The sequence below is a fragment of the Acipenser ruthenus genome, chromosome 45, assembly GCF_902713425.1.
Source record: "Acipenser ruthenus chromosome 45, fAciRut3.2 maternal haplotype, whole genome shotgun sequence".
Lineage (NCBI taxonomy): Eukaryota > Metazoa > Chordata > Actinopteri > Acipenseriformes > Acipenseridae > Acipenser > Acipenser ruthenus.
This window is the reverse complement of record NC_081233.1, coordinates 4497809-4554129: the sequence shown is the minus strand read 5'-3', so window position 1 is coordinate 4554129 and position 56321 is coordinate 4497809. Positions and strand designations below refer to the sequence as shown.

The following is a 56321-nucleotide window of genomic DNA, read 5'->3' as shown; positions in this document are numbered from 1 at the left end:
TGGGATTAGAGTGTGTATATAAATAAAAATAGTACGTGCAAACCTGACAGCTCTCTTAGTGTTAACCCTAAAAACCGCCTTCAAAACATGGGGATCCTCATGCACTGATCGTGTCCCACTGTCACACTCTACAACGCCATATCGGCCTTGATTTTGCCCCAATCTACACTAAACTTTTAGCACAGCATCCTGTGCTTCTGTGGTGGAGTGCAAAGCAATGGCAAATCATGTGGTAATTTGCTTACAACCCTACTAAGCAAACACCAACAAGCACTTTGTGTCAATGAATTCCACACTGCAGAATGAGGCTGGCAAACTAACAGGAATACCAGTCATACCTCACCATTCCCAGGTGATATGAGCCGAGAAAATAAAAATCAACAAAACTTAATATTCCAGCAATGGCACGCAGAATTAAATATATTTGAAAACAAAAAAAGGAATTAGGTCTTTGACACTGCCATCATTTACATACACCTGCTAGCTTCCTCTGGTGTGCTACAGGCAAATGTCTCATGCAAATTTTGTATCTGTCATAGCGGCTGTGGTGCACACATGGCTTTGAGGGAAGATCCTGTATGTAAAGCGACAGGAAATAAAGCTTTGAGGTACTTTAGAGTTCATTTCCAAAGTTTACAAAGAAACTCATCACTTCACCTTTGCTGTGATATGGACAACTCAGGATACAGCAATTGATTTCAACATGTTCATTCATATTTTCCATGTTTTTATTTACATCAAAAGGTAAATCAACTAGGGACTTTTTTCACTTTTACTCCGAACATTCACCAGGAGAAAGATCATTTTTCTTCTAAATATCGCAGTGTATCCAGTTCACAATCCCTCCTGCAACAATGCTGCTCATTGAAATGAGTGGCCTATAACGGGACCAGAAAACCAGCCTTGTTGCAGGTGGGAGCGTGATCCTCAGATCTGCGATCCTCAGATCATAATTTTCTCTTGGCAAACGCACCTGAGTAAATGTTGAGAAATGTATTGCTGCCTGGTTGATTTATGCCCCAGACGTGCGATTAAAATTCAATATATGACACTGTGATACGGCCAACACGGGACACAGCAAGGGCAACAATACGTTTGTTGTAAACTTTGACTTACCTGTGTTGAACTACATGGGTCTCAAATGTGACATGTTGTAGAAACCCATGTCACAGCAAACCTGCTGTTATCTGTTGCTGCAGGTTGCTACATGATCTTACAGGTGGATCTGTTTCTATGCCTTATTCTCAGGAAAGCCGTTACATTTGCACTTCCTGGATCATTTCGCCTGTCTTCTGGCTGAAAGCAGGTCAGTCAGCAGGGGAAGCAGCTGGTTGGTTTGTGACAGAAAAGAAGCCCTCAAGGGGTGGGGGCAATTTCACCTACCAGGTGACACAGGAAGTGCAGCTATCCGAAAGCAAGGCCTGCAAACAGAGATTTCTGTAACCCAGTGTACCACCAGACAGCAGCTTTTAAAATGAAAATGCAGGTTTGCTAGAAGACACTGAGAAAGACTTCTAGTCGAAACGTTTGTCATCGAATTTATTAAAGTTTCTTTTAGTATTTCTAACATGAAAAAGACCACGCTGACTTTCTGCAGGATTAATTGCTTCAATGTAAAGTGTGATCAAATCAGATGACTTAAAGTAACCAAACACCACTTTCATAGTCTGGGAAATTCATTTGAGATCATTTGTGTTGAGATCTAGCAACAAAACCTTTTCATATTTCACGTCTCATTTTGTCATCTTGCATTCATTCACGAATCGCACTGTTCCAAATGACATTGCTAAGCACATGCAGAGCTTGATCTCAGAAAAGTGATTCTCTGAATTCAGCTTCAGGTTTCATTCTGCTTTCTTTGCCAAACAGAATACTCGTTCATAGATCGCTCTGGGTATTTTACAGCCGGAAACAAGCCTCTTGGGTTATTTGGCTTTGCTCGTTCATGAAATAACTACTGGACCCATTCCCGGTGTATCCTCTATCAATACCACTTGCAAAATGTGGACTGCGGCCAGACACAGGAATACAAATGTGTGGATGCGAGAAAAAAACAAAGAGATATACAAACACATAACAAACTCATTTATTTTTATTTTGTCGCACATATTACAAAGAGTTAAACAACATATTTTCACAAAAAAATCATATTCACAATTTGTTTGTACTTTTCTGGTTAGTGAGTGCAAACAGGCCCCTATATACACGTCTTGTCTAAGAATATACACCCTTTCCCCAAAAGCAGAGCCTCTGTGCTGCATGGATAGGCCGACACTGACAGCGCCGGCTAATACTGCTGTCCATTGAGTGCTCAGCAGAATTACATTTCCTGAATAAATTACCTACATGAAGCAACTGGGACACCTACTGCTAGAGCAGAGTCACTGTTTGCCACACAAGTAAAATGCAAAAGACGGAATAACACTTGCTGGTACACCGGTACTAATCTACAGCATGGAAAATATATTTGAAGGGGTTCCGACTATTAAAATAATTCAATCTTACCATGCACTTCCATTTGCTATGGAGATCTTGTGCAGTTCTGAAAGAAGCAAACATGTTTGTTTTATTTAAAAACTCCACTTTGCATGTCTTGGAAAGAATGACAGGGAGGACCCTGGGAAATGCAAGTGTACAGACTAGCTCTCAGTGAGGCATGCAAACTGATTTCTCTTACAATGAAACTGCATGTGCTTCTTTGAAAACGGCAGTAAGACGTATTATTTTAGCAGCTTCCAGTGTAACACTGTTATCAACTCAATACTTACAATACAAATGCATCTGGTGGAGAATTGCTTGTTGCAGTTCTGCTACAGGCCAGGTCTTTGGTTTAGCTTCTGTATACCTGTATGCGTCAGCGTGACACAGAGGTATTCAAACCAGCCAAAATACAGGGTCTATTCTAAAGAGCAGAACACTGCAGTGAGTAGGGAGTTTATGATGACAATGCACACTGCTCTGTGTGGTTTTAATGGAAGGGAATTACAAATGGTAAACTGTTGGGTCACAGCAATGCTCTTTGTCGTGTTTCTGGGTGAATAAATCCATTTTAAAATGTCCAGTTCTCTCAGTTTCTGGAATGTCCCCCTGCTAGTTTCAGGTCTCACATTCCCATCACAGAGGGGAACACAGCAGTATCTGAAAAATCAAAGTCAGGTACAACTTAGAGTTTTTCTTCTTGCAGTATTGCACCGCTCTTGTTTAGCACATTACAGCAGATAAACACATTCAGAACAAAAACAACAAATGACAACAACTCCAGAAAAGAGGAACTTAAGCAAGCATGTCTATTCTTAATGACACTTTGTAAATAAAAAGAAGTGGTTATTGCTGTATTATAGACTGCTCAGGACCTTCAGCCAATCACAGCACACGTTTCACCTTCTGCACGATACATCAGAGCAACCCTACTCATGACCTGCCACTTTAAAAAACCCGAGGCTCATCCACAACGCTGACATCACAATCAGCCGTGTACCGCAGACACCGTATTCTCTTCAAACCTTTACTTCTTTTAATGAAATTGACAGCGGACTGAATACAGGTTGGTAAGGATTAGAAATCAAATACAGCTGGATGTGTAACTTGTGTTAATAATAAAGCAGTATATAATAGAGTTCTGGATGGTGTGTGCCTGTGTGAGGGTTATATCAGCCTCGCTCTGTTCACTTTTAATTAAGTGTCTGAATGACATCACAACTCCTGTGCTGGCTTCTCTACACTGGCTTCCAGTACGATTTAGAGTTGATTATAACCTACTTTTGATTTACAGAACACTTCATGGCCTGGCACCTGATTATCTATGAGCTCTCGTCCCTACATGTACCGTGACGTGCTTTAAGGTCGGCTGATTCTGCTCTTCTGTCCCTCCCAAAGATTAAGACAAAAGGAAAGGAGACAGAGCTTTCAGTTACAATGCTCCCAGATTACAGAATAAACTACCATCTGACATTAGAGATGCAGAGTCACTTCATATTTTGAAATCAAGATTAAAAACTCACTTAAAGACAAGCATTTTATACAAAATGTGGTGTTCTCTTTTTCTCTCTCTACTAATATATACATTTTAAATTTTACAATCACATGTTCCATGTTCCATGTTTAATTGTTTTAATTAACTGTACTGTAATTTTGGTTTTTATTGGCTTGTAAAGCTCTTGAGATCCTGTTGTATGAAAGCGTACTTCCTTCTGCTCGTGCTGATATTCCACCACACAGGTGCTCGCTGTCCTGTAACCCTAAAGCACCTCCTTGCTGGTTGTTATTGACGGGAGGTTTGAAGGAAAGCTCTTACTCTTGGGGCTGTTCTGGTTCTCTGCCCCCTCGCAGTCCGGTACCTTCCAGTCGATCTTCCTTCCTTTCTCGTACAGCCCTTTCAGCACCTTGCGGAACTCCTCCGGCCTGCTGCCCTTGCTGCTCAGCATCAGGTATTTCCTGTAGAGCTGCAGAGCTGTGCGCGCATCCTCAGTGCTGTCGTGAGTCTCGCTCTGAATCTTCAGATCTGAGAGGAACATGTTCCACACAGAAACAGAGCAGTTATACAAGGCAAGGATCGGCCTCTAATCCGTCTCAATGGGCTGTGTGATGTCATTCTCTTTAAACCTATTTTTGTTTGTTTGTCTTTAAAAGCATGATATCTGGTACTATGCTGGTTAAACACATCTCTTTGCAAGGCACCTGGTGAAATCGGCCCCACCCCTTCAATGGCTTCCTTCCTGTAATTAACCAATCAGCTGCTTCCCCTATCGACTGCTTTCAGCCAGTAAAAACGACTCCAGGCAAAATGATACCAGAAGTGAAAGTGTACCAGACTTCCTGTCGGTACGTTATTTCCCCAAGAACTTTCTTTAACCTAAAGTAAACATCATGTTTTAAAATAGGTGTTTGCTATACCAAACGTTCAAAACTGCATGAGACCAACGTAGGCAAGTGCGAACAGGTAGGATGTATGGAATGCTACATTCCGTTTACGATGGATAAATAATTAGATAAGAGGACTGACCCAGGAAGTACCAGGCAAGGAAGCGCAGGGAGATCATTCTCTTCCGGGGCATGTGGAACAGGTACACCGTGTCAATCACCTGGTCCTTTAACACCTAAGCCAATCACAGACAAGAAGATTTAGTTTCCTGAAAATGAATTATTTTATGTATTACTGTATTCAGAAATGGCTGTTGTTTACTCCTGCTCAATAAGATCCAAGATTGTATTGCTGGTGAACTCTGCTTGTGCTTGATGAAGGATCCCAGTGAACTCACCAGCAGGTTGATGACTCGGAAATCCTTCTGCAGCCCGTGACCTACGAACTTGACGCCCACGTCGATGAGGAAGCGCAGTTTGAGGTAGGTGGATTTGAGGGTGGTGAGGTGTTTGGAGGAGATCTTGGCATCCAGGTCTCCCGGTTTGATCCCCGAGTACTGAGTTAGGTAATCCACAACCTGACCAGGGGAAATACATCAGGATGAAACCACTGCATACACAACACCTGCCCTTTGTATTTCAATTCAGTGTGACATGCTGATCTGCCGAGGAACTTATGAGGGCAGGAACAACCCCAAAACTCCCCCTCCCAACCATGTGATGCAACTGGGACCCCCTTTGAACTCAAAACTTTGTTGTTTACATTATTATTATTATTATTATTAGTTTATTTAGCAGACGCCTTTATCCAAGGCGACTTACAGAGACTAGGGTGTGTGAACTATGCATCAGCTGCAGAGTCACTTACAATTACGTCTCACCCGAAAGACGGAGCACAAGGAGGTTAAGCGACTTGCTCAGGGTCACACAATGAGTCAGTGGCTGAGGTGGGATTTGAACGAGGGTCCTCCTGTTTACAAACCCTTTTCTTTAACCACTGGACCACACAGCCTCCCATGTTCACGCACTCCCGGTCAGCACAGCCAGTAAGATGGACAGTTCTGACCTTGTATAGTGGTCATCAGCTTGTCGGGTACAGAACTCGAAACGAGGTTCTACCTGGATTTCATGTTTCATGCATAAAATATGATAGGAAATATGTTTTTGGACCGTGGGTAACAATAAATATTGAGCCCATTTTCTTTGCTGAAGCGGATTGCACACCTGCTCCTGTGTAGAGATGTAGTCGTCGATGAAGGGAACCCCCTCGTTGGGCCCCTGTCCTCGTACACAGGTAATCCTGGCCACAGACATCTGGCTTGGCTTGATGGTCGACTTGGTGCCGTCACTGCGTAGCTCCGCCTCCTCCTGCGGGAAGCATTAAATACACCAGAAAATAAACCAAAAGAGAACTGCAAGTACTGCTCCTCTATACATAAACCAGAGACCTGCAGCACTGCCCTCTATACATAAACCAGACCTGCAGCACTGCCCTCTATACATAAACCAGAGACCTGCAGCACTGCCCTCTATACATAAACCAGGGACCTGCAGCACGGCCCTCTATACATAAACCAGGGACCTGCAGCACGGCCCTCTATACATAAACCAGGGACCTGCAGCACTGCCCTCTATACATAAACCAGAGACCTGCAGCACTGCCCTCCATACATAAGAACATAAAGTTTACAAACGAGAGGAGCCATTCAGCCCATCTTGCTCGTTTGGTTGTTAGTAGCTTATTGATCCCAGAATCTCATCAAGCAGCTTCTTGAAGGATCCCAGGGTGTCAGCTTCAACAACATTCCTGGGGAGTTGGTTCCAGACCCTCACAATTTTCTGTTCTGAATGCCCCTTTATCTAATCTCCATTTGTGACTCCTGGTCCTTCTTTCTTTTTTAAGGTTGAAAAAGTCTCCTGGGTCGACATTGTCTATACCTTTTAGGATTATGAATGTTTGAATCAGATCGCCGCGTAGTCTTCTTTGTTCAAGACTGAATAGATTCAATTCTTTGAGCCTGTCTGCATACGACATGCCTTTTAAACCCAGGATAATTCTGGTTGCTCTTCTTTGCACTCTTTCTAGAGCAGCAATTGTAATGAGGTGACCAGAACTTCTAGGTGAGGTCTTACTAATGCATTGTAGTTTTAACATTGCTTCCCTTGATTTAAATTCAACACTTCTCACAATATATCCGAACATCTTGTTAGCCTTTTTTATAGCTTCCCCACATTGTCTAGATGAAGACATTTCTGAGTCAACATAAACTCCTAGGTCTTTTTCATAGTTCCCTTCTTCAATTTCACTATCTCCCATATGATATTTATAATGCACATTTTTATTGCCCGCATGCAATACTTTACACTTTTCTCTATTAAATTTCATTTGCCATGTGTCGGCCCAATTTTGAATGCTGTCTAGATCATTTTGAATGACCTTTGCTGCTTCAACAGTGTCTGCCACTCCTCCTATTTTTGTGTCGTCTGCAAATTTAACGAGTTTGCTTACTATATCAGAGTCTAAATCATTAATGTAGATTAGGAATAGCAGAGGACCTAATACTGATCCCTGTGGTACACCACTGGTTACCTCACTCCATTTCGAGGTTTCTCCTCTAATCAGTACTTTCTGTTTTCTACATGTTAACCACTCCCTAATCCATGTGCATGCATTTCCTTGAATCCCTACTGCGTTCAGTTTGAGAATTAATCTTTTATGCGGGACTTTGTCAAAAGCTTTCTGGAAATCTAAATAAACCATGTCGTATGCTTTGCAGTTATCCATTTTCAATGCTGCATCCTCAAAAAAGTCAAGTAGGTTAGTTAGACATGATCTCCCTTTCCTAAAACCATGCTGGCTGTCTCCCAGGATACTGTTACCATATAGGTAATTTTCCATTTTGGATCTTATTATATAGTTTCCATAAGTTTACATATAATAGAAGTCAGGCTTATTGGTCTGTAGTTACCTGGTTCGGTTTTGTCTCCCTTTTTGTGGATTGGTATTACGTTTGCTATTTTCCAGTCTGTTGGTACAACCCCTGTGTCAAGAGACTGTTGCATGATCTTGGTTAGCGGTTTGTAAATAACTTCTTTCATTTCTTTGAGTACTATTGGGAGGATCTCTTCTGGCCCAGGTGATTTGTTTATTTTAAGGGCTCCTAGTCCCTTTAACACTTCTGCCTCTGTTATGCTAAAGTTATTTCAAATTGGATAGGAACAGGTCGACATGTGGGGCATGTTGTCCGTGTCCTCCTTTGTAAAAACCTGTGAAAAGTAATAATTTAATATATTTGCTATTTTTTTTTCTTCATCTATGATTTTGCCATTTGTGTCTCTTAGACATTTAACCTCCTCTCTGAATGTTCTCTTGCTGTTATAATATTGGAAAAACATTTTGGAATTGGTTTTAGCCCCCTTAGCAATATTGATTTCTATCTCTCTCTTGGCCTTTCTAACTTCCTTTTTGACTTGTGTTTGCAGTTCCAAGTACTCTTTCTGTGTACTTTGTTTTTGGTCCCTTTTAAACGCTCTGTAAAGTGCCTTTTTTCGCTGAATTTTTTTTTAATTGATCTATTAAACCATTTTGGCTATTTTGTTTTAGATTTAGATTTGTCTACTTTTGGGATGTAATTGTTTTGTGCCTCTAGTACTACATTTTTAAAAAAGAGCCATCCTTTTTCTGTGGATGTTTTCTCTATTTTACTCCAGTCTACTTCTATTAGTCTCTGTTTCATTCCTTCTTAGTTTGCCTTCCTAAAATTGTAAACCTTAGCTTTAGTCATTACTTTTGGGGTTTTAAAAAATATTTCAAATGAGACCATGTTGTGGTCTGAGTTTGCCAATGGCTCTCTGACCTCTGTTTTAGTTATTCTGTCTTCATTATTTGAAAAGACTAAATCAAGGCATGCCTCCCCTCTAGTCGGTGCCTTGACAAATTGCGTTAGGAAGCAGTCATTTGTCATTTCCACCATTTCAATTTCGTCCGTCGTGCCCCCCATTGGGTTTTCCCATTTTATACAGGGGAAGTTGAAATCCCCCATTAGTATGGCTTCTCCTTTTCTACACGCATAAACCAGACCTGCAGCACTGCCCTCTATACATAAACCAGAGACCTGCAGCACTGCCCTCTATACATAAACCAGAGACCTGCAGCACTGCCCTCTATACATAAACCAGACCTGCAGCACGGCCCTCTACATAAACCAGAAACCTGCAGCACGGCCCTGTACATAAACCAGAGACCTGCAGCACGGCCCTCTATACATAAACCAGAGACCTGCAGCACGGCCCTCTATACATAAACCAGACCCGCAGCACTGCCCTCTATACATAAACCAGACCCGCAGCACTGCCCTCTATACATAAACCAGACCTGCAGCACTGCCCTCTATACATAAACCAGGGACCTGCAGCACTGCCCTCTATACATAAACCAGACCTGCAGCACTGCCCTCTATACATAAACCAGGGACCTGCAGCACTGCCCTCTATACATAAACCAGGGACCTGCAGCACTGCCCTCTATACATAAACCAGGGACCTGCAGCACTGCCCTCTATACATAAACCAGACCTGCAGCACTGCCCTCTATACATAAACCAGACCTGCAGCACTGCCCTCTATACATAAACCAGACCTGCAGCACTGCCCTCTATACATAAACCAGACCTGCAGCACTGCCCTCTATACATAAACCAGGGACCTGCAGCACTGCCCTCTATACATAAACCAGGGACCTGCAGCACTGCCCTCTATACATAAACCAGGGACCTGCAGCACTGCCCTCTATACATAAACCAGGGACCTGCAGCACTGCCCTCTATACATAAACCAGGGACCTGCAGCACTGCCCTCTATACATAAACCAGGGACCTGCAGCACTGCCCTCTATACATAAACCAGAGACCTGCAGCACTGCCCTCTATACATAAACCAGGGACCTGCAGCACTGCCCTCTATACATAAACCAGAGACCTGCAGCACTGCCCTCTATACATAAACCAGACACCTGCAGCACTGCCCTCTATACATAAACCAGAGACCTGCAGCACTGCCCTCTATACATAAACCAGACCTGCAGCACTGCCCTCTATACATAAACCAGACCTGCAGCACTGCCCTCCTTACATAAACCAAAAGGGACATTGGTTCCCGCTCCAATTATAATTTTTTTTAACTGTTTATTAAATGTTCTAAATTGTCATTAATATATTAATTGCAACTCAACTCCATCTGATACCACACGCGTCGCAATTAACTTTTTTTTTTTAATGCCTCTCTGTGCTGTACAATGCTTATCTATGCTTTTCCATGCTTTCACTGTGCTTTATTGCTGAGCTTTTACAATGGGAATGTTTGATCCTTGACTTATATCTCCTGTAAACCTCAACACGCTGTCATAGCATTGACACACTGTCCCCTCCCCACCTGATTCAGTGTCACAAACTCAGCATCCAGCCCCACAAGGTCCCCTGCCTGGGGCATCTCGCTCAGCATCAGAGGGATGAAGGTGGCGTGGCTCTTCCGCTGCTTCCTGGCTAGAGAGGCTTCAGCTAAGAGCACACTGGCTTCGATTGGGTTCTTTACTGGGAACAGGAAACAGCATGGTTACATCAACACTGCAAGCAGCATTTCTATCAGTCAACCTGATTATGCTGAAAAGATTATCAAATGAAATGTACAAGACAGGACACAAATTGATTAGAGCTGACAAAATATTTCCAGAAATGTTACCCATGCACTTCTATTAGCTACAGAGGTCTCGCATGTTATAGCAAACATGCGTTTTCATTTTAAAACAAACATCTGGTACTACACAAAGTTCTCGGTTTGCTTTCCTTGCCTTTCAGGAAGTCTCTGAAACACTGCATAAAATAAAATGCAGAACACATTTTAAAATGTGTCTCTTACAATTTGTTAAATATATACTTGCAAGTGATTGAGAAACCAAAATTGAACAATACACGTAATCATGAGTCTAGAGTTGAGAATTTCGAATGCAGATTTGAATGTTGTGATGCACAATCAGGCAGTAACAATCCTCTGTTGTCTCAGAGATTAACATAATCCATAAGACTCCCCTTCAAAAAAGACAGCGTTGGAGCCGATGGAAATTGAGGGAACTAAATGTATTGCGCCTATTACAGAAGGAGCCGATACAGTAAACCCTATCACTGCTTCAAGCAAAGCGCAACACACAGCTGGAGACACCAGAAGAGATACCGTTCTGGGATTAACTGACTACTAGGAACCAGACACTCATTGGCCTCGTTAGTAACTTTTCTAATATTTTTCCCACTGTCACAAACTCCCTCATGATTTCCAATATAAAAACACAGGTCTCTTACTTCGCAGGTCATATTTGGAGTGGCAGTTCCTCTTTGTGTAGTACAAAATAGCAGGGACCTTCCAGCTCAGGTCAAACTGTGCTGCTTCACACTGGAAGAGAAACAAAATGACAGTGCTGTTAGAACGCTTCCCTTTGGCATGCAGTGTCTTAGTGCTCCTGAACCCCTTGCAGTGTTTACCTGCTGAATCCAGTGTTGCCCGTATCACAGCGGTAGATTTTTAAACATATTGCCGACTTCTAAGATTTTTAAGCACACATCATGCTTCGTAACAACTGGACAATACGTTTCTCAACATTTACTCTAAAGGGTGGGTTTACACCAGGCAATATTGCTCCCGAGTCAGACCCTCTCTGAATTGCCTAGTGTAATATAGTGAGCAAGATCGCTTGCTTGCAATCGTGCCGAGAGTGTCGGAGAGGCTCTGACTCGGGAGCAGCATTGCTAGTGTAATATAGTGAGAGGGTCAGAGAGGGAGCAGTATTGCTAGTGTAATATAGTGAGAGAGTCAGAGAGGGAGCAGTATTGCTAGTGTAATATAGTGAGAGAGTCAGAGAGGGAGCAGTATTGCTAGTGTAATATAGTGAGAGAGTCAGAGAGGGAGCAGTATTGCTAGTGTAATATAGTGAGAGAGTCAGAGAGGGAGCAGTATTGCTAGTGTAATATAGTGAGAGAGTCAGAGAGGGAGCAGTATTGCTAGTGTAATATAGTGAGAGAGTCAGAGAGGGAGCAGTATTGCTAGTGTAATATAGTGAGAGAGTCAGAGAGGGAGCAGTATTGCTAGTGTAATATAGTGAGAGAGTCAGAGAGGGAGCAGTATTGCTAGTGTAATATAGTGAGAGAGTCAGAGAGGGAGCAGTATTGCTAGTGTAATATAGTGAGAGAGTCAGAGAGGGAGCAGTATTGCTAGTGTAATATAGTGAGAGTCAGAGAGGGAGCAGTATTGCTAGTGTAATATAGTGAGAGAGTCAGAGAGGGAGCAGTATTGCTAGTGTAATATAGTGAGAGAGTCAGAGAGGGAGCAGTATTGCTAGTGTAATATAGTGAGAGAGTCAGAGAGGGAGCAGTATTGCTAGTGTAATATAGTGAGAGAGTATATTGCCGGCAAATTTTCAGCCTGCGACATCATTTTCCTCATCATTCAAAGATGGCAGGGCCCAAGTATAAGCGGAGCATCGAAAGAGAGGCATCGATTGTTTGAAGTCTTTGGGACGGCAAACATTCAGAGTATATATATATCTATATATATATATATATAAACCTTAAGGATATGCTATATTCTCTACTTACCTTAAAATCCAAAACAGTCAGGATAAGCAACATATTTATTGTCTATTAGTGCTGGGATGAACACAGGATTTTCATGTTTGGATATTCGCTCATAATTTATATAATTGTTTGGATATTCGTTTGTTTTCAAAAAGTAATAAAAGCCATGACATTGCAGGCAGAGACAGCGCAGCAGCAATGGCAGGGGGGCGTGGCCCCGGTGTGTGTGTGTGTGTGTGTGTGTGTGTGTGCGTGTGTGCGTGTGTGTGTTTCACAGCAAGACGTTGCACTCAGGGTTGACAGCCCTGCTTAAAACTAGCGGAATTGGGCTTGCCCATGCAGGCAGTCATCATTTCTTTTGTCGCTTTTAGCACATATTTGGGGCTTTTTTTGTTCCTGGTCGCCTATGTCAAAAGTAGAAAACATAACCACGTTTGTGGTCAATGCATGCATAAAAACTGCAGGTTCCCGGACCCCTCCCCTGGTCTGCTTCTCACACCGCTGTCGTGCTAAATTCTGTCCATTGTTGAATTTTGCTCTACTTTGAGATATGTGCATGTGTCATTGTTTTGTTGAAGTTTGTCTGTGCGATTACTTAAGCTATTAAATGTATTCATCACCGTGGTTTACTGTGAACTTTCGGTATTACAAATTAAATGTTTATTTTGGACATCGTTATATATCTATGTTCGAATTACATGTACCTGTTGTCTCATGTGTGCAGTATTCTGCCTTTGCTTTATCCCAAATTGAAGCTGAACATTTATTTAAAATCAATGTGACATGAATTGTTTCAAAGTGCACCAAATCTTAATCCAACATGCAAAATCCCTAACTGAAGTTTTACTCAAAATCAACCAGTTTGATATGAAAGGTTGGTTGTTGTTTTTTCTTTAAATCAATGTTGCTTTGCCACATGGTTGCTGAACAAGCCAAAAAAAAAAAAGTGTCTGACACCCTATATTCTTATTTTCAAACAGTTTTTAGTTTCCAGCTGGTGAACCATGGATTACCCTGTCGACCTAATCCCTCCCTACCCGGGCGGCGCGTGGCCAATTGTGCAGGAACCCCCGGTCACGGTCGGCTGTGACATAGCCTGGATTCGAACCTGCGATCTCCAGGCCATAGGGCACATCCTGCACACGGAGCGCCTTTACTGGATGCGCCACTCGGGAGCCCTTTAAAAGGGGGTTTTTAATCTTGTTTTAAAAGCAGTGACACTTGGTGCTTCCCTTACAGAGCTAGGAAGATCATTTCAGAGTTTTGGGGCCCTATAACTGAATGCTCTACCACCTGTGGATTTTTTTTTCTTTTGTAATTTGTAGGACAATAAGCAACCTGGCATTCTGTGATCTGAGTGTGCGTCTATGAATACATGCTATTAAAAGATCATTTAAATACGATGCTGCCTTTAAATGTCTAAGCAGCGAGAACAGAGTACCTTGGCTGGCCCGACAGTTCTTTCTCAGGGTCCAAGGGAAGTCTAGAAAGGGGGCGGGACTCCGGTGCATTAACTCATCGACCCGGAAGGGAAACTATGTGGCAGTCGCAGATTGGAGGAGCGGCTGCACTCGTTTACCAAGGGGTCATGTGTGACGGAATGAAAGGGGACGGAGAGATGCAATCTGTTCCTTCACTTTGGTTAAGAAATAGAACCCGGAAGGACCTGTGGAAACTGTGATAAGGTTTGTTATAGCGAGGGTGTGCTGTACTATGCTGCTTCTGAGATCCCAGAATCATCACTTCTATTTTATCTGAATTTAGCATTAACAAAGTTTTCAAGCATGCATTTAAGTCAACAAGGTGCTCAAAATACCGTAAACAAATGCTTAAAATATCCGAGGCATCACCCTGTTTCAGGGATACATACAGCTGTGTATCTGTATCTAATGAGTTCTTGTAAACACTGCAGGGGGTTCTGGAGCACTAATATCATAAGAGAGATGCAGCATCTATAGCAAACTTCTGGATGTCCTTAAACTTAACAGCTGTACTTCTGCAGGAGAGAAGGCATTTCTTACATTTCAGAATATTTTTAGAAGGGCTTTCGACAGCTTTTTGAAGTCAAGAACGACTACATCTCTACACGGGAGCAGGTGTGTGGGCAGGGCCCTTTAGAATCTGCTGCAGCAAAGAAAATGTGTAGAATATTTATTGTTACCTGCTGCTCAAAATCGCATTGTTATTTCCAGTCATACTATGCATACAACCTGAAACACATTTAGAATATCATGAAATGAAGGGCTAATACGGCACTTAGTCCAGGCCTGTAATTCCGCCATGGTTTAGTGTTTCTGAGCTTCATCCTACCTTGTCGATGGGTTCGATGAGAAAGTCGTTGAATAGATACCATTGCTGGTGAGTCACTCCCTGAAACAGAGACACTTCCAGGTTAGAAGCTGCTGTACACAAACATATTCAGCTTGTTTGGGGATGTTGGGGTCCTTTAAAAGTACATTAGGTTTTCCTGATAGCTTGTTTTGATGTCAGCCATCAGCATAAGAAACCTTACAAGACGAGGTCATTCGGCCCATCAGAGCTCGTTCAGTTCCTGTCGCTGATTGACCTCAGAAGTTTGTCAATCCGGGTCTTAATGGATCCCAGTGATTCCATCTCAACAACATGGCTAGGTAACCCATTCCATACTCTCACCACTCTGTATGAAGTGTCTCTCTCCTTCTACGTCATTGCCAACTGTGTCGTGGTTTCTGTGCTGCACTAAAGTACTGGCTACCTTTCTCAACTCCTTTTAAGATTTTAAAGACTTAAATCAAGTGCCCCCTAATTGTTCTTTGTTCTAAACAGATTGGTCCTGCTCTTCACAGCTCGTTGCTTTAAGCCCTGGGATTGGTCTTCTTGCTCTTCTCACCTCTTTCCTCTGGTGGTAGGTCTCTCCCACTTTGATGTGTGCCACGAGGTTTCCACCAGTTCTAGGGTCTAGGACGTGAGGCACCGTGACCACGAGATCATACACCACAGCGCCCTGTGCTTCTTCAGAGGAGCTCAGCTGTGGAACACACACACACACACACACACACACACACGTACGTTACGTTTCCTACCCATGTATTAATGCATGGATGTTTTTTCAAAGTTTTGGCAGGGCAACTTCTTGAACCCAATAGAGTTCACACCGATTTAATTTTTCAAAAATGTGATTATATTTTTAAAAAACAGGACCAAAGAAATATTGAATGTTGTGCTACTTAAAAGCATGTAAATCAAGACGTCAGTTTGGGACCCCCCCAAAAGAAAACCAAACAAATCTAGCAGCCCATCATACCTTATACCTCGTCTGATGGGTTCAGTACAGTTATTTATGATGTCTTTTCTATTGCAGGGACCCAAACTGAAATAAATCTACACTTTCAAACTCAACAGTGACCCGCCCATCTCTCTCACCTCCTCCCCTTCGTTCCAGCTTGTCACCTCCAGCTCTTTATTCTTGTTCATGGTCATTTTCAGCGACAGTGGGATCCAAACATGCCTCAGCTCTTCTACAGAAGTGTAGAGGCTCAGCCCCTCCGCAGTGCACAGCTCCTCCCTGCAGGGGGCAGCGCACACACAGACAACAGCAGCCTCAGCAACAACAGTGTAAGCTTATACAATTTGTGTGAAATTTTAGAAGATAAACTATATCAGAAAAAATATTTTAGGGGCCGTCAAAAATAATTCTGGCACTGAACAGAGAAGTTTTTTTTTCAATTCAGAAATACTAAAAGAATTCAATGACAAAGGTTTTGACTAGAATTATTTTTTAAACATTTGTCACTGAATTCAATTTCTTTTTATTGTATTTCTAGATCCTTTACCATGCTTTTACATCGTCTAACTCAGCGGGTTTTTACCTAATTATTTTTTTTTTTTGTAAAACTGTACCACTGTCTGAGGTTTCAGCTCAAGTACCCCTTTACAATTTTCACCCTACTGAATGGTACCACAGTTAGGAAAAAAGGCACAATAATCTGATTAACAGATACATTATTTAAACATTGTAGCAGCACGTGGGGACGTGTAACCCCACTACTTACTCCAAGATGAAACTCTAACAACTAACAATGATAAACTTAAAGCCAACATAAAAACGATCCAAACGGACACGATGTAACTTTCTGTAGACTCTTGTGCTTTCTTCCTTTGTTCTTTTGCAAGTAAGAAATGTATACATTTATTTATCCGGATGTTATCACAAAATCATGCATGCGTACAGGTGGATGATCATTTCGAAACTATAGTCAGTCTATAACCTTTGAGCTGCTAATCAAAAATGAAATATTTATGCACTGTGGTTTAGAGAGAATATATAATACCGTTAAATAAATTCAAGATCATGATTTTCTTTTACTTTCATTTTTGCATTTCTGAGTGGTCCTGCGTACCCCCTATACCTTTAGAAGCGCCCCAGTACAAAACCCCTGGTCTAACTCGGCACTGCCAAAGCTGCAGAGGGGACAGGACTGCAGCTATCTTCACAAATATAAAAGGGAAAATCTCAAAGCAAAATGACAACTTAAGAGAAGTAGTTTTACTTGCCTAAAGTAAAGCGTTCACTGCAAGCATTTTCCTGTAATGTAATGTAACTCCTGCCCTACACAGGGATGCACAGTACGTAGCACTCAGCTGTAATGTAATGTAACTCCTGCCCTACACAGGGATGCACAGTACGTAGCACTCAGCTGTAATGTATGTAACTCCTGCCCTACACAGGGATGCACAGTACGTAGCACTCAGCTGTAATGTAACTCCTGTCCTACACAGGGATGCACAGTACGTAGCACTCAGCTGTAATGTAATGTAACTCCTGTCCTACACAGGGATGCACAGTACGTAGCACTCAGCTGTAATGTAATGTAACTCCTGTCCTACACAGGGATGCACAGTACGTACCACTCAGCTGTAATGTAATGTAACTCCTGTCCTACACAGGGATGCACAGTACGTACCACTCAGGGGGGTTGGGTTCTCTCGGTTTAGGCGGTTCCATCTCTTCCTTCTTTATGGCCTTTTTGAAGGCATACTGAAAAAAAGGAATATATGAGCTTGTTTTATTGTGTACTTCATAAACCCGTCATTATCTGCACTTACGTTTACTAAGCATATCAGTAGAATCTGCAGCTGTTCCCTATCCAACTTTTTCTTGTGGTTAAATATTAAAATGTAAAATGAAGTGTCTAATTTGAATATAATTACATATGACAGTGCATTATTATCTACTGGGTATTAAAACATGGACTTCATTGTAGAATAATGAAAGCACAGCTAATCCTGTGAAAGAAAAAGGTATCTAGTTTTCCTTTAACAAGGCTTTCTCTGGACACACTGAAGTTTTGGATTATGTGGCGGGCAGAGCCCTGCCTGTAAACAGTGTGGTGTTCATGTGTGTTTTGGTGGTGGTTGGCAGGGACGGGGTTAATCCCTAGCCCTGCCAAATACATGTGAGAATGTGGCTGTTCCCAAATAAGATCATTTGGGTGTTAACTGGGAACAACCACAGAGAATAAAAGGAGAGCCTGAAGCTCCATTAAGGAGAGGACTGCCAGGGAGCTGGTACTGTGTGTTCAGCCAAGGCGTGCTGTGTATCAAGAAAATAAGGTATTGTGTGTTTAGACCTGAAGTAAATGTGTGTGACCGGTAAACAGCTTAGCTGTCCGATGTTGTTCAAAGTAAGAGTTTTTAATAAATAAAACTAGAAATGAGAAGATTCCCAGGGGAATGTGATCTTTGATCGAATGTGTTTAACAACGACTGGTACTGTATGTGCAGAGGTTGAAACAATGTGACAGAATACAGTGAACTATAAATAAATACAGTGAGTATCAACTATAAAGCGTGTGGTTTGTATCGCTGACATGGTTGCAAGCTCCCTTCAAAGGGATGCTTCATGAAAATGAATTTTAAACCAGGTCAGGTTTTACCTGGGCTTGGGCCTCCCAGAACTCCGCCTCCTTTGTGCTGTTCACCTCACAGTTAATGACCAGAACGTCAGGCAGGCAGCGGATGTTGCGGGTTTGGACCTGAGCACAGACAGCACAATGATTACACACACACGCGACTCAAACAGAAAACTAGAGATTCATGATTACAACACTGTCCTGAATACCACAAAGAGGTCCCGGACTGGTAGGGCTAGAATTAAATCAGGTAACAAAACTAAACACTGAGGGGTAGGCTTGAGAACCATCACTTAGCACCACTGAGGTTGCCCGGTTGCTCTGCTTTGGTCTAGAAATGTTGATTTAGGGACGTACAAGACACAGTCACCACCGCTTACGATGGACGGTATAAACTCCCACACAATAACCTGACATTAAAAATGTCCCCCAATCACCAGTACAGCAATCAAAACAAACAGGAGTGTATGCAGTTAAAAATCTTTAAGACACGCATTACACCAATAAAAAAAGATGTATTAAAACCTATGAGTGTAATAAGTAAGAGCAAAAAAGTACCGCAAGTGCAGAAATGAACAGTACAGGTAGGGCTACATGACTGCAAATTGTTTCCAGTGAAGAACTCTGGGATAAGCATCTGGACGATCATTTTTTTGAAAGTATAGACGGCAAACTTTCAGCGTTTTCTAACAAAATCCCCAAATTGTCTCTCTATCCAGATGCTGCTCCATATTAGCAGTGTTACAAGCGCAGCACGCATGCTTGTGTCATCGATGTCTGTTTCAGGCAGAGCATCCTGGTCGCACAGGTGACACAGCTGAGAATTCCCCTTTGGTGTTGTCCGAGTTTCAGTTTCGGTTGTATTTTCGTCAGCACTCTTCTCCTCAACTACAGAAAACCCAGATTTTTTTAAGCAATGTTGCATTGTTTGCTGAGTTCCAAGCATGCTTTAGCAAGCACACAGTATAAAAAAGGCCAACAAGATGCTCGGATATATTGTGAGAAGTGATGAATTTAAATCAAGGGAAGTAATGTTAATACTTTAGAATGCATTAGTAAAACCTCACCTAGAATACTGTGTTCAGTTCTGGTCACCTCGTTACAAAAAGGATATTGCTGCTCTAGAAAGAGTGCAAAGAAGAGCAACCAGAATTATCCTGGGTTTAAAAGGCATGTCGTATGCAGACAGGTTAAAAAATTGAATCTATTCAGTCCTGAACAAAGAAGACTACGCGGCGATCTGATTCAAGCATTCAAAATCCTAAAAGGTATAGACAATGTCGACCCAGGGGACTTCTTTGACCTGAAAAAAGAAACAAGGACCAGGGGTCACAAATGGAGATTAGATAAAGAGGCATTCAGAACAGAAAATAGGAGGCACTTTTTTACACAGATAATTGTGAGGGTCTGGAACCAACTCCCCAGTAATGTTGTTGAAGCTGACACCCTGGGATCCTTTAAGAAGCTGCTTGATGAGATTCTGGGATCAATAAGCTACTAACAACACACGAGCAAGATGGGCTGAATGGCCTCCTCTCGTTTGTAAACTTTCTTACATTGTTTATAGGTAACTGTAGCAGCATTACAGCAGAAAACCAATGAATGCTTGATATTTCGACCTCATTCTAACTACTGTATGCTGGGAAACGTCACAACAGGCCTGAAGAGCAAAGGCAACACAGGGTGAAACGTAAGTACGCTAATAACTATACTGCACGTAATTTCTGTAGTACGCTCGCCCCCTATTTTATTTTCCATGACATTCCTTGACCACAACTAGAATTCATCAAAATTCATACTTTCAAGGTCTGGAAAACATATTTTATTTTCCCCTGACTTTCCAGAAATTCCATCACCCGTACGAATCCTGCTTACCACCCCCAAGGAAACGGGCAGGTTGAAAGGTTCAATAGAACCCTGTTGGCAATGATGAGAACCTTAACAGAAGAACAGAAAACAGACAGAGTTCTCTGGCCAAAGTAGTGCATGCGTACAATTTTACTAAGCATGAAGACACAGGATTCTCCCCATTCTACTTGCTGTTTGGATGTTCCCCAAGTCTCCAAGTGGATCGCTTGTTTAACTGAAACCAAATAATGAAGAGGAAACTCATGAAGACTATGTACAGAAGTGAACAGATTGCAGCGATGAAGGAAGCAGCCAGTTACAAAAGCATTATAAAATCAGAAAGTGTATGGAGCAGATCTACAACCAGGAGGTTGCATGCTCCGAAGAAATCTGAACTAAAGGGGAAGGCCAGGAAAACTCTGCTCTTATTGGGAAGACAAGGTGTATGTCGTTGATGGAAGGAAGAGCGACGGTAGCCAGGTCTTCGAGGTGAGGCCTGAGGATGGAAAAGGTAGAAAAAGAATGATCCATCGCAACCTGCTCCCACCACACAATCCACTGCCCTTGAACCGCAACATCTCAAAAAGCTTGGCAAATGTCCGCGATTTTCTATGAGCACTAGATGCGGAAGCAGCTATCTTGTTTGTTTGTGTCCGTGTTATGTCTATGGTGAAGGGACTATGCATATTGCTCAGTTCCGCCTCCATTTATTTTTCCCGGCTTCTCTCGGCCATTGAAAGCTTTTCTCTGCTTCCCCCCCCCCCGAGAAAAAATCAAGAGGGACCTGTGATTGACATCATTTTGAAAAAAAGGGTTAAGTGACTCTGTGAAATATTTCATTTAAAGCAATAGAAACAAAACATGAGGGCTTTACCAGAAAACTGATCTTCGCTTCAGGGACCATGTAAAAGAATAAAAGTACCTGTAACTTTTTCATTTTTATTTAGGAATTGAGTGCACATTCGTGTATTTGTGTACATTTACGCAATAGTGCCCATCGATGATGGCTCTACCGTGTGATAGTTGACCGCGACGGGAGTTATGCGTCCAGAGCCAAAGGCTATAAGAAAATTATTTTTTACCATTGTTTTCTTTAAAAAAAACACCTTAACCTAGAGCTAGAGTTACCTTGAACTCATACTAATTCGTCGGGTACCTTTCTGCTGAGTAAAGACGTTATAAGAAAATAGTCCCAAACATATTTTACATATTTTATTTTTATTTAATGTGTTAGGGTTTTAAAGCCCTATTTATAATCTGGACATTGCCTGAGAAATGAACACAGCAAGCAGTCTGAGTGTACTTGTGAGCTGACAGGGAATGGATTGGCTGGTACGGGAGTGACAGGAACAGGATTCACTGCTTGATTGGTTGGTTTTGAGTCTTGTTTGTGCTTACCTATTTTTCAGGTTAAAGGAAATCGGCGATCTACTTTGCAAACGTATCCTTCCCCGCCCCCCGCCTGATATTTTCAGTTCATTTGATCTGCTGTATTGCAGTGTCAGTGACGTGGCTGTACTCACCGTGGGCTGGTATTTTCAGTTCATTTGATCTGCTGTATTGCAGTGTCAGTGACGTGGCTGTACTCACCGTGGGCTGGTATTTTCAGTTCATTTGATCTGCTGTATTGCAGTGTCAGTGACGTGTCTGTACTCACCGTGGGCTGGTATTTTCAGTTCATTTGATCTGCTGTATTGCAGTGTCAGTGACGTGGCTGTACTCACCGTGGGCTGGTATTTTCAGTTCATTTGATCTGCTGTATTGCAGTGTCAGTGACGTGGCTGTACTCACCGTGGGCTGGTATTTTCAGTTCATTTGATCTGCTGTATTGCAGTGTTAGTGACGTGTCTGTACTCACCGTGGGCTGGTATTTTTCACAGTTTTCACACCACGCCTGTGTGTTCTGCTCCAGGCAAATACTTCTCTTTAGGATTTCAGAAAAATCATACTCCTTTATAATTTTGTCTAAAAATAAAATAGAGAGATAAAAAGTCAGGTTGCAAATCCCAGCAGCCCAGCACCCTTGTGAACTGCGTGTGCAATGTGTACGTTTTGGGCATGTCTGAACTGCACTGTGCAATGTGTATGTATTGGGCATGTCTGAACTGCGTGTGCAATGTGTACGTATTGGGCATGTCTAAACTGCACTGTGCAATGTGTACGTATTGGGCATGTCTGAACTGCACTGAGCAATGTGTATGTATTGGGCATGTCTGAACTGCACTGTGCAATGTGTACGTATTGGGCATGTCTGAACTGCGTGTGCAATGTGTACGTATTGGGCATGTCTGAACTGCGCGTGCAATGTGTACGTATTGGGCATGTCTGAACTGCACTGAGCAATGTGTATGTATTGGGCATGTCTGAACTGCGCGTGCAATGTGTACGTATTGGGCATGTCTGAACTGCGTGTGCAATGTGTACGTATTGGGCATGTCTGAACTGCGTGTGCAATGTGTACGTATTGGGCATGTCTGAACTGCACTGTGCAATGTGTACGTGTTGGGCATGTCTGAACTGCACTGTGCAATGTGTACGTATTGGGCATGTCTGAACTGCGTGTGCAATGTGTACGTATTGGGCATGTCTGAACTGCACTGTGCAATGTGTACATATTGGGCATGTCTGAACTGCGTGTGCAATGTGTATGTATTGGGCATGTCTGAACTGCGTGTGCAATGTGTACGTATTGGGCATGTTTAGTATGCAAGGCAATACCAAAGGACTTTAAGGCAGGGGTTCTCTGGGGTCCGGAAACTATTATTTCAGGAATAAACAAAACAATGTTTAACTTGAACTGCTATTTGGCATCCTTTGTTTTGTAGTGAATTCACTGGGGTAAAGCAAGTCCTACACAACTTATTCTTTACTCCTGGGATATTTTTCTATTTTAATGTTTTAATGTTTTTATTATTTTCTTCACAATTTGGAATGGCCAATTATTTTTAGGTTCAGCTCACTGCTACCACCCCTGCGCTGACTCGGGAGGGTAAAAGATGAACACACACTGTCCTCTGAAGCGTGTGCCGTCAGCCGACCGCTTCTTTACACACTGCAGACTCACCATGCAGCCGCCTCAGAGCTACAGCATTGGACAACAACGCAGCTCTGGGCAAGCTTATAGGCAAGCCAGCAGGATGCGCCACTCGGGAGCCCCCCGCACTAGCATATTGTGTATCGAGATGCATGTGATGGGCTACTTGTAAGATGCACAATAAGATCAAATGGTCTTTTAACCCTTTGGTCTTTTAAAATACTTTTAAACAGCGTGTCTAAAATAAACTGCGCGTGTGAAAATAAATTGGACCTGACGCGCCTGACACCCTGAATAAATGGACCGCTAAGGGTTAATGGACTATTTTGTTAAAGGCAAAAATGAAATGACAGGGAGCGTATGTTTTCATACCAACTATAAAACACACTTCATTCAAGAACTCCTTGGTGAACTACAATGAGCCATGCTGTGGTCCTGTATCACAATACAAACGATGCACAGCTCTTACAGTACGATATGTAATGTTGTTGAAGCGGACACCCTGGGATCCTTAAAGAAGCTGCTTGATGAGATTCTGGGATCACTAAGCTACTAACAACCAAATGAGCAAGGTGGGCTGAATGGCCTCCTCTCGTTTGTAAACTTTCTTCTTGTTCTTCTTACATATCACGTAAAGAAAGCATTGCACTGAATCATTACACCTGTAAAAGGCATGGTACAGCATATTAGAAAACGTGAAAACCCACGGCAATCTGAGGCAAATGAAACATTATAACTATGGGAAAACTGCAAAAATCACTGTGCAAATTTACTGTGGCCTTCTGATACGTTCAGACAACATTATACCTTAAAAGATGAGTTTCCCTGCAGTACAATGCATTGAGATTTCAGATACAGGCTGATCTAAAGTTTCTACTGCTGTGAGTTGGGGATATCATATTCCAATACAAAAATACAGGACAGGCAGACTGAAATACTACAAATCTATCCCAGTGATCCACCATCAACTTGACCAGGTAACCCCTTCCATCCCCTTAACACTCTGTGTCTCCTACACTATTTCCAGCTGTGTCTGCTGGTCCTGGTTTCTGTGCTATGCTTAAAGTAATGACCAGTGTTAACTTAAATCAAGTCCCCCCTAATCCTTCTTTGTTCTAGGCTGAATAGATTCAAATGTGCTTGTATTGCAGGGTACAGAACTGAACTCAGTATTCTCAGTGTGGTCTCACCAGTACATTATACAATCACAGCCTCCTTTCATTTGTACACTTGACTATCTACCCAGACATCAGGCCTGCCTATTTAATGACAAAGCTACTCATTTTAATAACCAAACAAACAAGCATTCCTAACTGTGAAATACAATGGAAATCTTATCTTTGAAAACTTTTGAAAAATCCTGCTACAAAAACAATGGTGCAGTTCCACGGTTTACAGAAGCACTTTGTCACATTTGTGTGTTTTCAGAATCAAGTTGGACCCAAGTTTATTGTCTGAACGATCCGACAGACACTCCTATACTCTCAGTAAGGTAAGCTACATAAATGTTAATCTCAAGTTTAAAGACAACCGGTTCTGCAGTGATATGGAAAGCGTATATGCAGAACTTCCGCCTCCACAGTATCCCCGTCTAAAGATCACAGTTGGATTCAAGTTCATCCAATTCATTAGAAGCACCATTTCCAAATAAAATCAAAGTTGGTTGCAATGTATCTGATGAGCAATGCAGTTGCTATATTAAATTGTCACCAGCTATGACATCAAACTAAACGTGCCACTGCAAGTGAATTAAAGCAAAATTGAACATCTCGGTTTTTTCAAAGAAATCGGATGAGTTTGAGCACGTTCACAGTTCTTCAAAGAAATCACATGGTCTGTTTTCTTTGTCTGTTGCTTTGAATAAACTGGATGAAAGTTGTATCGAGTGTAATAAAAGAATGCGGATTACCAGCAGTGCTGAGGTCTGGGTAGTGCATTGTGAAGAGCAGAGTCAAGGAGGAACGCACCGTCTCCTTCCCACAGCGACAGGTGCTGCTGTTCTCAACCTCGCAGCCAAACAGACGACCGATCACAGACTCCCCAGAAGAGCCAAAAGCACTGCAACCGAAGCACAGAACAGCCAGATTAAACACAGACATGAGCCCTGCACACACACTCCAAACACAGAGCAACTCAATTAAACGCAGACATGAGCCCTGTACACCCACTCCAAACACAGAGCAACTCAATTAAACGCACACAGGAGCCCTGCACACCCACTCCAAACACAGAACAACTCAATTAAACGCAGACATGAGCCCTGCACACCCACTCCAAACACAGAGCAACTCAATTAAACGCAGACATGAGCCCTGCACACACACTCCAAACACAGAGCAACTCAATTAAACGCAGACATGAGCCCTGCACACACATTCCGAAGCACGGTCTCACAACAGTTAAAGGAAATGTTTTTGGGGCCATAAATATCAGGAAATGGCATCTTGGATTAATTAAAATATAAATTCTTGAGTTTTATTGTCTGTTTGTTTTCTAAACCGGTAAAATCCTTTCACTGTTTTGAAAAGCACACCAACTTATCAAATTGTAACGTATACATGTTTGTTGCACTTCTCTATTTTCTACAGTGTTGGGCAGTAATGCATTACATGCAACCCATTAAGTAAATCGCATTACATTTTTGATGACGGATTCCATTTTAGGTGAAAATAGAAAGTAGTTACTTTTAGTTCTATTTAAAAAATAAGAAAGGACTACAGCTAATGCATAAAATCAGAAAGCGTTTGGACAGAGCAAGTCAAACCTGTCACACGAACGTGCTTTTCATATCATCCTGCTACAAAACGACATCACAGAACAGAACAAGTGGGTTCAATAGCTGGATCTTAAAAGAATATTTCAAGCTGCAGTCTAGTTTGGGCCCAAACTAAAGGGGCACTACTGGTAGCTCAAATGTGCAGTTTTGAAAGACACACAGACATGATTATAGCTTCTAGGGGTGTAAAGATTTATCCATATCCATGAATCGGGATGTTTTCCTTAGAGATATGTATCTGTATTGTGATACAATGAATTAGTGTATTTTACAGCTGGTATGAACAGATACTATCTCTAATTTATAATTTATTTTTGTCTTAACAAAACATTCCTTCAATAAATGATCATTTGATCTTATTATGCATCACACAAGTAGCCCGTCAGGACCATCACTTGTATCATGCATGACACATATCGTACCGCAAGCTGCACAGCACGATACCGGACACTGTGACATCAGCGGCTCCCTACACCCCTAGTAGCTTCTAGAACCGACTAGGTCTCTGACTGCTACCTTTGCCGTCATATGGGACCATCCATCACTATTTTATAAATGACACCAAAAACTATTTGTGTAGAACATGTGTGAACAGCATTTATTTGTATATGGAAATGAGTGAAGAAATATTGAAAATAAAATTGGCCTACACAGTACACTTAGTATTATGTAAACACTAAGGCAAAAAGCTATATTTCAACAGTTCAATTCTAAAAAAAACAAAAAAGGTCTGCATTCAAATTAGAAATTATTTCCTTTATTTAAATGAAAAACATTTAAAAAAAAAAAAAAGTGCAGTTCAGTCATGAACATGTTTCGCCCGTAGGATTCATCAGCGAAACATTTAACACGGCTAACATTTATGTGTCTAAATTCAAACTGTTAACATCCCTATGCCAAACACCCTGTAATCGCTATCCAGGTCCCTCCACTAGGGGCAGTGCTGTGTCACACCCTGTAACTCACTATCCCTCCACTAGGGGCAGTGCTGTGTCACACCCTGTAACTCACTATCCCTCCACTAGGGGCAGTGCTGTGTCACACCCTGTAACTCACTATCCAGGTCCCTCCACTAGGGGCAGTGCTGTGTCACACCCTGTAACTCACTATCCAGGCCCCTCCACTAGGGGCAGTGCTGTGTCACACCCTGTAACTCACTATCCAGGTCCCTCCACTAGGGGCAGTGCTGTGTCACACCCTGTAATCACTGTCCCCCCTCCACTAGGGGCAGTGCTGTGTCACACCCTGTAATCACTGTCCCCCCTCCACTAGGGGCAGTGCTGTCACACCCTGTAACTCACTATCCAGGTCCCTCCACTAGAGGCAGTGCTGTGTCACACCCTGTAATCACTGTCCCCCCTCCACTAGGGGCAGTGCAGTGTCACACCATGTTAATTGCTACCCCCCCCCCCTCCCTCCAGCTGTACCTGTTGCTGACTCCACGGTAGGCTTGCGGCCCCTCTTGCTCCTGGGTCTCCTGGTGCAGGTGGGTCAGGATGAATCGATTCCAGCTCTGGATCAGACGGCCCAGGTTTACCTTGCCTGTCTGCTCGTCCGAGTCGGCAAGGATCAGCCCCAGCGCAGAGGCTTCTGGGATTGTACGGAACGCTCGCAGGAAGTTGCTGGCCTAAAACGACGAAGAAAAGTTCTTAGGATTTGAATCCCTTTCCATGGTCCTCATTTATCAGAACTACGAAAACAAACGTACATTTACTGACGTCCTTTTTCAGCATTGGTTGCAAATAAAACTGAATATGATTGCCTATGTGACTAACTAGCCACTCCCAAATCCCAGCAGAATTCACGATGACATCACCAGGGTCACTTAAAGTGGGGGGAATGGCAGCCACGACCTTCCCGTGTTATAACAGACTCCGCACTACAACAGGTCGTTATAACAGGGTAGCACTGTATTACAAGCCCCTTTTAAACCCTTGAAAAACAGGACTATCACTGACAGACAGACAGAGACACACACACACAGGTACCTGGCAGGGGTCCCCTCTTGACAGGTCTAGCATATGAAACAGGAACCCCAGCTCACAGGCCAGACAGAACTCTTTCTGACACAGGTGATTCTGTACCAGGCATCGGATTGGCTCCAGGAAATACAGCACCTGCACACAAGGAAGTTGACTCCATGTATTTGATGGTGAACAATTAGCTAAATCTGTCATATTTCAATGCTGGATTGTGTACATATAACGAGAATTGCAGACTAGAAGTTTAAACAAGTCTAACTTCATTATAATGAACCCCCTTTTTTAATGACCCAAGCAGCAAGAACCGTTTTTTTTCAATGGAAATTAGCCCTTTTAGAACGATCACTTTTACAAAATGTACCTGGATAAAACGATCTCAGTAGTGACTGACACTGAACTTTCTCCAGCGTGAATGTGTTATTCTCTCAGTGAAAACAAAGACCTTGGTAGGCTAATTCGAAGATCAGGCTGATTCACAGATTACCTGTTGTAGTGTGAATCATGTGTGACGTATGCAACCGCTGCCATCTTCACACAAACTGCAACCATGGCAACAGGCATGAGGAGGTAACAAGATTGAAACAACGTGCATTGAGAAAAGCATGGAAAATATGCTGGGTATGTTTTCAAGAGAAAGGGCATGTAATACTGTATTCAGGATGTTAGTGTACTTTTTATTTTTTTCATTTCTTTACTGTTTTCTTTTAAATATACAGTTTAAATGTTGATCAATGTGTCTTGAAAGAATTACTGTATAAAGATGTTCAATTCAATTTGGGTGTTTCTTCATTATTCTGATACAGCAAATTGCCAAACCCATATTTTACACATACACATTTTTTTTATATATGTATGCACACACACACAATATCGGATATGTTTCTTCAACAGGAAGTGTAGCGTTGAAAAGAGTGCAAGAGACATGCAGCAGTTTTGTTTAGAATTGCTATTAAAACAATACCTTTAAATACACATTTAACAATGTATTCACCTGGATCATGCAGTTACAGCAGCATTGTAAAACAATACCTTTAAATACACGTTTAACAATGTATTCACCTGGATCATGCAGTTACAGCAGCATTGTAAAACAACACCTTTAAATGCATGTTTAACAATGTATTCACCTGGATCATGCAGTTACAGCAGCATTGTAAAACAATACCTTTAAATACACGTTTAACAATGTATTCACCTGGATCATGCAGTTACAGCAGCATTGTAAAACAATACCTTTAAATGCACGTTTAACAATGTATTCACCTGGATCATGCAGTTACAGCAGCATTGTAAAACAATACCTTTAAATGCATGTTTAACAATGTATTCACCTGGATCATGCAGTTACAGCAGCATTGTAAAACAATACCTTTAAATGCATGTTTAACAATGTATTCACCTGGATCATGCAGTTACAGCAGCATTGTAAAACAATACCTTTAAATGCACGTTTAACAATGTATTCACCTGGATCATGCAGTTACAGCAGCATTGTAAAACAATACCTTTAAATGCATGTTTAACAATGTATTCACCTGGATCATGCAGTTACAGCAGCATTGTAAAACAATACCTTTAAATACACGTTTAACAATGTATTCACCTGGATCATGCAGTTACAGTAGGCATTGGGGATGTGGGGCTCCAATCCTGCAAACAGGGTTTTGTTGTAATGCTTGAAATCAAAGTCTTCAAGACCCAGCTTGGAGTATTTAATCGTGACCTATGAAGCATAAGAAATGAAAGAATGATACTCTACTTACAGAAATACTGTAAATTGTAATAATTAATCAAAATGAAATGTTAGAGCACTTGATTGAAAAGGTTATCCTGTTAGGCCTTTCTCGATTGTAGACATTATGTACTGTACAGTGCTGAATAAAACTAGCAACTATGCTAAATGTAGTTGCTTTAAAAATAATCTGCAAAGCAAAGACATTTATTTTGCACATCATTGTAGAATGGAAACAGGGAACTTTAAACTGAATAACACACAAGACAGTGCAGTCCTATAAACACCACCAGGCACCATCAGTGTGTGGCACTGAACATTTGAACTTGTGCCTACTGTATAAACTTCCTAGCAGTTTTAAAACAGACTCCAAACAGCACAGATCACTGATGAGTACAGCACCACACATTATCAAATATATACGATTTCAATTATACTTTTTTTGATATTATTATTAAGTGTCGACCTTATCAATTGGTAGTCGATCTAGTCCTAGTGCAGATGCAGTGACACACACAGAGAAACACACAGTGACAGACACACACAGCGAGACACAAACACACACACAGTGACACACACACACAGAGTGACACACACACACACACACAGTGACACACACACACACTACCTTTCTGTATTTCTTGGGCACCATGTAGAGGTGTGGTTCTTCCTCCCTCCCAATGGGAGACTCTGGAACCTGGTTATAGCTGTCATACTCATTCTCTGCCTCCTTGGTCTTGTATGGCACCTGGAGTTTCAACAATATTATTAAGAGAGTTCATTCCAGGGTCAGTCGGAAGTCGGCCATCCAGAAAGGGGACGGAGTCACAATACCAGAAGTCATCACCTTAATGCGGTAGGTGATGTGTCAGTCATGGATTGGAGGATAAGTGATTGCACTCCCTACCGAAGGGGGCGTGACTGAGGGTACATCAGGGGATGTGGCCATGCTATTATTATTATTATTATTATTATTTGTTTATTTATCAGACGCCTTTATCCAAGGCGACATACAGAGACTAGGGTGTGTGAACTATGCATCAGCTGCAGAGCCACTTAAAATTACGTCTCAACCGCAAGACGGAGCACAAGGAGGTTAAGTGACTTGCTCAGGGTCACACAATGAGTCAGTGGCTGAGGTGGGATTTGAACCGGGGACCTCCAGGTTACAAGCCCTTTTCTTTAACCACTGGACCACACAGCCTCCCTCCATGCAATCTGTTCCTTTGTTATGGTTACGGTGTGGCGGAGTGTCCCGCCCCTATGTATTTATTTATTATTATTTATATTATTGTTTGCGGCGCGGATAACAGCGCCGCGTATTTGTTATTGTTTTTGTATTTTTAAAAACCTTGTGAGGATGCGTGGCTGATCAGCTACTGATTACTTAACTAGCTGACAGTCACGCATCCTTACCAAACGCGTGCAGACTCTGGCCGAGGGGAAATAAGATAATTAATAGCTAGTTAACCCCTTGGCCAGAGTATAAGAACCTGCAGCTGTCCGTGCTGCGAGGAGAGTGTACAGAGGAGAGTACGGGGAGTGGAGAGAGCGAGGGAAAAACAATTGCTATATTTAAGATATACTTGTTTCTGTTTATTTGTTTGGCCATCGCGCCTTTTTGTTTTGTTGTTTGTTTAAATCTTTTGTTTTGTTTATTAATAAATCCAGCTGACCGCCGTTGCGTTCAGTTTCACCCGCCCATCCATTGTTTTGGTTCTGTTACTTCCTGGTCTGTGACGTCACCACACCTCACCACTGCGAGCCATCCTGTCACAAGGACGTACGAGTGTGACTTAACCGCAAGTGTTTTTCGTGTTGTTTTTGTCTGTCTATTAATAATTGTATTTGTCATTGTTAGACGGCTAAACTACCCGGGAACAGTCTAAAATCCAGCACCAACCCTGGACTACACCACTGCACTGCTGTTTCACTAATTACTGTATAATTCACCACTTGCACTAGGAGCACTCACTATTGGACTAGTGATCGTGTGTGTGTATAAAGTGTGTGTCTTTATTAGGGTTATTTCGGGACTGAACCCCGTAGGTTTTAACTGTGCCAGACACATCACTGTGTAGGGCCAGTTACTATTATTTACAGCACAAATAAAGAGCTGTTTTTCACTGTGATCCGTGTTGTGTTGTGTTTGTTATTACTGAGCACTGCACCACCTCTACACCTGCGCACTGCACACCACTTTGCCACAATAATATAGCATCATTTGTTGACACGCAGACTTGTTACAGGGAGAAGTTTCAGGTGACAATATGGATGGTTCCCCGGCATGTATTTGCTCAGGGCCTTGCCTGATTTCGCAGTCTGTTCCTGGGATTGGGAGCATAGCCGATAAACCCAACTGTCTTCATAGTGCGGAGGATCTCAGGATCCACAGGAGGAGCGTGTCTAGGGAAGAGCAGTTTGAGAAAGGGTTAGCACAAGCTGCCATGTACATAGCTCTTACTGACTGCTAACTATAACATAAGAAAACACGTCAACATTGCATTAAACACCTGCACTGAAGAGAAAGTCTGCATGAACACTGGAAGCAGTCACTGGGTAGGCCCTGCTTCTCTTATGCTATGTGTTTGTTATATACTCATTTAAACATTATGTAATCATCTCAAATACACACTGTCAAAAAAAATTAATAATGGGGTCTCTCGAGTGGCACATCCAGTAAAAGCACTCCATGTGGAGTGCAGGATGCGCTCTACAGTCTGGACGTCGCCGGTTCGAGTCCAGGCTATTCCACTGCCGACCGAGGACAGGAGCTCCCAGGGGGCGGCGCTCAATTGGCCGAGCGCCGCCCGGGGGGAGGGAGTGTTAGGTCGGCCAGGGTGTCCTCAGCTCACCGCGCACCAGTGACCCCTGTAGTCTGGCCAGGCGTCTGCGGGCTTGTCTGTAAGATGCCCTGAGCTGCGTTGTCCTCCGACGCTGTAGCTCTTGGGTGGCTGCACGGTAAGTCCGCAGTGTGAAAAAAAGCTGACGGCGCACGCTTCGGAGGACAGCGTGTGTTCGTCTTCGCACTCCCGAGTCAGCGCAGGGGTGGTAGCGGTGAGCTGAGCCTAAACAATAATTGGCCATTCTAAATTGTGGAGAAAATAATACAAAAAATAATTAGCAACGACTAAATTAAAAAAATATATATATATAAATAAATAAACAAAAGTGGAAGTCGCACTTCAGATAGTATCTGCATTCTTGCAAGCTTTCCCATTCCCGCAAATGGTTGTTTTGTTATGGATTAAAAATTGAACAACAATATAAAGCACGTCAACCATTAGTTTTACACGACTGTGAAACTTTAATAAAGGGGAACTATGGTGAGCCTAAAACATGATGCCAAGTACAAAAACAAACTGCAGTAAAACTCTGCATTAACTGTAGCTAAACAGACTGTGAACACACTAAAAAATCATTTTATATCATTCTTATATTAAACAAGGAATCAGTACCCGTATACAAGAATGTCAACATATTTAGTCCTTATTTTTGTGTCTCTGTGACAGAGATCGAATGATTCTAGGCGTTCGTTAACCTAGGGGTCATGAGGGAGGGTATATACAGGGGTCGTAGTGTAAGTGATCTGTTCCTTTGTAAATTGTTAGAACGAAAATGTAGAAGAAAACAAAAGCTTGTGAAACCAAAAGAACGTGAGTGTTATGTTTTGTTTGTCAAAGTAAAAACTGTCCGTTTGTTATTTTAGACTACTATCCGGAGCTGTCGCTACTCAGCCAGCATCAAACCCGGACACCAGCACTTTTCTTTTGTTCACAGAGAACTGTCTTTACATCACGAGCACTAATTCACTCACTGTAGGAACTGTGTTTGTGTGCTACGTGTCAGTGTACACAGGACTTTTGGTTACGGGTCAAACCTGGGGATTACAAACAGAGTGATACATCTCAATAAACACCCTTGCACCTGTAACTCGTTGTCTGACTGTTTTGTATTCACTCACCACTTTGCCACAGTCTCTTAACAGAAAGAATTTAAGCTGTTGAAACAGCATCCCCTTTACTGTTATGTATAAGACAGTTTCCACTCATCTGGTCTAAAACTTGAGACTCCAAATTACTAGTTGTTCTACCCCTTCTATATACCCAAGCACTCCGTTTGCCTTTTTACTTTCTTCCCCACCTTGTCTTTCCCCAGTTCCCCTGGTGTTACCTGGGCTGCGGGAGAATGTATGCAGAAGCCCAGTCTGACAGCAGCTGCTCAGGGCTGCTCAGAGGCACTGGGATGAGGGAGAGGGGCAGCAGGTCGTGGTTCCAGTCCAGGTGGGGTAGCGTGTCCACCATGCAGGGCAGTGCAAACTCGGGCTCCCGTGAGTAGCTGTTGAAGGAGGCCTCGGCCGAGTCGCTCCACAGGTGCACACAGCCCCCAGAGTCTCCGAAAGCCAGCGCCTGCTTGCTGGAGGACACGTCGAAACTCATGAGCTGTCCCACCGTGTTCACATGGAACACATCAGCCAGGTTAGCCAGGCCTGTGGGCTCACAGAACTGACACTGCCCTGGGGAGAGAAGCCAAAGGGAATAAGAATCAGATTGGGAAAGGCTATAGGCTGGACTAGGGGTAGCACCGAATAGTCAACTAGAAAAATGACAGTCGGCTTTAGAAACTGTCAGACTGATCCATGCTTCAATTTCAAAGCAGCAGCAACACAGTAATGTTTTTGTGTCTTTAAAAACTGTAGTAGAGAACTAGCAACGTCAATATTTTGATTGTATTCAGCTGTTTGAATTGAAAGCAATTGTGTAGCGCACATAAATGACATTAAAACACAGTGTACATATAGCAAAGTGTTGCAAAACATTCACCAATGGAGCACCAGATATAATCAAATACATGATTTATTAATATTTACCAACTTTTCAACTAGTCAACTATTTTTAGTTTGACAATTTGACTCTGCAAATAAGTTGTTATAGGAGACTTCTTCACACAGAGTGGTGAGGGTATGGAATGGGTTACCTAGCCATGTTGCTGAACTACTGGGATCTTTAACCCTGACTTGACTAGGTTTTGAGATTGATCAGCTTCTAGGAACCGGATTAGCACTAATAGGCTCCTCCTCTTGTCCATACATTTTAAATAGCCCCTCCAGGATTCCGCAATTCAGTGATCTCGGGGGGGAAAAAAAAAATCATGGAATTTGCTCTCTCCAGCGGAATTCTCAATTTTTTGCAAAAAACCAAAATCTCAAACATTTGCTCCCTACTATCACTGCACATGTCCCTGCAGCGCATGCACTCTATTTGTATAGTGAGAAGTGTGGAGGGGTTTCAGTGCGAGCTTAATCTACATTAGCACCGAATATAACAGCAAAAGATAGGGCACACATGCAAAATGCAAGTCCCGTATTTCCAATAACTCACCGTCATAGCTTCTGATAAAACAGCAGAAGACCGTGACAACGACCATGGAAAGACAAACAGTGGCTACTGAAGAACGAAATAAGGTAAGCTTATTATTATTATTATTTTACAAAAGGATTTCATAGTTTAGTCGCAAGTTCAAAGCGTTGTTCTGTTACTCCTATGTGAAAGGTCAGAGAAAAACAATTAGGACCTTGCTTATATCCCCATGTTGCAGGTCCTGAAAGATGTCATTCTAATTATATATGGAAATACACCACGTTTTCTGTACATGGTGTAGTAACATGAATGATCCGATTACTTGGGATGACAACATTCTTGTGAAAGTCCTCTTTTTTTTTTTTATCGTTACTTTCCTGTTTGTTTTGTGGTTTGTGATGGCAGCACTTTCACATTGTGGTCTTGGTCAAAGAAACAAAAAAGCGAGTTTATCAGCCAATCAGTGTCGCCTGTCACTGTTTCCAAGCGCTTGTCACAGCTTCCAAACTATTTCTATGTGCTGTCTTGATGTGGATATGTTTTCAAACTACAACATTGTGGGGAACAACACATGTTTCTAAAAATACCGTTACATCTGTACAAAAATGCTCCAAGCCTCGTACACATTTGTAAAACCAATGCTAATTTGAATCCCAGTGCACCACTACAATCTTTTCTGCTAGGAACTTTCACTAATGTGATTAAATATAGTCATATGTTTTGGGCATAACTAATTAATTTTTTAAGAATTATTGTTTTATTGTTTTAAGAAGTGGCAACCAATAGTCAGTGCTGTAGAGTTTTAAAAAGTGAACTCTTTGCTTTATTGTATGTTTTTTTTCTTTCTTTGACTTCCATAAAATATGGCAAACATGTTTGTTCAGATTTTAGTAATGCGATTTAATAAAAAAATAATAATTTAACTGTGACTTTATTTATTTATACTCATTAACACTTTTTCATTAAAAAGTCGTGGCCGCAGAATTTTGCAGATTGCTTTTCTTGTTGCAGATTTTAGGAAATTTTACCGCAGATTCCTGTGGGGACTATTTAAAGGATCACAATGATTTAGCATCAGCCATGTTGCTTATTGCATCCCATCACATCTGTGTGTGTGTGTCTCCTACGTTCTGTCCTAAGTCAACAACTGTGTCCCTTGGTTCAGGTCTTGGTGCTGGGCTTAAAAGTACTGGTTAGGGTTAACTGTCAACCCCTTTTAAGATCTTAACGACTTCAGTCCAGTCCCCCCTAATTCTGTTCAGCTCCCTCACTCTTCGTAGCGCATTCCTAGCCCTGGCTGCTTTTTGTTGGACTCTCTCCAGGGTCACAGTGTTTGGTATCAGAATTGAACACAGCAGTGCAGCAGCATTACCAGTCTGTGAGATGATGGCGAGTCTGGAGGTGTAGGTGGGGATGAAGCGCAGGAAGAGGGGGTCCACGTGCACCTGGAGGGGGGAGATGGCCCTCATCATGCGCAGGTCATAGACCATGAGGAAGCGCTCACAGGCCTGCCCGCTCATCCTGCTGGAGAAGCCGCAGGTCACCAGCAGGTTTCCGTGCACGTCAAAGTCAGACAGGCTGCCCGAGTACGCGTCGAACTCCTGCTCCAGCGTGAAGGAGCGCAGGTCTCTCAGAGACACCTGCAGCAGCACAAACATCAAGCAGCGAGACACAGCAACATTATTGCAGAACAGCGCCCAGCTCGTAACAGCACACAGTGAAAAACACAGCAAGTACCTTTCCAGACGTGTGGCCACAGAAGAAGAATCGGTTGGAATGCCTCATGATGGCCACCCCAGGAACCTCCACAGAGAACTAGGAAAGAGAAACGAAGCAGACTGAGATCACATTAAAACCTTTATACTGTGGTTAAAAGTGCCTGGTGCTAACAAAATCATTCCAGTAAATCTTACCTAACATACTGTATAATTAGGAGTAGAATGATTACTAATTTGCTGAATGGTCAAGGTAAAAATAGTTGTCACTTTAAAAAATATTAATAGTTTATTTCATGGTGCTCTACTTGTGAATGCACTGTCTGTGCACTCTATTTTAAAACTGCTTGTGCACTTATGAATGTTCTGAAATGTCATTTATAAACCACACGCAACACAATCGTTTTCAATTCAAATGGCTGAATACAAATAAACTACTGGCACTGCTAGTTCTCTACAGTTTAAACACACACTAACATTACTGTTGCTGCTGCTGCTTTGAGACTGAAGCGTGTGATTAGTCCAACACCTGTTTCTGTGGTCGACGAATTGGTGCTATCCCTAAAATGTATTATTATACTTCGTAGGTCTAATCTTCCTACATGAAAGATGCACAAATGCAATTATGCAATGCACTGGTACGACCACACCTAGAATACTGTGTTCAGTTCTGGTCCCCATATCATAAGAAAGACATTGAGGCATTGGAGAGAGTACAGAGGAGAGCAACACGATTCATTCCAGGATTGAAGGGCATGTCAAATGAACATAGACTGAAAGAGCTGAATCTGTACAGCCTAGAAAGGAGGAGAGTCAGAGGCATCTTAATAGAGGTATTTCAAATTGTCAAGGGGTTTAACAAAAGTAACTGCTGAGAATTATTTTTCACAGGTCACAGAGAACAGAACCAGGGGCCACAGGTGGAAGCTGAAGAAGGGCATATTCAGAACCGAGGGGAGAAGGAGCTTTTTCACAGAAAGGAGGGTGAACCATTGGAACAGGCTGCCGGACAGAGTTGTTGAAGCAGACTATCAGATCCTTCAAGAACAGACTGGATGCTGTCATGAACAATACTGTATAACCCTCTCTGTGAAAATAATAAGACCTTTAGCTAGCTGTCTGGTGGAAGGGCGGTCCGTTTAGCCACGGATTCCCAGAGGTTTCATTTCCTCTACTAACCTGTTTTTTTTTGTTTGTTTTTTTTCTCTCCTGAGTGCTAACGGACCACGCTTGCATCAAAGCGAGCGAGCACAGCTGGGCTGAATGGCCTTTTATAGTTCTAGAATGTCTTATGCTCTTACTGGTGTTCATTGCATTGCCTTGAACATGAGTAAAAACTGTTTATATGTACAAAGTGTTATAGAAATCATAAATTCACATCCGTTTTGAGAAACTTGAAAACAGGTTTGGCCTACTTTGGATAACTTTCATGACCGATTTCCACTAAACATTTAATTCAAACACACTAGGAACTAAATTACAAAAAGTCTATTATGAGATTGCCATATTGGATCATCAATTCTATTGTGAGAACATTGAAAATGGAATTGGCCTTGTATACTTTTGGCTTGCGTGACAACCACTTTGCATGGCTACAGATAAGACAGCAGGCAGACCTCTCCATCCCCACTTACCTTCTGTGTCTCCTGCACAGTGTTGAGGTCGATCTGCGTCACGTAATTCTGCAGCCCTCCCACCAGCGCTGTGGTATTGTCTGTGAGGAGCAGGCTGTGCATGTCTGCAGATTCCTCCATCCTGAAACAAGCACCTGTTTATTCACTGAACTTCAGTGAACTGGCAGCTCTCTTCCAGATGAACAAGGAGGCTCTTTACTGCAGGCTACCCTCAAGTATTACAGAACAGCGAGGCATTTTAAACAGTATAGAAGTTAGAAACTTGTGCCAAAGCACTGCGAAAGGGGTCTGATGTGAAGATCCAGTGTTTAAATTGTTCTGGGGATACCTGACTGTTCCACAAGAATTATTTATTCCTTCTCAAGAACTGGAGATCTGAGCTGCACTTCATTCAACAGGAATAAGCACCAGCCAACTGATTACCTAGTCATGTAATTTAACTGTGCATCAAAAAGAGATCTGTCTCCTGCCTTCACTATGGGAGAGAACAGAGGTAAAGCCTTAAAAAACTAGCAAGTGAAAAACAGACCACGAAAGAGGAAGTGTGTGGGAGACTACTAACTAGGGAGAAAGTCGTGACTTAATAGTGGTTATCGGGATCCTTTTCAGAAAATTGAAAATGTCATTATAGTCCAACCCGAACAGGAAATCAAACACACTCCCTCCCACTGCATCACCCCTGGTCCCAGTGTTAAAAGGAGCTGGAAATTCAATGAGAAACATTTCATGCAACCGTGTAAAGCATTGAGTCTGTATCAGGATTGCAGTGTGTTAAACAAAGAGCCCCAGATTATACTAAATACATTTCACAAATGTCTCTACGAATGTGAAGTGACAGATTGGTGTAAATTGGTATTTTCACATTTTAAATACCGACCTATAGCTTTTGTAAAATCAGAGAATTGTTCAGTAAAACCCGGTAAATAAAGAAGTGACACTCACAGGTAATCGAACATGACGAGCCCCCCGCGGGTCACACATTTCAGGTTGCTCTTGGACAGGAACAGCACTCCGCTCTCCATGCTGTGGATCTGTCGGATGTCATCAGAGGCGTGCACCTGGAAGGAGGAGTAGCGGCCCATCGTGGGGCCGAAGAAGGAGGTGGCATGGCCCTGCATGGAGAGGGGAGGAGCTTGTTCACAACTTCATACATACAGGAACAGTTATCAACGAGAGGAGGCTATTTGGCCCATCAGTGCTCGTCGGGTTCCTAGTAGCTGACAGTTCTCAAAACTTTGTTAAGTCAGGTCTTACAGGATTCCAGTGATTCAACATCAATTACATGGCTAGGTAACCCATCCCATGTCCTCTGTGTAAAGAAGTGCCTCCTACTCTCAAAGTCCTCTCAATTTCCAACTGTCTTGGTTTTACTTTAACTACTTTAAAGATGTAAAGACTTCAATCAACAACATCCCCCCCCTTGTTCTAGGGTACACAGAGTTACCCTCAAGACTCCTGTCCTTCACATTATGGAGTGTGTTTGGCAGTGAAGACTCCTGTCCTTCACATTATGGAGTGTGTTTGGCAGTGAAGACTCCTGTCCTTCACATTATGGAGTGTGTTTGGCAGTGTTCTCTTACCCTGTGGTTTCCAATCCACAGCAGCTCCTCCTGCAAGTCGAAGTGGGAGGCACAGACCGGCACCCCCCCCTCCGATACCACACTGTGCAGCTCGGAGTACATGCCCTCCGGCAGGTGAACCGAGTCAGACCCCTGCACTGGCACAGGCAGCCCGGCAGGGTCGAGCTCCACACTCTGAAGCAGGGACGGGTCAAGCCGGGGGTCCAGGGACTGCTCCATGCCTGGATCCAGACTTGCGTGAAGAGCAGGGGGGTAGTCCCCCATTCCTGGGTCCAGCCCATCAAAATTCATCATCACACCCCTGTGCTGACAGCCAACAGAAAAAAGTCATAAACATATCTCTCTTTATATATACATTTTTCTAATGGGGTCATCCAGTTGATATTTTCCCAGGCTGATTATTACAGGAAACACACGCTCATTACCACCAGCAACACAGCACGACCCCACAACAACCAACAGAACTCTGGCAGGAAAAAATTGCTCACCAGAGATTATTTTAAAAAAAAAAAAAAAACTGCATGGGGCAGTGTGTGATAAACCCCACCCCTAGGGTGGGCATTAAATTATAATATCACACATGCATTATTCTCTATTTATTAAATTCCTTGACTATTTTCCTCCTTAACCCTGCTGAACGGCAAAGGCCAATGCAGCACCCCTGAAAGGTTGGCAAATCGTAGATTAGAACCCAAATCCACACTCCAGCGGCACTGCTTTTCCAGAGGAACCACAGCATGCAATACTAAGTCGTGTGATAACAAGAACTTGCTGATAGTGACCCCTAGAGCCCTACAGCACGGCCCAGGTGCATCATGTAATTATCATCTCAAAATCAATATATCAAACATACCAGTAAGCCACCACTACCCAGGTGCACCTTCAAGAACCTGAAGTCTCAGTATGCGATTTCCATATAACCTGAACCGGTAAAAACTACCCATATGCTGCAGGGTTTCAACAGTCTATAACTATCCACTGAGGTATACTGTTAGGATTGGATTACTTGTTTCACTGTGTTGTTGTACCCTGTCTACACCGTTATTTCAATGAGCCGAGTTCTACTCGTAGCGTTTCATTTCTGATTACAGCAGGGCTGGTTTTTACTTCTCATTTAGATATGTCGCATCTTTAATAAGCCAAGCCCGTCCTACAGCCACATGACTAAGAACATCGAAGAAACCCCAACACAAACTCTCTTTTTATTTGTATTATTATTTTTTGATGAAAGCAGCACTATGGATGTCACTGCAAGTCGGCGAAACCCGATGAAGTCAGATTTCACGGAATATTTAACATACCTTTTGAGCTTTGCAGGTAACTTACCGCCTGGTATTAACTACAAATAAACTTAAACATAATTAGTTAGATTTTACCACATGCGTTACAACACCTTCAAAGCTGTATTACGAGTTAAAAACAACATTATTATATGCAGGCATTTTTATAGCCCGCGTGTTAACAATAAAGCCATTAAAAGACTAATTACCGTTTTAAAAATAAAGATGATTTAAATTCAACCGCTACATGTCTCCACTCACAACAATAACAGTTAACTACTTCCGACTAAAACCAGCCTCACTCGCAACCTAACTACGCCTTTCTCTTGATTGGCAGTTGTGTTATCCAACCATACCACAGTATTGTTACTCAACTCTCATTGTGTTTCAGCGACACCCAATCAAAAATTCCGAAGGGGAGGGAATTTTGAGTCTTATTAGGACCAAAGATCTTCCATCTACACAAAATAGTCAACTCCGCCTTTTCTTGCGTCACTGTCGAACCGGTGCATCATGGGAACCCAAAGAGTTCTGTTAAAATCTGCCTCGTTTCCCATCCCAAGCCTTCTGTTTGTAAAACGATTGCATTTTTAAACAGGATTCACCTGGATTTATTTAGACACCCTCCTAACACACGCGTGTTATTATTTCTAGGATCGATGTATGGAAATGTACATCCTTTTAAATGAAGCAGTTGCTTAATTAATAACACATAAATGTTTAAATCTGTAAGTGTCATTACCGTTACTGTAACTGTAATTAATGTTATGTAATGTTAAAAAAAGTTATTTTAGTGAATATAATTGCAGCAGCATTGGCAGGAGTGAAAGTTATATTAGCAAAGGGTTAAGGGGCTCATATTAAAATATATATATATAAGTTTGGTATACTTTCTAACATATTTCATCATTGCTAACATAATTTCTTAATTAAAAATATCAGTACAAAACCTGATAAAAGTGCCAAAGCTAAGTTTAACTTTAATTTTATTAGTCAATAAATATGAAAATCAAAGTTTATCTTTTGCAAAATGAAATACACATTTTCCCTAATGTGTAATGTAATAATGCCTAATCAATGAGATGTATATTTCTCTTCATACACTATATAGTTTTTAGTTGTGTTACGGTAATGACAGGTTATGTGCTAAAACATTTTCAAACAAAATTATTTTTAAAAATACATTACAATTTCAGCTTGGATGAGTTGTTATATGCAGATAAGATTTTTTCTTATTTAATTTTGGTTGTTTCACTAAAAAAAATATCACATCAATTTCTCAATTTTTTGGTACCCCAATGTGTCCCTTTCTGCAGAATGACCCAAATATACAGTATTTAATAATATACACTATTTTCAATAATAGATATTGTATTTTTAATAATAGACACTATTTTCAATAATAGATATTGTATTTTTAATAATAGACATTGTATTTTTAATAATAGATATTGTATTTTTAATAATAGACATTGTATTTTTAATAATAGACACTATTTTCAATAATAGATATTGTATTTTTAATAATAGACGTTGTATTTTTAATAATAGATATTGTATTTTTAATAATAGACATTGTATTTTTAATAATAGACACTATTTTCAATAATAGATATTGTATTTTTAATAATAGACACTATTTTCAATAATAGATATTGTATTTTTAATAATAGACACTATTTTCAATAATAGATATTGTATTTTTAATTATAGACATTGTATTTTTAATAATAGACATTGTATTTTTAATAATAGGCACTTTTTACTAATGTGTAAATAATGGATCATATGTATAAGGAGAAAGGATATGAAGCAGACCACCCTATGACAAGCTTCTTAAAGAAATACATCTTTTTAATGAAGCAGCTGCTATTAATTAATAGATACAGACCATAAATAGACAATGCATTTTTTAATTATGCATTTATACAATAGATGCTGCTTATTAGCAACTCTGATAAAGACAACTTTTGGTTATTAACATTTTTACAGGAACCAATCCTATCCTATGGTTTTTCGCTTAACAACTTTCAGATAATGACAACTTTTTAATGGCTACCAAGCAGCATCTACTGTATATAAATTAAAAGCTAAATTCATTTTGTAAAACTTACAAAATATTATTTCGTGGAAAATTGAAAAGGGAGATATTACAATTTTGTTTACTGTGTCGCCACAATTAAATGCGGAACACCTCGGAGGCATTAGTACTATTTGTAATAGTGATTGCAATAATAATAATAATAATAATAATAATAATAATAATAATAATAATAGCCCTAATCTAGCCGCTCCCAAACCACGCCCCAGTCTTGATTGCTCATGAATATGCATGACAGTGACAATTTCTGACAGCACTTTGGTGATAAAGAGCTCTTGTCAGGCCAGGTAAAAACATTGATAGTAGAAATAATAGCATGTATGTGTTAATGAGGGGGGGGTTCTAAATAAATCCAGGTGAATCGTGTTTAAAAATGCAATCGTTTTAAAAAGAGAAGGCCTGGAATAGGATATGAGGCAGATTTGAAATTAATAGGTGATGTAAATGTATATTTGTATTCAGGCACAGGGGTTGCACAATCACTTCACGTGCAGATTAAAGTGTGTATTTGTAAGGGGGCCCGGGGAGCACAATTAGTTCACGTGCAGACTGTGCCTGCTCAAATTGAATGATTTAACAAACAATCGAGCCAGGCACAGCTGCATATAAGAGGCACTCTCTTTCACTCGGGGTTGCTGTGTTCAGGACATAGAAGGAGAGTAAGATCATTCTAAAACTGAAGCAGTTGCTGCTCATGCTGACACAGCTCAGCACCATACTTGTGTGTTTAGTGTTCACTGTGTTTGTCTGTCTGTTTTGGCATTGTGCCTTTTGTTTTGTTCAGTGTTTTGCGTTTAAATCTTTTCTTTTCAATAAACTCACGCAGCAGCGCTTCCATACCACAGTACTGTTGTGATTTCCTTCCTGGTCTGATGTCACCACACGAGCCATCGTGTCACAAGTATATCAAATAATCTCATACAGTATACATCAAAATAATCTCACAGTATATAGAATAATAATCTCATACATTATATCAAAATAATAATCTCATACAGTATATAGAATAATAATAATCTCATACAGTATATATCATAATAATAATCTCATACATTATATCATAATAATAATCTCATACAGTATATACAATAATAATCTCATACATTATATCAAAATAATAATCTCATACATTATATCAAAATAATAATCTCATACAGTATATAGAATAATAATCTCATACAGTATATAAAATAATAATCTCATACATTATATCAAAATAATAATCTCATACAGTATATATCATAATAATAATCTCATACAGTATATAGAATAATAATCTCATACAGTATATAGAATAATAATAATCTCATACAGTATATATCATAATAATAATCTCATACATTATATCATAATAATAATCTCATACAGTATATACAATAATAATCTCATACATTATATCAAAATAATAATCTCATACATTATATCAAAATAATAATCTCATACAGTATATAGAATAATAATCTCATACAGTATATATCATAATAATAATCTCATACAGTATATAGAATAATAATCTCATACATTATATCAAAATAATAATCTCATACAGTATATATCATAATAATAATCTCATACAGTATATACAATAATAATATCATACATTATATCAAAATAATAATCTCATACATTATATCAAAATAATAATCTCATACAGTATATAGAATAATAATCTCATACAGTATATAAAATAATAATCTCATACATTATATCAAAATAATAATCTCATACAGTATATATCATAATAATAATCTCATACAGTATATAGAATAATAATCTCATACAGTATATAGAATAATAATAATCTCATACAGTATATATCATAATAATAATCTCATACATTATATCATAATAATAATCTCATACAGTATATACAATAATAATCTCATACATTATATCAAAATAATAATCTCATACATTATATCAAAATAATAATCTCATACAGTATATAGAATAATAATCTCATACAGTATATAAAATAATAATCTCATACATTACATCAAAATAATAATCTCATACAGTATATATCATAATAATAATCTCATACAGTATATAGAATAATAATCTCATACATTATATCAAAATAATAATCTCATACAGTATATATCAAAATAATAATCTCATACAGTATATAGAATAATAATCTCATACAGTATATCAAAAGTGAAAACAATTTCAGGGTATCTATAAGCTTGACTATAACTAAAAATAAACACTGAAAAATTAAATTAATAACCACCAAAAAACAGCAGCCCTAAATATGGGTTATCGTTAGGTTACAGATGTAACCCTGAAAGAGAAGACGACCACCAACAATACAGCAGTGTGGAGTAGTGGTTAGGGCTCTGGACTTTTGCAGGGAGGGTCGTGGGTTCAATCCCAGGTTGGGGACACTGCTGCTGTACCCTTAAGCAAGGTACTTTACCTAGATTGCTCCAGTAAAAACCCAACTGTATAAATGGATAATTGTATGTAAAATTAATGTGCAAAAAAATAATGTAATTGTATGTAAAATAATGTGATATCTTGTAACAATTGTAAGTCCCCCTGGATACGGGCGTCTGCTAAGAAATAAATAATAATATGTCTGCCACAGGTCAGGTATTCATGTCAGCGCTGCTGATAGGCCCCTCCGGGGAGTGACGTCCTTGGTCCCACCTCCCGAGGGAACAAACAGTCACTCCACGGAGCTCACTTCCTCTTTTGCATCGAACCAGGCTAAGGCAACCAATGCGACCTTGCAGGTTGGTGGCCGTCTTCTCTTTCAGGGATCCAGGGTTACATCCATAACCTAACGTTCCCTTTCAATTCAAAGATGACCACCAAAGCCGTAGCGAGGGTGCCACCTCAAGGACCCTTGTGCCTAATGAAGGCATCTGGCTCTACCACATTAAGTCGGTAGAACCTGGTGAAAGTATGCGGGGTAGCCCAGCTAGCCACAGTACATGTCGGATAGTGAGGTGGGGGTAGGCCGGCATCAGTATATGCAGTCAGAACTGTGTCCACAATCCAGTGAAACAACCACTGCTTTGAGAGGGCCTGACCGATGACAGATGAATAGTCCTTAGGGAGGAAGGCGGGGTTTGTATGAGCGCCGAGACCTGGAGAGGGTCGCTTACGGATGTAACCGTGATCCCTCGAAAGGGAGGAGGACCTGTGCGGAACTGAAGCGCGTAACTGGTGTGAACGGTGGCAAGCACCCAATTGTCTGAGGTGCAAGTGCGCCAATACTGTAGCTGGTGTTGTGTGAAAGGTTGGGTCTGAGGCCCTTCAGGGGCCCTGCTGGGGCTGTTGAGGCTGAGGCTTAGTGCGCTGCGGGGGCCACCTGGGGCGGTGTTAATTCTGTCTCCAGGAGCACTGTTGCATTGGGATCCCACGTCTGGTGCCCTCCCGTCGTTGTGGGTGGGCCTGGCTGTTAGCTGCCACGGAAGCCTGAAGGCGGTGCCTCAGGTCATTATGCGGGGCAGTGGGGATCAGGACCGTCCCAGCGTCTTGTTCTCTTCCATACCAGAGTACGGGAAAGGAGCATTGAGGCTACCTGCCTCACGTTCTCGGTGGGAGCATTGGATATCGGCGAGTCATCAGGGACTCTCACTTGGGACTGTAAAAGCTGCCTGCGAGCCACTACAAGGCATCCCAGGCTGGAGCAGCGTGCTTGGAAACAGACACAGCTCTGAAGCCATCGGTTCAGGGAGAGGCGGCGACTGCAGTATGCCATCTAAGTACGCCATCAAGAGGCCTGCCATGTTGGCCAGGCACGTGTCCTGCGCTTCTGCCACATAGGTCTTTTTAAGTGGGTCTCCATTACCCTGCATTGACCATTAGGGCATGCAGGGTCTTTAGGTAAACCCCCTGCTGGAGGGGCTCACACCAGGGCTGTGATGGTCGAGTCCACTGGTGTGAATTCCGTCAAGACCAGCGCCCCTGCACCTTCTAAGGAAGCCAGTGGGGTTGCTCGTTTTAGCACGATTGGCACCAAGGCCGGGTGGTTCCAAGTGGACCATACTTCTTCCAAAAAGTCAGGGCACACTGGGAAGGGCTGGGGGCGGGGAACGGGAGCTTGTGCCTTAAAGACCGATCGGCATGGTTCGTGCGCTGCCGCCCAAACTACCTGTAGCAACTTGGAGGCCCGCTCCATAAGCGCCATGATCGAGCATGGGAGAAGGAAAAGCTCAGCGTCCGAGGTTATCTCGGAGCCGGGACCCGTCCCAAAAGTCAGCTCCTGGACCTGTCCCACCTCCTCTTCCTGATGGAAGGAGCCAGGGCCACCGAGAGCCGTCATGGGCCCCAGGGAAGGATTGGTATGTCCCCCTCCCCCTCCGCCTCCATGGTACTACATTCATTCGACTTTGTAGTATACTGTAGTCTAAACCAAGCTTCTAAACAAAGCAATGATACTTGCAATCTTAGCAGTGTCTGAGGAATATCATTTCAACCGATACATTATTTTGATAATGTGAAGGAAACTGTCAACGACGCCTAGAAGTTTCAATATCTCCATTAAAATCTGCAGCAGGATAGTTTACTTTTTCTCAAAGTAGTTATGTTTAAGTTATTTACATTATTCAAACTTTTTTAGGTAAGTGAATGAATATTTTTTTTGTACAAACTCCACGTGTAATAGTCACTAATCGGAAGCTTACTTAACATCAAATAACATACATTTTTAGCATAAACTACATTTTAATGGTGTTGCTATACACTATTTTATTTATCCCCGTGCCAAAAATAAATCACTCATCTCTGCTCTTAACTAATAGCCTGTATTGGTAAATATATTTGTATTTTAAGCAATATAACCGATCTTTCTCTAATTGTGTTTACCACCAGCTGAAGAAAGTACTTTATTTATTTTACACGATACAATTTTTCTAACAAACTGCTGCACCATGTTGTTTGAGTAAAATATGAAATGCAAAAGTTCAAATCACTGTGTGAAAGGAAGTGTTTGACAGCGCCTGGATACACAATCATTACACCACAGAAGCACATCGGCTCGGGGTGCAGTGCTGGCGTTTTTCTTTTTAATGTGGTGGTGGGAACGCAAAGCGTCTTGTGCAGGGCTAGTTGTTTTAAAATATGTTATATATATTTAAAAAAAAAAAAAAAAAAAAGTTCCCCCTTCGGGGCGTTGGGCCCCGGGGAAATTTCCCCATCCTCCCTGCCTTCTCGGTGGGCCTGGAAGGAGCCACCTTCACAGGAGGCCGCAATTGAGATTGCGTCCTGGTCCTCCTCAGCCACACTGACATCTGGCTCTGAAACATCCCAGGTGACCACCGGTGATGGTGGAGCTGGGGCTGGAGCAGGGATTAGAGCCTGCTCCTTGCTCAAATACTCTAGGACTTGAGCCAGTTGGTCCTTTAAGTCCGAGATGTCCTGTGCCTGTCTCGAGAGCATCGGAGTGTGGGGAATGCTCTGCGAGGGGCTCAGAGACAGATTGAGGAGGGGGAGGCGTTAAACCAGTGGAGCACTGGGGTATCAAGGTGCCAAAGCAGCAAGGGCACCGAGTGGGGGCACTTAATGCCTGAGTACAGGAGTGCTGGGGCACCAAAGCACCGAGGCACCGAGGGTGCAACACCCTCATGCATTTCAACACAACCCGGGGTAGCACGTAGCATACACCGGGGTGGATACACAGGCTCGAGTGGCTGCAGAAGGCAATCAGGAGAGCAGTACAGGGAAGCGCACCAGGGTGCAGCGTGACCGATAGCCTGGCCTGGACCGCGTGCAGTCACACAAACAGGGCAGTGCGTAGCGAACACCGAAGTGGAGCACAGGCTCAAAAGCTGCGGTAGGCATGGGCTGAACTGTTAGTTTATACAGTAAGAAAAAGACAGTACTCTTTCTTTTTTGAAGGTCCAACGCACAGAGTAGTTCCAAATAAGTTTGAATGTACACTCCAACACCCATAAGAGGTCGCCTTACTGCACAAAGACAGCCATTAAAAAAGCAACATGAAAGTGGCAGATCCAGGTGCTTAGTCACTGCCAGGGTCTCCCCACAGTCTCTCCCCTTGGTACTTCCACTGAAGGTGGTGCACAGGTGCTGAATACGCTAGTCTTTATAATAACAGGTATGTCACTCCGCCACTCAGGGCTTTTACCTTTAAAAAAAAATATTAAAAAAATTCCAGGTTGCAAACTTTGGATCTTTGCTTGCTTCCACGAATGGAGATTTTCATCTTTAGGTCACCAGTTGACATTCAGCCAGTGAGTCACTGTGGTTCGGTGGCCTTCTGGCGGCTTGTGTGAAATATAGACTTGGACAGAAACATGGCGAATTAATAAATGTAAATGTGATAGGGGTAGCACCAAATACATGACAAGTCGAATATAAAGAGACAGCCGGCCTCAGAAACTGGTAGTGGACTGATCACACATCACGTGACTGTGAAGCGTGTGGTTTCAGATGGCAATCCATTAACATACATTTCAGAATGTTTATAAATAGTTAAAAATAAACCAAATTTCAAATAGAGTGCAATGCCATGGAGGTGTTACGAAGCAGTAAGTTCACAAACTGAGCACCAGATATCCAATGCATGATTTATTCAGTGGCAACTAGTCGACCTATTTGACAATTCAGCTCTGCCTGACTATATCATATGAAGAGTACAGCATGGTGCAAGGGGAGTCATTCAGTCAGGGCAGCGCAGGTTTCTGCCTCTATGAAGTTGACAGTTTTTGCTAGGTTAGGGAGGTAAAATCAGTAGGGGTTTTTCTCTTCACACAGCTATAGAGGACGCAAGTGGACTCCTGCAGGGCTAGCCTTTTTCCTCCAGGGGGCAGTAGCTCACATCCACTATGGAGCTCCAGGGTGTAAAGAGGCGATGATTGGCTTGGGGATTGGAGGACCCCCACTGACCTTCAGAACTGCTGTACAAATCTAAGGCGGTTATGATGAGGCTGTACAATGCACTGGTGAGACCACACTTTGAATACTGTGTTCAATTCTGGTCTCTCAGATACAAAAAGAACAGCTTTGCACAGAAGCCAGGACCAGAGGAGTTAGAATTGAAGTGGACTCCGGGCAGAGGGCAGGGGACACTTCTTCACAGAGTGCTGAGGGGACTAGTGATGCTGAATCATTGGGATCCTGTAAGATTCGATTTAGTTAGGTACTAGGAACTGGACAAGCATAGATGGGCCGAATAGTCTCTTCTCATTCGTACTGTTCTTTTTTGATTCTGTTCTTTTTTGATTATGTTATCATTTGATTCTGTTCTTTTTTGATTATGTCATCATTTGATTCTGTTCTTTTTTGATTATGTCATCATTTGATTCTGTTCTTTTTTGATTATGTTATCATTTGATTCTGTTCTTTTTTGATTATGTCATCGTTTGATTCTGTTCTTTTTTGATTATGTTATCATTTGTCTCCATCTTGGCCTGGTGAAGTAGATTTTTAACAGCATCACAGAACTGGCATTAGGCTTTTTTCAAGGAGCATTATTAGCCCTGGTGTCACCTACTATAACTTCCCCAATTTTGAGCCTACAGGAAGGAGATGTGGTAATAAATATATGGATGACATCACTTCCAGGAATTCCCGTTCAGGTGTCCACATGTATCAAGGTGATCCTAAGGTAATGTCCCTCATTTCAAAGCCAGGAAACGAAGTCACTGACTTGCCTTCAGGTTCATTGTTCTTTGTATCCTGTTTTTTTTGGTTAACAGCTCCAATGTAAAAAAAGAATTCCTTTAATCTGTTTTGTACTTTGCAACGTAGGTTTCAAATGTGCGGTTTTGAAAGAAACAACATGGATTCTCATTCTGGAACACCTGGAACAATATCAGGTTAAAGGCAGCTCTCAGCTGCCATGCCTTACTCTCAGGAGATCTGTTATACTTGCACGTCCTAGGTCACCCCAGCAGTATCCCTAGCCAGCACAGAAAGCTGGATTAGAGGATATAGTTGGAAAATAGACATAGGACAGAGGGTAGGAGACATGTCTTGACACAGAGAGTGGTGAGGGGATGAAATGGGTTACATAGTCACATTGTCGATGCTGAATCATTGGGATCCTTTAAGACAAGATCAATCAGCTACTAGGAACCAAACGAACATTGATAGGCTGAATCTCATTTAGTGCATTTCTTATGTTATGTTTTATTAAATCATTATGGTGTTTGATGAACCAGGAACAAAAATACACTTTGAAGTTCTCAAAGGTTGATGATAGAATGCAAATAATGAGTTTGGTTTAAACCCTACTTTTACAACTGCTTGAAACTGTCCTGCCCTTTCCATTGGGAATGTGTGCAGGCCTGTGAGCACCAGCACACACAGGACGGCAGGGAGAGTAGGCCCAGTTAACAAGAAGTGCCTGGAGCTAAGAAGCTGGTCGTCACGGCAACATGAACACTCAAATTCACCTGAAAAGCAGCCAGGAACTGAAAGTACACAAGCTCAAACTGGAAAATAAATATTACCTTCAAGGAAAGATACATGTAAAAGCATGACAGCTATTTCCGTCCTTTTATTGGAGCAGATTATTATTGAAACAGAACCCGCTGAGTCCTACATTTCTTCATATGTGGGTCATGAAACCTGGTATAGCATTATTTACTGTAAGTAATTGAGAGCATCAGAGTCTAAGGAAACAGGTGGGTGTCTGTTCATCTGCGTGTCACACTTGCAGTTTTGCATTTAATTATCTTACGTTTTTATGTTCTAGTCTATAAAACTGACAATTGACTCAAGTCTATATTTTTGGTTTGATACTCAGACTCTGGGATCAACAATATATCTTATTAAACATTAGTATCTGAATTGTCTATATTGCTGATTTTCACTCCACAGAGTAAGTTTGCCTTTTTTTTGTATTTGTTAGTCCCTTGAGAGGACTTTAAACAGGTTCCTGTGGTAAATATTCAGAATTGTATTGTTTCAAACATCTAATAATTCAGATATTCAAAAGCAAACAATAACACTTGCATTTGCTTCAGATATGAGAACTTAAGAACGTTTATGAACGAGAGGTGCCCATTCAGGCATTCAGAGCTCCTCTGATTCCTAGTAGTAGCTGATTAATCTCAAAACGTCAACCCAAGGGGCTTCCGAGTGGCACATCCAGTAAAGGCGCTCCGCGTGGAGTGCAGGATGTGCCCTATAGTCTGGATGTCACCAGTTTGAGTCCAGGCTATTCCTTTGTCAACCGAGGATGGGAGCTTCCAGGGGTCGACACTCAATTGGCCAAGGGAGGGCTAGGTCATCCAGGGTGTCCTCCGCTCACCGCACACCAGCGACCTCTGTGGTCTGGCCGGGAGCCTGTGGGCTTGTCTGTAAGCTGCCCAGGGCTGCATTGTCCTCTGACGCAGTAGCTCTGGGTGGCTGCATGGTGAGTCTGCAGTGTGAAAAGAAGCGGTCGGCTGACGGCACACGCTTCGGAGGACAGCGTGTGTTCATCTTCGCCTTCCCGAGTCAACGCGGGGGTGGTAGCGGTGGGCTGAGCCTAAAAATAATTGGACAGTTACTAAATTGGGGAGAAAACAATAAAAATAACTTGCGACCAGTACATTTATAAAAAATAAAAAATAAACTTCAAGCTGGGTCGTAAAGGATCCCAATGATTCTACTTCAACAATATGACTAAATGCCCATTCCAGACCCTCACTCCTCTCTGTGTGAAGAAGGGTCTCCTGCTCTCTGTCCCAAGTCACATTATTTCCAGCTGTGTCTTCTATTCCTGGTTTCTGTACTGTGCTTAAAGTATTGGCTAGGGTTAACATCATCAACTTGTAAGACGTCTTTGTTCCAGGCTAAACAGATTCAGTTCCGATCTTCATGGCTCATTTCTTTAATCCCTGGGATTAGTCTGCTTGCTCTTCTGGACTGTCTCGAGGACTGCAAAGTCCTTTTGTGTGGAACTCTAAGTGCGGCCTCACCAGTGCATTATATAACCTTAATATAACAGTTCATCTAATAAAGGGATGGAAACTGTTTAAAATCCAAAATGTACTTTTAAACTGATGTAAAAATCCTTTTGGAAGGTACATGGTAAGTTTGTTCTTTTGGTAAGTATACCTGATGTTCTGTCAGCTGGCCTGAAAAATTCCAGAATTAGGAGTCCCTTTTCAGGTCAATGTAATGCGATGAGTTCAGAATTAGGAGTCCCTTTTCAGGTCAATGTAATGCGATGAGTTCAGCTCAATTCCTCCTGTGGTCAGCTTGAGGTTCAGCTCCACACAGTCTGACAGGGAAGTAGTGGCTATGATGTCAGCAGGATCCGAATGGCTTCTCTAAAAAAGATTGTCTACAGCATCATCACATAGTGTATGACATTTTCAGAACTCTTGTGTACAGGAAAATTACTCTTACTTTACCCCTGATTTCCCCTCAATTCAGAATGTCCACTTCTGTTCCCTCACTGCAGCCAATCCCGTCAACAACTCAGGAGGACTGAAGGTCATTGTGCGTCCCCTGATCCCCAGCCAGTCGAAGACACAGCCAGGTCAGCTCCCCTGACTGTATGACTGTATGTCCAGCATTTCTAACAGACATGATCAGTGCATAAGGAGCCCTAAACCTTATACATTTTTCAGCTTTACCCATGGTTAATACTATCATTTACCATAGTTCATCATGCTTTACCATACCTCTCTGTGCTTTACCATGCTTTTAATATGCTTAATTATACCTTGGTAAGCTTATACTAACTTTTTTTAAGGAAATCCATAATAGAACATAAGAAAGTTTCCAAACGAGAGAAGGCCATTCGGCCCATCTTGTTCGTTTGGTTGTTAGTAGCTTATTGATTCTGCCTAGTTCTGAATGCTGTCTAGATAATTTTGAATGATCTTTGCTGCTGCAACAGTGTTTGCCACTCCAACTATTTTAGTGTCATCTGCAAATTTAACAAGTTTGCTTACTATACCAGAATCTAAATCATAAATGTAGATTAGGAATTTCAGAGGACCTAATACTGATCCCTGTGGTACACCACTGGTTACCTTGCTCCATTTTGAGGTTTCTCCTCTAATCAGTACTTTCTGTTTTCTACATATTAACCACTCCCTAATCCATGTGCATGCATTTCCTTGAATCCCTACTGCGTTCAGTTTGAGAATTAATCCTTTATGCGGGACTTTGTCAAAATCTAAATCTAAATAAACCATGTCGTATGCTTTGCAATTATCCATTGTCGATGATGCATCCTCAAAGAAATCAAGCAGGTTAGTTAGACACGATCTCCCTTTCCAAAAACCATGCTGACTGTCTCCCAGGATACTGTTACCATATAAGCAATTTTCAATTTTGGATCTTATTATAGTTTCCAGTCAGGCTTATTGACCTATAGTTACCTGGTTCGGTTTTGTCTCCCTTTTTGTGGATCGGTATTACGTTTGCAATTTTCCAGTCTGTCGGTACAACCCGTGTCAAGAGACATGATTTTGGTTTGTAAATAACTTCTTTCATTTCATTGAGTACTATTAGGAGGATCTCATCCAGTCCAGGGGATTTGTTTATTTTAAGAGCTCCTAGTCCCTTTAACACTTCTGCCTCTGTTATGCTAAAGTTATTTAAAACTGGATAGGAACAGGTCGACATGTGGGGCATGTTGTCCGTGTCCTCCTTTGTAAAAACTTAAAAGCAATAAACACAGCCAGACCTTTGGTGCCAGTATTTAGGCAGTAAACCTGTTTTTAAAAGTCACTAGGATGTGACGAATGAAACAGAGAATGATATACAAAGTATCTGATCTTTCATAACCATGTGCTTTCAACAAGACCGTGTGGTTGTGACACCACACTTTGTTGTCATTGTCAAATTCTTTCACATGTTATGAGATGCAAATTTATCTTGGTTTCTTTTCCTCAAATAGAGCTGAAGTATTTCCCTGATGGAGAGGCGTGTCTCGGCACAGGTGCAATACCCGAAAGCTGTGATGAAACTTGTGATGCAACTCGTATTAAAATTATGTGGCAAGATGTACTGGGAATATCAAATTCTGTGCATATATGGGCATGTCCATCTGTATGCTACACATTTTGCATATATATGGAGAATCGCTTGTTCAATTGTCATGAAACTTGGTATGAACATTATTTAGCATAAGCTATTGATACTGTCAGATTCTGGTCATATAGGAGGGTGCTTGCCTGTCCGTTCATCCAGCCACCTGTATGTCACAGTAACATGTTTGCATATATCTGGAAAACCACTCATTAAATTGTGAAGAAGTTTGCTTGGGAGCATCCTGTTGATATGTGGGGGTGTCTCTCTGTCCTACATTCTTACAGGTCTTTAAACAGTTATTCCACATGCTGTAAATCCCTCATTTTAAATACTTTACCATGACACCTCATTTGCTTTGCTAATATTAAAAGCCTCTTATCTAATGCTCATTGAGCTATTCGTTGCCCTGTCTCATTCCATGCTGTTGTGTCTGCTAATGTACCTCATGATCCTCTTTGTGGTAGCTCTGCTTAAGAATGTGCAGCCGTGGCGGGTTGTTAGTATCTTATTGATCCCAGAATCTCATCAAGCAGCTTCTTGAATCATCCCAGGGTGTCAGCTTCAACAACATTACTGGGGAGTTGGTTCCAGACCCTCACAATTCTCTGTGCAAAAAAGTGCCTCCTATTTTCTGTTCTGAATGCCCCTTTATCTAATCTCCATTTGTGACCCCTGGTCCTTGTTTCTTTTTCCAGGTCAAAGAAGTCCCCTGGGTCGACATTGTCTATACCTTTTAGGATTCTGAATGCTTGAATCAGATCGCCGCGTAGTCTTCTTTGTTCAAGACTGAATAGATTCAGTTATTTTAGCCTGTCTGCATACGACATGCCTTTTAAACCCGGGATAATTCTGGTTGCTCTTCTTTGCACTCTTTCTAGAGCAGCAATGTCCTTTTTGTAACGAGGTGACCAGAACTGAACACAATATTCTAGGTGAGGTCTTACTAATGCATTG

The 56321-nt window shown here is 41.7% G+C and overlaps 1 protein-coding gene across 5 annotated transcripts; it reads right to left on the bottom strand.

Moving 5' to 3' along the window:
* Positions 1 to 2070: 2070 nt before the first annotated feature.
* On the bottom strand, positions 2071 to 41652 carry LOC131720837 (PAN2-PAN3 deadenylation complex catalytic subunit PAN2-like). Of its 5 annotated transcripts, none has more exons than XM_059013011.1 (27): positions 41521 to 41652; positions 41333 to 41381; positions 40032 to 40337; positions 39394 to 39563; positions 38452 to 38572; positions 36840 to 36917; positions 36475 to 36742; positions 33916 to 34258; positions 32052 to 32148; positions 30371 to 30490; positions 29614 to 29733; positions 28017 to 28145; positions 27456 to 27655; positions 25162 to 25310; positions 22077 to 22183; positions 18395 to 18493; positions 17423 to 17496; positions 15882 to 16023; positions 15349 to 15486; positions 14790 to 14849; positions 11211 to 11301; positions 10291 to 10448; positions 6085 to 6228; positions 5259 to 5438; positions 5003 to 5096; positions 4295 to 4501; positions 2071 to 3138 (listed from the first exon to the last, which is right to left on the bottom strand). In XM_059013011.1, exons 3-27 carry the CDS (start codon positions 40323 to 40325, stop codon positions 3104 to 3106), a joined length of 3618 nt encoding a protein of 1205 aa, XP_058868994.1. In that variant the 5' UTR covers positions 40326 to 40337; positions 41333 to 41381; positions 41521 to 41652; the 3' UTR covers positions 2071 to 3103. The 5 variants fall into 5 exon arrangements, with proteins under 5 accessions (XP_058868994.1, XP_058868995.1, XP_058868996.1 ...); XM_059013012.1 differs by having other exon boundaries at positions 40032 to 40332; XM_059013013.1 differs by having other exon boundaries at positions 41333 to 41370.
* Between the last annotated feature and the right edge of the window lie 14669 nt (positions 41653 to 56321).

Coding starts and splice junctions, on each gene's coding strand:
- LOC131720837 (XM_059013011.1), bottom strand. CDS start 40,325: ATGATGAATTTTGATGGGCTGGACCCAGGAATGGGGGACTACCCCCCT. Junction 34,259..36,474: donor CGCCATCATCTCACAGACTG/GTAATGCTGCTG, acceptor TTCTCTCCCCAG/GGCAGTGTCAGTTCTGTGAG. Junction 32,149..33,915: donor TACATTCTCCCGCAGCCCAG/GTAACACCAGGG, acceptor GCTCTTCCCTAG/ACACGCTCCTCCTGTGGATC.